The sequence below is a fragment of the Tachysurus fulvidraco genome, chromosome 15 (assembly GCF_022655615.1).
Source record: "Tachysurus fulvidraco isolate hzauxx_2018 chromosome 15, HZAU_PFXX_2.0, whole genome shotgun sequence".
NCBI lineage: Eukaryota > Metazoa > Chordata > Actinopteri > Siluriformes > Bagridae > Tachysurus > Tachysurus fulvidraco.
Window position 1 is genome coordinate 1 of NC_062532.1, and position 72,089 is coordinate 72,089.

A 72,089-nucleotide genomic window follows, 5' to 3' on the forward strand; every position below is an offset into this window, starting at 1 on the left:
CAACCTGCAGGAAAAGGTCTGGAGTGGATTGGAATCATCTGGAATAGTGGGAGTACATACTACAGTGACAAACTGAAAAATAAGTTCAGCATCTCCAGAGACACTTCTACTAACACAATAACAATTGGAGGACAGAACATGCAGACTGAAGACACAGCTGTGTATTACTGCGCTCGTTACACACAGTGAGACAGAATAGTGGATTCCTCTTACAAAAACCTTATGAGACATGTTACAGACATCCTCTCAGTGTAACTAATAAATCATGTGAAAAATGATTGTTGTTGAACTGGTTCACCCTGAAGTCATGCTGGTTTCAGTCCCCTGTAAGATCATTGGAAACTCACCCACTAGACAGTACTAACTGGATATGACAAAAATGACATGAGCTGAAATGGATCAGCTGGTACTGTAGATCCAGTGTTACTGGCAACAAGGATTTACTAAAGAAAGAGATCCGTCCTCAGACACATCCAGCAACACTGTGATTTTACATGGGCAAAACTTTCAGACAGAACATACAGCTGTGTTTTACTGTGCTCTTAAATCACAGTGAGACAGATCAATGAAGACGCTGTACAAAAACATTCAATATAGAAGACTGTTAGAGACAGAAACAGTTAGAGACAGAAACAGTGACTTTCTTCAATGTTTCACCTTCTAAGTTTCTCAGAAAAGAGAGACGACAACACCAGCTAGCAGTCTGTCAGTTGATTAGATGAGATTGTAGTGATGAATTTTAAACTACAATTACATGTTAAATGTGTACTTTTCAAATCTACTTAATAAACCCTGTCATCTCTACATCACATTATAATTGAATTATGATTTATATTGATAATGACCAGATTACTATCCTGCAGTCCAGTGAATCATTGTTCCTTGTCCAGTGGGATTGATTTTTACATAATTGTAGGAAATGATAAATCTGTATATAGTGATTCCTTTCACAATTTCACTCTTTTTACTGGAATTCATAATGTTGAATTCTTTGTATGTCCTCTGTAGTAAGCTCTCAGTATCATCACTATTACTTTACAGGCATAAGAAAAGGGCTGCTATCTGAGAGCTGATCTGATGTACAACGGAAAGTGACGTACTTATTATTTATATTGTAATTGATTATAAGTATAATATTCACAGACTGCAAATTTGTAAGTGTGTTTTTTAGAAAGTGTTCACCTTATGCAGTTGGTAGTGTCAAAAATATATTTGTCTGCAATAAGTAGAGGAGAATGTTCTTCTGGATGTTACAGTGATCCACAGTGATGGACTAAAAAACACCAGATGTAATGAGTAAAGAGCAGTGATGAAGCTGACAGAATTAAACACACATTTAGTCTCACAGGAAGCTAGACATCAGTACAAAAACACAGACTTACCACAGTCACATGACAAACCCACATTTTCACAGTGTGACAGAGTGAAAACTATGGAAACAGTTTAAAATCAGAGGATGAAAGTCATTTACATACTAAATGTAACTTACAGATTCAGTGTTAAATAAATACAAACTAATTTAAACACCAGGGAACATTTTTCACTGTGATTATTGACACCTGTAGAAGACCAACATAACAATATGCAAATGAATATGTAAAATGTTCCCCTTACAGCTACATATAGAGAAATATCAGCCACGGTCACTGTGGGCTCTGGAGAGTTTAGCACTGCTTTTAGTTATACGATGTTCCTTCCAGTTCTGCTGCTGCTGGCAGCTTCATCCTGTGAGTTTCACTTCACTAATGATCTCAGAGCTGCTAGTAAATTCCTGCAGTTATAACCTACTGTACATAGATTTTTGACTGGAATTGTGACATGTCTTTTTTTCAGATGTGGAATGTGCAGTAGAGCTCACTCAGGACACCTCAGTGATGTTAAAGCCTGGAGATTCTTTAATCCTCAGCTGTAAAGTATCCGGTTACTCAGTTACTGATAACAGCTACGCCACAGCTTGGATTCGACAACCTGCAGGGAAAACTCTGGAATGGATAAAGGAAATTTGGAATCATACGTTATAAAGAATCTCTAAAAAGCAAGTTCAGTATTTCTAAAGATGACTCCAGCAGCACGGTGACACTGAGAGGACAGAACATGCAGACTGAAGACACAGCTGTGTATTACTGCGCTCGTCTTTCACACAGTGACACAACAAGCTGCAGTGCTGCACAAAAACCTCATCACAATTCACTTCTTTAATTAAATAACTACATTTTACTGAGTTACTAATCCCTACATTCCAAACACTTCATACATTATTTAAAAACTTCTCAAACTATTAGGAATACATTGAATTACAAATTGTTTGTGAACATTTAATTAGAAGATAAAATATTGTCGGAACTCAGAGCCGGTCTCCAAGCCGACACATCACAGGGTGTCCTCTTCTCTTAGGCCTTTTTGGTTACTCAAAACTGCGTTAGTTAGACTTCACTGTTAACTCTATAATTACTACAAAAAAAAAAACGGAGAAAACTCCTCAGGCCTGGATGAGAATGAGCAAACTTCTTTATTGTGGTCAATCAGCCAACAAATTATAATTCGCCAAATTCAAAGTAACAAATTGCCAAATTCAAAGTAACAAATCGCCAAATTCAAAGTAACAAATTGCTAAATTAAAAGTAAGAAATTGCCAAATTAAAAGTAACAAATTAAAACCCCCAAAAGAGCATGTCATGCCAAATCAATCAAGAAAGAAACAAAAACTCTCGCGACGTCCTTGCGAAAATACATTACTTTTACATTAGGCCACATAAATGCGTCTTGCCGAATCGGATATAAATCTGATCTTTCCTCTCCCGCCCAATATGTAAATATATTTTACCTCATTTCCTGGGTAATTAAAATGGAACACGCTTTGGTGTATGCGGTTGCTACAAAAAACAGCACTTACTGTTGTCACTGTTTTCACTGGTGGCAGCAGTGCATTTTAAGACCCATCGAGACACCTGGGTGAAAGATCAGAGCCAGCACTGGTGGGAAAACATATTCGTTTCTGGCGCGATGCACGACTCCTGCAAGTGAGGTACTTCCATTTGGGAGGAGTATAGCGCTGACGTATTTGGCTTGAACAACCACATTCATTTACACCTGTCCAGTTTCATCTGAAATGTGTCCCAGACCACCTCCTGAAGTAGCGTGAGCGATCGGATTTATATCCATCTCGAAAACGTTTCGGAGGACATTTACAGTACACCTGAACTTTTTACACAGAAAACGCATGAAGTGACCAGGTGTAAAAACCTGCAGAGGTAGATCAGGGTTAATGCTAAAGTCTTCAAGACAGAAAAGTTTGTACTTTTTCCTCAGTTCCAGGACAAGTGTTGAGGGAAGGACTGTTTCTAGCTGTAATAATAAACACGATAACAGGAAATAACTTGTTTTTCTGGCCCTAACACAAGATTAAACATAACTATAAATAAATAAAAAAAGAAAAGAAAGATTATAAATGGTGATGAATAAAAGACTTCATGTTGTGATGATAACAGAAACTCTGCTTTGATTCATTGTTGATTATTTTTCTGTAACAAAACCTCCCCAAGTGTTTTATTCCTTACTTTCTGTCACTGAGCTTTACTCCTTCTCAATACAGGAGCAGGAGAAAGCCGTCTGTGTGAAATAAACCATCACCACGTAAACATTCCTACATTTAGGTTTCCTAATGTGTTCCTTAGATGAGTGAGGTGTCTTCTAAAAATGGTTCGATTTGGTTCCCTTTCTGATAGAGAAACATTCTGTTGTAGAGATTTACATAGTACCTTATCATCCACTCATCTATCCAGTGAGCAGCGTGTGGTTGTGGGTTGAACACCTCCATAGTGGTCATGGACGCTCCCTATTCAAATAGAGTGGTGTATAAACAGCATGTTCTTGGCTGCTCTAGTTTCCAGTGAGCTCTGTGAGAGATAACACTCCCATACACTTTAAATCTGGGTGAAGCAGAACTCAGAGAAGGATGATTTTAGGACAGTGTATTTTATTGCTACTCATTTCATGTAAGTTTATGTCTTTTTATGTGAAGATTATTAGCATTATAATCAGTATAAGAGAACATTACTGAGTTCTATTCTACTTTTCCAGATTCTTATGGACAGTCCCTGACTTCCTCTGAGTCTGTGGTGAAGAGACCTGGAGAGTCGGTCACTCTGTCCTGTACTGTCTCCGGATTCTCAATGGGCAGCTACTACATGCACTGGATCCGTCAGAAACCAGGACAAGGACTGGAGTGGATCGGGCGCATTGACACTGGCACTGGCACAATATTCGCTCAGTCTCTACAGGGCCAGTTCTCCATCAGTAAAGACACCAATAAAAACTTGCTGTACCTAGAAGTGAAGAGTCTGAAAGCTGAAGACACGGCAGTTTATTACTGTGCACGAGAGACACATTGACACAACAGACTCCAGAGCTGTACAAAAACTTACACAAGCACGTCATCGTGAGCTGTAAATATTCCCTCAGCAGAAAGCTGCACCCCAGAGACCTTTATTATAAACAACATCATCTATTCACACTCAGCACTCAGATCTTCCTCTATAACAATCTCTTCTAGCAGTTGTTAATATTAATAATAATAATCCACATTATGTATCATATTAACATTATGATGTCTTTACGTATTTGACTGGAGGTAAATCAGCTCTAGGACAATGATTGTGATGACTAGTTGGGACTATATACTGTACTATTCATGCTTTTATTCCTCCTGATTGTGATGCCAGCTGCAGGAACACTACAGGTCGATGGTTCATTTCCTGAATTTAGAAACACAGAGTCTGTTCAGCAGCACAGAATCTGATGAGAGATCAAACTGAAATGTAGATGTTTACTGCAGTATAACTACTACAAACTCCTGGAATTAAAAATCACCTGTAGGGGGCAGCAGCTGCTTGTTTTCAAGAAGGATTCATGAAACTATGAAATCTAACAGCTGAAGTGTGTTTATGCAAATTCACCCTGTTATAATACAAAAACATCCTCTTGCTCACACGAAGTTCAGATTCAGACATGTTCATATTCCGTTCTTTAAATGACTCTGTAAATAACCTGCAGCTCATTTTCCCCGTCTGCGTCTGCAGGTTTTATGTGTTCAGGAGTCCAGAAGAGAACAAATGTCTGTGCTCTTATTAATAGAGAACAAAACTACTGGAATTAGAGGTGTAAGGATATATATACTGTAACTAATCATATAATCATTCAGTATCACGAGACAATAATCAGGGTAATGTATTCAGTCACTCGGTCATCATTAGGAAGTGTTTTATTGGGTCAGAGTGCAGGCTCCAGAGTCCATCCCAGGAACACTGAGCGTACATTCTGGTCATGTTACACATTCACACACTCATTCACACCGAGGGGCAATTTAGAGAAGACGAGTCACCTGCTTCACTCCTGATTCCATTTCTTGAAGCAGATTATTTTAGACTTTTGATTAAAAAAGCTTCTACTCACTAGAGATTACAAATCTTCTTTAGGATTTAAAAACACCTGATCTATATTCTTCTCAGATCTTTGTCTCTGGATTTGTCAGATAAAGCCTCTAGAGGGTTTCAGCCTATACCAGAATGAATGTCATGTTCGGTTACAGGGTTTGATTATAATGTTCAGTGTAGTTCAGGAAAGTGTTAATTACATCACAACACCTTCATATCATTAATAATAAGAGGTTTTTGTGCAGCACAAAAAAACTCATAATAATAATAATAATAATAATAATAATAATAATAATAATAATAATAATAATAATAATAATAATAATAATAATAATAACAACATCAAACAGCTGAATTATTTTTCCACATTAAATTGATATGGAGATGAAACGGGGTGTGAGTGTGATTAACAGCTGCAGAGCTGCACTCAACACAGCAATGTTTTGTCTGAAACACATGATGTTTTTATATCTCTAGTGGGTGTGTCATGCAAACCAAATCCTGTGTTTGAACCATTTATGCTGAAACATTCAGCCCAACAACATAGCAGCAGTTTGTGTTCATTTACAGCAGCAGGAACCATTTTAATTCTTTGAGATGGGACTAGGCAGAGTTTTGTGTTACTTTACTCTAGTAATCTTCATTCCATGTTAGTATTATTCATCACATAATTTATATATTTGTCTTTCATTAATTTTTAATGTTAATTCCAACTTTTAAATATTTTTCTATTCCAGATTCCTGCAGTCAGACACTGATCGAGTCTGATCCAGTGATCATCAAACCTGATCAGTCTCATAAACTGACCTGCACAGCCTCTGGATTTACCTTTAGTAGCTATTACATGGCTTGGATCAGACAGGCGCCTGGAAAAGGGCTGGAATGGCTTGCAACTATCCACGGCAGTAGCATATATTACTCTAATGCTGTTAAGGGCCGCTTCACCATCTCCAGAGACGACAGTAAGATGCAGGTGTATCTACAGATGAACAGCATGAGGACAGAAGACACGGCAGTTTATTACTGCGCTCGACACACACAGTGATACTTCCCCTTAGACATCAGTACAAAAACACAGACTTATAGTCTGAGCTTACATTACTGAAACAACTGAAGGAGGCAGCAGAGCTCAACAAATAAAGTGAAAAGAAAGTGAATCCACAAACTGCATTCTGTATGAGACTCATTCAGTATCAGTCATTATCAGATAAATATCTACATTTTCTCTTCTTTTTCACTTATTCCATAATGGGTGATTAGTTATTTGGGTTGTTAAACACAGGTTGGACAAATCAAAACACTATAATGTATGTAACTACATCCTCCTGTGGTTCTGAAGTTTGTTACAACCCAGTCTAGTGTTGGGCTGCACAGAGTTATAGCTCGGGATTCAGTGATTTGATAACTTTATAAATTACCAAAAGAAAAATGACACAAAGTAGAATTTCTAGGTAAGTGTATTTGTATATTTACAGAAATAAATAATATTTACAGCCAACAGTACAATGGTGTCTCTTCAGGGTGGGCCCAGGCCAAAATATTAAACAAATAGGTCTAATAGTTACATAACTATCCTTACCTGAAAGCAAAGAAAAGAAAAATAAAGTAGAACTTCCCTAACTCCCTACCACAACACAGAGGGGAAATAGGAACTCACTCCCAAAGAAACGAGGCAGCTACTGTACACCCCTACTGGCAGTGAAACAATATTCAGTGATATATATGTATTTATACAAAGTGTAACCACAGCAACAATACCAAGGGTAAACCAAGCTCAGAGTCAGAAACAGGCAGAAATCAAAACTGGAACAAGAACTATTACAAAACCACAATAATCAAACTATCACAACACTACAATCAACCACCACTACCAACACCCTCCTCCTTCTTCTGCTTCCTCTTTATATAGTATATTAGTGATGAGGTGTTTTCGTATTATAAATTCAGCTTAAAACACCTAACAGATAGTTTAAAGATGTTTTCTCATTTATATTTATGTATATAAGAATCCATCCAATTTTGACCCTAAGATAATAAGTGTCTCTATGCAAATGTCCTTTTCTGTTATCGATTTAATCAGCAAAGACCAAGCACTTTTACTTCTTCTGCTCCAACACACACCATGATCTCTACATCCCTACTACTGCTGCTGCTGGCAGCCGTACACTGTAAGTGTTTTTACATTTGACATGTAATACAGTTTTGGTTCCTTAAAGCTTTTTGCTTTTACATCATTAAAATAACTTTTCTTTAACAGGTGTTCACAGTGTTGAGCTGATCCAGACCGGATCAAGTCAAGTCACCTTTATTGTCACATCACCACGGCACATGTGCCTTGGTGAGTGAAATTCTTGGGAGCGAGCTCCAGACATTGCAGAACCATTTACATACAATGGTAGAAACATAAATAGAACAGTTTACAGACAGGTTAGAAAAAATGTGCAAAATGCTCAGTACCATTGAAATGTGCAAATGTGGAAAGGATGCAATGTGTTCATACATAGTCAGTACACACAGTGTACTACTAGACATATATATGACCATACATATATGTATGTATAAGTATAAATATAAATAATATATATAAAGTATTATATACATGTAATATTATGTAACATGTTAAGGTGCAACGGACTGTACAGATACAGAAATGTCCTGTGGTACCGATAGCTTATTGTCAGATAGATTGTTATTTTAAACTAGATTTGTAAAGTTCGTCGCGACAAACTTTGATGTTGGCTTTGACGGTGCAAGTATTCGCAAAGGCCGGTGCATTTTGGAGGCAAATGGACAGAAAGATTGTGAAAGCTACTGGACCGCTAGAGTGCCAATACTATTGGAGGTGAGCGGACATGAGCATGTGACGTGATCCAAATACCCGTGAGGCAGTTCCCATCATTGTGTTGAGTGTTTTGATATGTCACATGTCCATGTTGTGCAAATTTTAGATTTCGCTTGTTTTAAGGCGGGGCTACACGTGACGTCACGTGACGTGACCAGAATACCCGTGGGGCAGTTCCCCTCAATGTGCTGAGTGTTTTGATATATCACATGTCCATGTTGTGCAAGTTTTTGATTTCGCTTGTTTTGGGGGCGGGGCTACACATGACGTCATGTGGTGTCGTGTGACGTCACCAGAATACCCGGTGGGGTGCCAATACTTTTGGCAAAAAGTGGCTACTGAGGGTTTGGACATTTCATGTCAATACTGCAGTCATTTTGGGATTCTACTTATTATACTGCATAGAACAGTATATGCAATTCTTAATGTTGGATGTATTGTGTGTGTGAGAGCTTAGAGGACTTTTCGGAATTCCCTATTCAAGTCTATGGGATGTTCGATCGTCGACTACGGGAAAACCGAAAATTCCGTCGGAACTCCGAAATAAAAACTTCGTCCGGAGTAAAGTCCTAAAGAACCTGTCCGAGTTCGGTGTAAATCGCTCAAAAACTTGCCGAGTTACAAACCTCAAAAGTTTATAAAGGAAGTCTATGGGAAAAAAGGCCACTTTGAGCTTCCGTACCGGGAATGCCGGAATTCCGATCGCTTAGAAAAATAGAAGCAACAAACTTCAGACCAGGGTCTACGACATATCCGAATTTGGTGCATGAGGCTCGAACGCCCTGGGCCGCATTTTTTTAAATAGATTTTTGTCTAAGAATAATAATAATAACTAGATTTGTAAAGTTCGTCGCGACAAACTTTGATGTTGGCTTTGATGGTGCAAGTATTCGCAAAGGCCGGTGCATTTTGGAGGCAAGTGGACAGAAAGATTGTGAAAGATACTGGACTGCTAGGGTGCCAATACTTTTGGAGGTGATCGGCCATGAGCATGTGACGTGATCCGAATACCCGTGGGGCAGTTCCCCTCATTGTGCTGAGTGTTTTGATATGTCACATGTCCATGTTGTGCAAATTTTTTATTTCGCTTGTTTTTGGGGCGGGGCTACACGTGACGTCACGTGACGTGACCAGAATACCCGTGGGGCAGTTCCCCTCATTGTGCTGAGTGTTTTGATATGTCACATGTCCATGTTGTGCAAATTTTTGATTTCGCTTGTTTTGGGGGCGGGGCTACACGTGACGTCACGTGACGTGACCAGAATACCCGTGGGGCAGTTCCCCTCAATGTGCTGAGTGTTTTGATATGTCACATGTCCATGTTGTGCAAATTTTTGATTTCGCTTGTTTTGTGGGCGGGGCTACACGTGACCTCACGTGACGTCACGTGACGTGACCAGAATACCCGTGGGGCAGTTCCCCTAATTGTGCTGAGTGTTTTGATATGTCACATGTCCATGTTGTGCAAATTTTTAATTTAGCTTGTTTTGGGGGCGGGGCTACACGTGACGTCACGTGACGTGACCAGAATACCCGTGGGGCAGTTCCCCTCGTTGTGCTGAGTGTTTTGATATGTCACATGTCCATGTTGTGCAAATTTTTGATTTCGCTTGTTTTGTGGGCGGGGCTACACGTGACGTCACGTGATGTGACCAGAATACCCGTGGGGCAGAGCTACACGTGGTGCACATATTCTGGTGACGTCACGTGGTGTAGAGTGACGTCACCAGAATATTCGGTGGGGTGCCAATGCCTTGGTCTTGTCAATGTTTAGTGAGAGGTGGTTCTTTCGACACCATTTGGTCAGGGTGCTCACCTCTTCTCTGTAGGCCATCTCATCGTTGTCGGTGATCAGGCCTATCACCGTTGTATCATCAGCAAATTTGACGATGACGTTGGAGCTGTGTGTAGCTGTACAGTCGTGTGTATACAGGGAATACAGGAGTGGGCTGAGGACACAGCCCTGAGGAGCACCGGTGTTGAGGATCAGAGGGGATGAAGTATTGCTGCCCATTCTCACCACCTGACTTCTGCCTGTCAGGAAGTCCAGAATCCAGTTGCACAGAGATCTGTTTAGTCCCAGAGTCTGAAGCTTCGCTACAAGTGTGGCAGGCACTATTGTGTTAAATGCTGAGCTGTAGTCCACAAACAGCATTCTCACATAGGTGTTCTTATTTTACAGGTGGGAGAGAGCAGTGTGTAGAGTGAAAGCAATAGCATCGTCTGTGGAACGGTTGCTGCGGTATGCAAACTGTAGCGGATCAGGTGAGGCAGGCAGCACAGAGCAGATGTAATCTCTGATGAGTCTCTCAGATCATGATGCTCTTGTAGCATTAAAATAAACCGTGTTTAATTTTTAAATTTTTTTTGGTCGCTCAAAATATGCGTCATAACTGCCGGTTTGCGAAATCTGACACACAGAAGCAGACACATTTTTGGTTTGCTGCAGCCGGCAAGTACATTTTTTATGTCATGCAGGGCGTTCAAGTGTCACACATTGAGAGTGACAGTCACGCATGTCGGTCTTTTCTCACGCTCTCCCAACGCACATCGTATTTCTCACGCAGAAAAACTTTTTGACTATCATATATTTAATAAGCCGCAGCGCCCAAAATGTATCAGTCTGCACTGCTGTCTCTTCTGTGGAACCGGGCAGGAATCAAGCATGTTTCAGTTCTTAGTCGAGCCTGACACTTATCAGCCAATCAAAAAAGAGGCTACACAATAGCCAATCAGAAAATAGCACTATCTGGGTAAGATTTAACACAACATCCAATGAAAAAAAAGCGAGGGGTTGGAGATGTCACGCTTGCCTGTCTTCAAAACTTGAGAGCCCTGGTCATGAATACGAAGGACTCAATTACATATTAAACATTTTATTTGAAAGTAACCTTCAACCCAGCGTCTTTTTTCTTAAGGTTAGTTCAAACTGTTCAAAATATTTTTGTTTGCCTGCAGAAATAAAATTGCGTTTACTCGGTAGCAGTTAATTGATTTCATAAATGCAACACACAACAGTTTTTTCTATACTTTCTATAAAGGTAATAAAACGATATATGCAGTGTTATCTTCATTTTAGATGTCAAAAGAATTTTGTGGCTCCCTGTGGTATTTTTTTCTGTGGGAAACGGGTCCAAATGGCTCTTTGAGTGTTTAAGGTTGCCGACCCCTGGCCTAAATGGACAATTAATGTAATGTACTGAGTAATGAATCCCTACATTCCAAACACACTGTTATATACTCACAATACAGTAATTTCTCCAATAATGTTGACTCAATACACAACACAGAGAGAGGTCTTAGAGGAATAAAAGACGTCCACACATGCTACTGCATCCCATCACCCTGCCTAGAACATCATGCCTCTATGACTTTAATTCCTTACTCTATGTTTCACTGAGCTCTTATGCTTCTGTTGGAACTTGTTTTAGATAAAGTTCTAGGTCTTAATTTGTTTTAGCAGAAATTAGAAATTATTGTCAATACAGGACCAAGTTACTGTTGTTTGATGCCTTGTGAGAGCCGTCTGTGTGAACAAGACCATCTTTTACTGCACCTTCAGCTTCAAAAGAAGACATGAGATCTAATGAGTAAAGAGCAGTGATGAAGCTGACAGCAAGAAACACACCCAGAGTTTTACAGGAAGCTTTTTCTCCTCTCGTCTGTTCCTCTGTGGATGTTTTTATATCTCTAGTGGGTGTGTCATGCAAACCAAATCCTGTGTTTGAACCATTTATGCTGAAACATTCAGCCCAACAACATAGCAGCAGTTTGTGTTCATTTACAGCAGCAGGAATCATTTTAATTCTTTGAGATGGGACTAGGCAGAGTTTTGTGTTACTTTACTCTAGTAATCTGCATTCAATGTTAGTATTAATTATTACATCATTAAAAACAATTTTAATTCATTTTTAACTTTAACTCCTACCTTTGACTATTCTTCTGTTTCAGATTCCTGCAGTCAGACACTGATCGAGTCTGATCCAGTGACCATCAAACCTGATCAGTCTCATAAACTGATCTGCACAGCCTCTGGATTAGACATTAGTAGCTACTGGATGGCTTGGATCAGACAGGCGCCTGGAAAAGGACTGGAATTTGTTGCAACTATCGAGTATGACAGTGATAGAAAGTATTACTCCAGCACTGTTCAGGGCCGCTTCACCATCTCCAGAGACAACAGTAAGAAGCAGGTGTATCTGCAGATGAACAGCATGAGGACAGAAGACACTGCAGTTTATTACTGCGCCCGTGATACACAGTGATACTTCCCCTTAGACATCAGTACAAAAACACAGACTTACTTTAGACACATGAAAAGCTCACAATCTATAACAAAAAAATGTTACAAAATTTAAACTTTAATTAAAAAAATTAAATTGTATGTTTCTTTTCTGCTGTAAAGCTGCTTTGAGAAAATATCCATTATGTTAACATTGAGTGTTATATAACATTAAGTGAATTGAATTGACAGATTAAGAACTCTGAAAGTAGATGTTCACAAATCTAATATTAATTTCCTTATTAATTGATTTGGTTAAACCAAATGATTTACTATGTTACTGCTGATACTGTAGCTGAGTGTGTTCTCTCTTTTAAACCATGCTGATAAAAATGCTCCAATTCTGAATCCCTACTTTCCTTATTTTCATAGTTGATCCATGTGAATTTTTTTTTTTACTGGCAGCCAGAACATTATAATATTCTGTATCTGCACCTGTAGGGGGCAGCAGCTGCTTGTTTTTGTGAAAGATTCATGAAACTATGAAATCTAACAGCTGAAGTGTGTTTATGCAAATTCAGCCTGTTATTAAAAAATAAAAGTAAATACACAGGACTTTCGTGGCACATGACTGAATCAAGGATATATAACCCTAAAGTGGGAGTGGCTTAAACTATTCAATAGGAATGAAAATATAAATAAACTATTCTAAGCTCCTAGAAATCCTGGAAAAAGCCCCCAGGTAGAAATAACAGCTCTGTCAGCATACTGTGTTAATGTGGATCTGACTGTTCTCAAATCAGCAAAGTAGACATCCTAGTCCCAATAAACACTGTAATTTACACACCCCAGTCCCAATACACACTGTAATACACACCTCCCAGTCCCAATACACACTGTAATACACACATCCCAGTCCCAATACACACTGTAATACACTCATCCCAGTCCTAATACACACTGTAATACACACATCCCAATTCACACTGTAATAAAGATACCACAACCCCAATAAACACTACAATACACACATCATTCTAGCAATACACACTGTAACACACACCCCAGTCCCAGTTCACACTGTAACACACATCATAGTATAAAACACACTGTAATACACACACCATAGTATAAAACACACTGTCCTAATACACACTGCAACACACACGCAAGTTGTGTCATGTCTGATATCGTCTGTGTCCTTGTTGATGATGTTCTGTCGCTCTTATTCACAGGTGGTGTTGGAGGTGTGGAGCTCACTCAGACAGACTCTGTGCTGGTGAAGCCTGGAGAGTCATTCTCCATCTCTTGTAAGATCTCAGTGTCGAGTTATTGTATACACTGGATACGGCAACCTGCTGGAAAAGCACTGGAATGGCTCGGATATCTGTGTAGCGGTGATAGCACTAATCTCAAAGACACGATGAAGAGCAAATCAGTCTCAGCCAGGACAAATCCATCAGCACAGTTTATTTAAGAGGACAAAACTTTCAGGTCCAAGACACGGCTGTGTATTACTGTGCCAGACACACAACACTACAAACTCAATGAAACCCTGTACAAAAACATCCCTGGTCATTTTCCTCTCTCTGCAGTACACATGTCCCCAGAGGGGTCTGGTATATATATGCTAGCAGAGCTAAGACACTTCTTTAGGTCAAACATATCTACATAAGGTTTCATCTTTGTCTTAATATTAAATTAAATTGTTGTCCTGAACACAAGTGAATACACAGTTACTCCATCATTAGTACAACATCAGTCTATTCCAAAGCGTTTGTGCAGCTTGCTGAAGTGGATGTCGGTGTAACACATTATTTAAGTTTTCATTATAATTATAATTGTCTGTGTGTTTATGTGCCTCTAGATGTCAGTCTTTGTAAAGAAACTCTCTCACTTTAAACATTCTAAGCGTCCTCCAGCTTCATTTAAATCACCGGACAGATATTTGATTATTAGGATTCTGAAAAACTGATTCATAGTTAACTACAATAATCTGTGTATTTTAGAAATCTTAGAAGTTATTGTTTAGATCAATTATAGCATAAATATTGTGAGAATATTAATATTGTAAGATGTTTACAACTTCAAAGTCAACGTTCCAAATATAAAATCTTGTTGAAAGTTGAGTTTATAAACCCACACATCCTCCATCAGATGAATCTCCTCCTCATGATTTAAATACATTTAAATACATAGATTCACCTGAAAACATCTGAAAGTGTATAAATTTACTCAATAACACCTGCCTTAATCTTCTTATTGGTTTAAACATAAGCTCAAGCTGCAGTGATAGATATCTCTAAAAAATACAGACATGTTTAAAAGATGAGGAAGTTTTCTCATTTATATTTATATTTATAAGAATCCATCCCACATTGACCCTAAGATAAGGAGGGTCTCTATGCAAATGTCCTTTTCTGTTATAAATTTAAGCAACAAAGACAGAGAGCTTTTACTTCTTCTGCTCCAACACACACCATGATCTCTACATCCCTACTGCTGCTGCTGCTGCTGGCAGCCGTACACTGTAAGTGTTTTTACATTTGACATGTCATACAGTTTTGGTTCCTTAAAGCTGTTTGCTTTTACATCATTAAAATAACTTTTCTTTAACAGGTGTTCACAGTGTTGAGCTGATCCAGACCGGATCCACAGTATTAACTCCTGGTCAGTCACTGACTCTGACCTGTAAAGTGTCTGGATATTCATTAACTGATAGCAGCTACTGTACACACTGGATACGACAACCTGCAGGAAAAACTCTGGAATGGATTGGACGCATATGTTCTAGTGGGAGCACTGCCTACAGTGAGAAACTGAAAAGCAGGTTTCAGGTTACCAGAGACACGTCCAGCAGCACAGTGACATTAACAGGACAGAACATGCAGACTGAAGACACAGCTGTGTATTACTGCGCTCGTGAACCACAGTGAGACGAATAAACAACATCCCTGTACAATAACTCCTCATTCTGTGTGACACAAGACATAACACTGATCTATCCAAGTCTAAATAAAAAACAATAATCCCGCGAATGATCACAGAAAGTTTCAAGCTAGTTATTTGTTTAAGTTTAAGATTTAAATCCATAATATTATATCCCTAATATTGCTGCACATCATAACGACTATTATAATAATATCACAATCCTGAACTTTATATATTGTTGTTTCTTTGACTAATAATAATCTCATCAACAAATTATAATTTGTGTGAACATGTGTGAGAAAGTGTGGGAGCATTATTCCTTAACCATATACGTGTAATATTTGTTCTATTATCATAATCCCAATCTTCTCATTTAAAGATAATAATACTTAAAGATAAATTTTGTATATAATTCTTGATGGCTGTTTCTACATATGATTCACATTTCCTCCATCAGGTGAATCTCTTCCTCATGATTTAAATACATTTCAGATTCATTCTGGTTTGAATGGTTTGAGTGCCCAGGATTCTGCATTTTATTTATTGTGCTAGACAACATAGTGGTACGAACATGTTAATGTGTCATCCAAAATCTTTCCCCGGATGTGATAAAAGAGAAAAGTGCATTCAATATAGAGGCTATTTTCACAAGATCTGCAGGTGGTGCTAAGGCTTAACAAATATACTGTAACATTTTAGGGTTCCTTAAATTACAACGTATTATCATATTCTCAGTCGGATCTAGATACTCCACAATTTCTGTGTGTTTCTGTGAGACAATGAACACTGATACTGTCTCTTATAATCAAATTCCCACAAAGGAACAAAGAGGGAAATAAATAACATTGACAGAAAAATAGTCAACTTTTATTGAACGTTTATTGAATACATACATTTCACAAAAGTTCTACAACATTAACTGAAAGTATAAATGTAAAAAGAGTTCACCATATTCTTCTTTAATTAATAAATAAATCAGAACCATTCACAGGCTGCTGCTGTCTGAGAGGAAAAGTGATTATATCATGCCGAATATCATCTCTGTCTCTTCGCTCCTCTCTCTTTTTCTCATTAAGTCAGGTGCTAAACTTGCCTGTATGTTTAGAAGAACAGCTGAAATAATTCCCTGAAATCTTACTTCTCAAAATAAAGAGATTGATCACTTTCTGTATTTTAGCATGCTTCACCATATTTACAATTACACACATGTAAGTGGTTGCAGTGAAGTGATAACTTATTACATTTAAAATGAAACTGTGAATTGTCTTATAAGATATAAGTGTAATTAGAACACTTAAATAATCTTTTAGAAAGTTCCTTTTTTTTAAGTTCAAAATAATGTTACAGAAGCGCACTTCACAGAGAGGAAAGAAAAGCTCCATTATAAAGACTCTGTTATAAATGACCACATTTACCATTGTGCAACTAGAGGGCAGTCTGTACAAACTCAACCATCTCTATCTGTTTCCTTCTGCACATTTAGACAATCTCTCTTTTCACATTCTGCTCTGACTGCATCCAGCATCATGGCACTCGGATTAAACTCAGTCACATAAAATGTCTCTGGTGACCTGTTTAGTGTTTATATCAGTAGATAAGGCTCTTTATTATGGAAAACCTGATTTCATGGAAAATTCTTGTGGAGTCAAACAAGCAAAATTGTCTAATTTGTCTAGATTGTCTAATTTTATACAAACGGAAAAAAACTGATTAAACATTTCATTTAAAATTTGAGACATTTTTAGAGACATTTTTATTAAAATGATGTAACATTTTGTGGATAATTATAGGGTTCTCTGCTTCTACTAAATAGTGATATTGAAACAATCAGTTTCATCTAAAGTTATCTATCCAGTGAGCAGCGTGTGGTTGTGGGTTGAACACCTCCATAGTGGTCATGGACGCTCCCTATTCAAATAGAGTGGTGTATAAACAGCATGTTCTTGGCTGCTCTAGTTTCCAGTGAGCTCTGTGAGAGATAACACTCCCATACACTTTAAATCTGGGTGAAGCAGAACTCAGAGAAGGATGATTTTAGGACAGTGTATTTTATTGCTACTCATTTCATGTATGTTTATGTTTTTTATGTGAATATTATTAGCATTATAATCAGTATAAGAGAACATTACTGAGTTCTATTCTTCTCTTCCAGATTCTTATGGACAGTCCCTGACCTCTTCTGATTCTGTGGTGAAGAGACCTGGAGACTCGGTCACTCTGTCCTGTACTGTCTCCGGATTCTCAATGGGCTACAACATGCACTGGATCCGTCAGAAACCAGGACAAGGACTGGAGTGGATCGGGCGCATTGATGGTGGCACTGGCACAATATTCTCTCAGTCTCTACAGGGCCAGTTCTCCATCAGTAAAGACACCAATAAAAACTTGCTGTACCTAGAAGTGAAGAGTCTGAAAGCTGAAGACACGGCAGTTTATTACTGTGCACGAGGGTCACACTGATACAACAGACTACACAGCTGTACAAAAACTTACACAAACATGTCATTATGAGCTGTAAATATTCCCTCAGCAGGAAGCTGCACCCCAGTGCCAATATCTGCTATCAGTTAAGCTGAATAAAGACACTTTACAGCCACTAGTTAAAGCCTGTACAAGTGAGACAGTCACATGAAAAAAAATCAGCCATGCCAAAATCAACTGCAATAAAAACTTTATTTCACTAAAAGTTCTTGACAGTAAATTGTGTATAAATACACCATTCTATCTGTTTTAACATATTCCCTTTTTTTTTTCTAAAACAGCTCTAATCATGACCCGGTTTGGGATGTGGTAGCATAGTGGTTAAGGTGTTTGGCTACCGAATGGAAGGTTGTGAGTTCAATTCCTACATACACCAAGCTGCATCTACTGGGCCACTGAGCAAGGCCCTTAACCCACAATCGCTCAGTTGTATAAAAATGAGATAAAATGTAAGTCGCTCTGGATAAGGGCATCTGCTAAATGCTGTAAATGTATTTAAACACCTGACAGATAATGGCTTTTTGTTGGGATAAAATTTTATAAAATCTACAATTATACTCACTTTTGTATTCATAGAGAATTTAAATTAATAACTGGCATTAAAATGTATAAATGATAAATGTATTTATGTGCAATAAACAGCAGGAGTGTTACGTCATGTTAGCAAATACTACAAAAATAGCAGTTAATGACTTGTCAGCAAGCTTTTTCTCTGCATGGTTATTTCGATGTGAAACTTTTTTATATCTCTAGTGGGTGTGTCATGCAAATAAAATCCTGTGTTTGAACCATTTATTAACACAGCAGCAGTTTGTGTTCATTTACAGCAGCAGGAATCATTTTAATTCTTTGAGATGGGACTAGGCAGAGTTTTGTGTTACTTTACTCTAACAAACTTCATTCAATGTTAATATTATTATTTACTTCATATAGAGAAACATATTAACAATTTATAATTTTTCTTATTTTTTTAATTTAATATTCTTCTATTTCAGATTCCTGCAGTCAGACACTGATCGAGTCTGATCCAGTGACCATCAAACCCGATCAGTCTCATAAACTGACCTGCACAGCCTCTGGATTTAACTTTGGTGGCTCTTGGATGGCTTGCATCAGACAGGCACCTGGAAAAGGGCTAGAATGGGTTGCAAACATAAAATATGATAGTAGTATCATAAATTACCCCAATCCTGTTAAGGGCCGCTTCACCATCTCCAGAGACAACAGTAAGATGCAGGTGTATCTGCAGATGAACAACATGAGGACAGAAGATACTGCAGTTTATTACTGTGCCCGTGAACCACAGTGACACATGAGGCTGCAGATCTGTACATAAATCTCTTCATTATAAGGAGGCATTGCTTTGTTCCATTCTAGTCACCTTAGAACCTATTATTAAGGAATTAAGTATAAGAGAAAGACAGCAATTTTCTTTAAATATGAAATAAAAAGTATTTTATGTCGAAATTAATCAGTGAAGCATTGCTGAGTTTGGTTTTTGGAGGTTATGTTCCTATAACTTAATAGGTCGCGCTACATCGCCGGCGGCCAGCAGAGGGCGACAACGGTGCACATTGAGCGCGGCGCTGCAGGAGTTCAACTGCAGTTAAGGCCAGCGTTTGTCTCAGCTCCTCGTCCCCTCCTTTTGTACAGGGGTGACATGTATCGTATGTGAGACAAATGTGAATAAATAAACAAAATAAATAAAGATGAACTATAAACAAAAGCAGAAAGAAAGTGAAAGAATAAAGGGACAAGAAAGACTTTAGACATGGCTAAGTAAAGAAAAGACAAAAAAAAAACAAACAGAACCAAACCCTTCTCTAAATATTGGTCTAAACTGTACAGTATATAAATCCTGCTTAATTATTCTGAAAAGTACTGTAACTATAACACAACGTCCCCATGTGTTTTATTCATTTATCCTAGCATTTTCTAAATAAAAATATAAAAATATAAATGTGCACGAGAGCCAAACTGACATAACAGATTCAGAAACGTACACCAGCACATCCGCCTGAGCTGTAAATATTCCCTCAGCAGGGACCTCCACCACAATGACATTTATTACACATTTTATTTCATTAACTCTCAATATTTCTCTTTTAAATTTTCAGATTTTCTTTTCTTTTCATTATCTCTGGATGGTAATTAAGGCTGAAGATAAACAAGAAAGCAAAATGAGGTAAAAACAAGGACAAAATGATCATTAAAATAGTTACATTATTTAAAAAAAAATAGTAAAAATGTTTTTGCTATTTAAATCTTTTCTTCACAATTTAATGGAAAATCTTTAAAGAAATGATGTGTTATAGAAATTCTGCCATATTAACTATAGCAAAAAATAATATATAAACCACACTGTATGCAAATTTCACCATTCACAAGCAGATATAAAGACACTGCAAGGACACTGCAGTCTCTGTGTTTGGTTGTGTACAGCAGAGGAATCATGAGCTGGTCTTTTCTTCTTCTGATATCCTTTGTGCCCTGTGAGTAAACACATGTCTCACACCGTACTCAACTTTTAATACTTTTAATACGCTACATATTTCAGTCTGTGTTGAATCCACTCTCCTCTTTGCAGATGTGTGTTGCATCAGTCTGACCTCGTCTCCTGATCAGGTTAAACCTCCTGGAGAAACAGTGAAGTTGTCCTGTCAGATTTCTGGTTATGCCCTGACTGACTATGGTACAGGCTGGATCAGGCAACCTCCAGGAAAAAGCATGGAGTGGATCGGGATCATATGGGGTGGTGGAAGCATAAATAATGGAGCTTCCTTTAAAAGTCGGTTCAGCATCTCCAGAGACACGAGCAGCAATGTGCTATACTTAGATATCAGCAGCCTGAAACCAGAGGACACGGCTGTTTACTACTGTGCAAAGACAGCCACAGCTATACAACTCAGTGGGAGGGGCGTACAAAAACTTAGAAAAAGCATCAACTTTAATACAAAATGCAACGATGATCAAACTGACAAGTACACATTATAATGAGAATAAAGAGAATAATAAACTATCTTTTACCAATTCACAGTCAAACAGATGCAAAGCCAATAGACAGGGTTTTGTTTTGTCTTTTTTTTGTGCTTAAAGTGGTGTCATTTATTTTTCTTTTTTTGTGTCTCTTTAAAATAAGCATCAATTATTACGCAGTGAAGTTTAACTAAACTACACAATGCAAGTCGAACTATTTCAAAGTCAAATGCATGTGCAATTTTTCATCCACGTCATCAAAACCTAATAAGTAAAAATATGCAGAAATATTATATATATATATATATATATATATATATATATATATATATATATATATATATATATATATATATATATATATATATTCGCAAACCACATGACACATTTCCCTAATTACTTACATTGATTAGTACACTCTCATCTTGTGTCTCAGGTTTTATTGCCTCTATAGTGGTCATAGACACGCCCTATTCAAATAGATTAGGGTATAAACAGCATGATCGTGGTTGGACTGGTTATCATTGCGCTCTTTGATAACACTTTAATGTGTTTTAAAATGCTGTGTAGACAAACTGTGAGAATGATTTTAGGATACTGTGTTCTATTTGCTCTAATATCATGTAAGTTTTCAGAGGTGTTCACAAGATATACACTTGGAACAGTAAAGATTTTATCACTACTGTTTCTCTCAGCAGTCTAACTTTAATTTATAATTCCCTTCTTTTCAGATTCTTATGGACAGTCCCTGACCTCGTCTGCTTCTGTGGTGAAGAAACCAGGAGAGTCGGTCACTCTGTCCTGCACTGTGTCTGGGCTCTCGCTTGCCTGGTTGCACTGGATCCGTCAGAAACCAGGACAAGGACTGGAGTGGATCGGGCGCATTGATAGTGGCACTGGCACCGTGTTCGCTCAGTCTCTACAGGGCCAGTTCTCCATCAATAAAGACACCAATAAAAACTTGCTGTACCTAGAAGTGAAGAGTCTGAAAGCTGAAGACACGGCAGTTCCCTTTCGAGGGAACTCGACGCTGCGTCAGTGCTGACGCTATGGGAATGCTTCTTTGAGGAAGTTGTGTCTGAAGCTCTGTGTGCACACACGCCATTTAATGGCTCGGAAAGGACACGTGACGGAGTTAATTACTCGCCAGTAAGTCCATATAAGGGCATCTACGTCACGCTGCTCCAGCTTTCTTTGTCTTCAGGAAGCGCTCTGTGTATGTGTGTCGTTTGTCTGTCCGTCAAGTGCAGGGAAAGAAAAAAAAATAGGGAAAGACTAGGCAAAATGTTGCAGTCTAAGCACTTTAAGAGATGCGTGCATCCTTGCCCCCGCTTTATCACGGCGGACGACGCGCATTCTCTTTGTGTGGTGTGTTTGGGAGAGGAGCATGCCCGGTCGGCTCTCGAGGGAGCCGGCTGCGTGCATTGTGAGGGATTCCCTCTCCGCACGCTCCGATCCCGCCTGGCTGTGTTTTCAGCTTCGGCTGCGCCTCGTGGTTCGGGTCCTGCGTCTGCCGAGGCAGCGCGGCGGCTTCAATCATGGGGTTCCCAGGTTGAGTTAGCGGAGGCGGAGCAAGAGACGGGTGTTCCCCTTTCTCTTGCCCTCTCCCCTGACTCCGATCGCTCGGTTTCGCGTTCGGGAGCTCGCGCTGCGATTTCTCCCAACCCGGAAGAGAGCATGCTGCTTTCCGCATCCGGCTCTGAGGAGCTCGATGTCGAAGGGGAGGGGCTTTCCACCTCAGAACGGCCGACGCAATCAGTCGCGTTCGAGGAGCTCCTCGAGGTAATAACTCGGGCTGTTGAGAAGCTGAATTTAGATTGGCCTGAGGAGGTAGTTGGTGTCGCCCATTCTAAGCTGGACGACCGCTTTCTCACTTCAGGCCGTCAGCCACCTGCACGCAGGCGTCTGCCATTTCTTCCAGACCTCCATACTGAGGTATCGAGGTCTTGGAAAAATCCCTTTTCGGCGCGTGTATTTTCTCCAGCCATGTCAGACTATTCAGCCATTAATGGGCTTGAAGACCATGGGTATAGGACGATGCCGAGGGTTGAAGAGACGCTAGCCAGTTATCTCTCCCCTGCATCGCCCGCATGGAGAAAACCTGCCCTTCCATCCAAGCCATGTAGGACCACTTCGGCCATTGTGGGTAAGGCCTATGAGGCAGCGGGTCAAGCGGGTGCAGCGCTGCACACCATGGCGGTCTTGCAGGCCTACCAGGCTGATCTGCTAGCAGAGCTGGATGGCGGTGAAGGGCTGGGACCTCAGGCGGTGTCCGAGCTCCGCCGCGCCACTGATCTCGCGCTCCGTGCCACGAAGCAGACGGCCCGCTCTATAGGCCGTACTATGGCTGCGCTGGTTGCCGCGGAGAGGCACTTGTGGCTTAATTTGACAGGCATAAGGGAGAAGGATAAGTCCTTTCTCCTGGACGCCCCAGTTTCACCTCAGGGCTTGTTCGGCGACGCAGTTAGTACTGTCGTCGACAGGCATCAGGAGGTGAAACGCCAGTCAGCGGCGTTCAAGGAGTTTCTCCCTCGCCGCGGGGAGCAGCCTGGGCCATCATCTAGCCGCCCCCCCCCCCTTCTAGCTCACTCAGGGCAGTGAGAAGAGCTAGTGTGGCGGCCCGAGCCCCCCCGTCTAAAACTAGGGAGGCCGGTTCACATGCCCGGACCCGGACCCGTCCGGTGAGAGAGGACCTTAGGTCTGTCCTCTCAGCCAAGCGGGCCATGAAGGAGTCCTGATGCCCGAGGGCAGGGGCTCCTGGGAGCACCCTATTCAGAGACGCTCCCCCTATTGCCAGCCCCGCCGCCTTTGTCGTTTCGGGGGGGCGCCCGGGAGGTCTGCACAAGTTTGACGCCACTGTCAGGCAGCCTGGCAGCGTGGAAACTTCTGCCAGGGGTGTCTCAGTGGGTCCTGAATACTGTGGAAAGAGGGTACAGGATCCAGTTTTCCTCACGTCCTCCGTGTTTCCAGGGTGTGTTGCCCACAAATGTGGGCGGGCACCAGGCGGCGTTCCTCCGGGAGGAACTCCTCTCACTTCTGGAGAAAGGGGCCATAGAGCATGTTCCCCTCCCAGAGCGGGACTCCGGCTTTTACAGCCGATATTTTGTTGTTCCCAAGAAGGACGGGGGGCTGCGTCCGATTCTGGACCTGCGGGCTCTGAACTGTACTCTGAAGACTTACAAGTTCAAGATGCTCACGCTCAAGATGATCGTGTCCCAGATCAGATCCGAGGACTGGTTTGTCACGATCGACCTCAAGGATGCTTATTTCCACATAAGCATTCTGCCGGAGCACAGGAAGTTCCTCAGGTTCGCTTTCGGGGGCGAAGCATACCAGTATCGTGTCCTTCCTTTTGGCCTAGCCCTTTCACCACGCACGTTCACGAAGTGCATAGATGCTGCCCTGGCACCATTGCGTCTCCAGGGCATCCGTGTACTGAACTACCTGGACGACTGGCTCATTCTTGCCCAGTCGGAGGCTATGGCAGCCAGGCATCGAGATGCTGTGCTTGCCCACATGAGGTCCTTAGGACTCAGGCTGAACCCAGGAAAGTGTGTGCTTTCTCCTTCTCAGAGAACCACCTTTCTGGGGGTGGTTTGGGACTCCACCACGATGCGGGCACATCTGTCTCCCACCCGGGTGGCCTCCATCTTGTCGGCGGTGAAAGCTATTCGGCTAGGCCGCAGCCTCTCTGTTGCCGAGGCACAGAGGGTGCTCGGACTCATGTCAGCAGCAGCCAACGTTATTCCTTTGGGTCTGCTTCACATGAGGCCATTCCAGCTCTGGCTCAAGGGGGCGGGCTTTCATCCTCGCAGGCATCCCCTCAGGGTTATACGGGTTACGCGCCGTGGGCTTCGTACCCTCCTTATGTGGAAAAGACCCCGGTTCTTGGCCTTGGGTCCCATTCTAGGGGCGTGTCACCGTCGCAGGACTCTTTCGACGGACGCCTCGCTTTCGGGCTGGGGCGCAGCCTTAGATGGCCGCCCGGCCCAGGGTCTATGGGAGAGCCCCTGTCTCTCATGGCACATAAATTGCCTGGAGATGAGGGCTGTGTTCCTAGCGTTGCAACACTTTCTCCCGCACCTGGAGGGCTGTCATGTCCTAGTGCGAACAGACAGCACCGCGGTGGTGTCCTATATCAACCATCAGGGCGGTCTGCGTTCACGCCCCCTGTTCAGGTTGGCGTGGCAGATTCTGCTCTGGGCAGAGACCAGGTTTCTTTCGCTAAGAGCGGTTTTTATCCCAGGGCGTGTAAATCGGGAGGCAGACTTCCTGTCGAGGCAGGTGCTAAGGCCCGGGGAGTGGCGTCTTCACCCTCACGTGGTGAAGCAAATCTGGCAGATTTTCGGCCGGGCGGAAGTGGATTTGTTCGCCTCAGAGGAGTCGACCCACTGTCCGCTGTGGTTCTCCCTCTCTCACCCGGCCCCGTTGGGCCTGGATGCCCTGGTATGGACGTGGCCGAGGCTCCGTCTGTACGCCTTTCCCCCGGTAGCTCTGCTCCCGCAAGTCCTAGCCAGAGTGCGCCACGACCGGGTCAACCTTCTCCTAGTTGCCCCCCGTTGGCCCTCTCGGGTTTGGTTCACGGACCTAGTGTCCCTCCTTTACGGCACTCCATGGGAGGTTCCCGTCAGGAGGGATCTCCTCTCTCAGGCGCAGGGGGCAATTCATCACCCCCGCCCCGAGATGTGGAAGCTTTGGGTCTGGCCCCTGAGGGGGACCAGCTCCTAGACGCAGGCCTCTCAACTGAGGTGACAGAGACTCTGCTGAATGCTAGGGCTCCCTCCACTAGGAAATTGTATGCTCTAAAGTGGAGGCTTTTCCGCCTCTGGTGTGACGAGCACTCTCAGGATCCAGTTCACTGCCCGGTTGGTACAGTGCTGGAGTTCCTGCAGTCTTGCTTTTCTCGGGGCCTGTCCCCTTCTACTCTAAAGGTGTACGTGGCCGCAGTTGCCGCGAACCACGAACCGGTCCTTGGGGCCTCCTTGGGTAGGCACCCTTTGGTCTCTCGCTTTCTGCGTGGTGTCAGGCGGCTGAGGCCTTCCTCTAGGCCACGCCTTCCTTCCTGGGACCTCTCCGTGGTCCTGGAGGGGCTGTTGGAAGCCCCCTTTGAGCCCTTGGAGTCAGCCTCTGAGAAGTTTCTGACCCTGAAGTCTGCCCTGCTTCTTGCCTTGGCCTCTCTCAGGAGAGTCGGGGATTTGCAGGCTTTGTCGATCGCCCCCGCCTGCCTAGAGTTTGCCCCCGGTATGTCCAAGGCTATCCTGCACCCCAGGCCAGGATATGTCCCTAAGGTGCCCAGGATGGCGGGATGTCCAATCATCCTGCAAGCCTACTGTCCCCCGCCCCATGAGTCAGCGGGGCAGGAGAGGCTGCACTTGCTTTGCCCGGTAAGGGCCCTGAGGACTTACGTCCACCGCTCTAGCTCGTGGCGTAACTCCTCTGCCCTTTTTGTCTGTTTTGGGGGCCGGAATAGGGGTAATCCAGTTTCCAAACAGCGCCTGGCGCACTGGGTGGTGGAGGCCATTACTCAGGCCTATGAGGTGCGCGGTCATGCCTCACCTCTTGGCATCAGGGCCCACTCCACTAGGGGTATCGCCTCATCCAGTGCCTTGGCCAGGGGTGTCCCCATTGAAGATATTTGTGCTGCGGCAGGATGGTCCTCTCCGCACACCTTTATCAGATTCTATGACCTGGACTTGGACCCCACTCCAGGGTCCCAGGTACTGCGGGGCCTATGATGTGCTGTTCCCAGTCTGCTCGCGCTCTCTCACGGCCTCTGGCGCAGTCATCGACTGGTGCGTGGCGGCGTGGGTATTGGCATTCCCATAGCGTCAGCACTGACGCAGCGTCGAGTTCCCTTGAAAGGGAACTACACCAGGTTACGTATGTAACCCGGTTCCCTGAGAGGGGAACGAGACGCTGCGTTGCTGGCCACGCCCCAGGCATCCGTTCGCGCTTCCTTCAGACAAAAAGAGCTGGAGCAGCGTGACTTAGATGCCCTTATATGGACTTACTGGCGAGTAATTAACTCCGTCACGTGTCCTTTCCGAGCCATTAAATGGCGTGTGTGCACACAGAGCTTCAGACACAACTTCCTCAAAGAAGCATTCCCATAGCGTCAGCACTGACGCAGCGTCTCGTTCCCCTCTCAGGGAACCGGGTTACATACGTAACCTGGTGTAGTTTATTACTGTGCAAAAGAGACACACTGACACAACAGGCTCCAGAGCTGTACAAAAACTTACAGAAGCACATCCTGGTGAGCTGTAAATATTCCCTCAGCAGGAAGCAGCACCCCAGTGACAATATCTACTATCAGTTAAGCTGAATCCAGACACTTTACAGCCACTAGTTAAAGCCTGTCCAGGCGAGACAGTCACATGAACAACATCAGCCACGCCAAAAACGACTGCAATAAAAACTATATTTCAGTAAAAGTTCTTGACAATAAATTGTCTATAAATACACCATTCTATCTAATGTTTACTTTTTTTTTCTAAAAAAGCTCTAATCATGACCCAGATTCATTTAAACACCTGACAGATAATGTCTTTTTGTTGGGATCAAATTTTATAAATTCTACAATTATACTCACTTTTTGGATTCATAGAGGATTTAAAAAAAATAACGCATTAAAAATGTATAAATGCTAAATGTATTTATTTGCAATTAGCAGAAGGAGTGTAAGGTCATGTTAGCAAATACTACAAAAATAGCAGTTAATGACTTGACAGCAAGCTTTTTCTCTGCATGGTTATTTCGATGTGAAACTTTTTTATATCTCTAGTGGGTGTGTCATGCAAATAAAATCCTGTGTTTGAACCATTTATTAACACAGCAGCAGTTTGTGTTCATTTACAGCAGCAGGAATCATTTTAATTCTTTGAGATGGGACTAGGCAGAGTTTTGTGTTACTTTACTCTAACAAACTTCATTCAATGTTAATATTATTATTTACTTCATATAGAGAAACATATTAACAATTTATAATTTTTCTTATTTTTTTAATTTAATATTCTTCTATTTCAGATTCCTGCAGTCAGACACTGATCGAGTCTGATCCAGTGACCATCAAACCCGATCAGTCTCATAAACTGACCTGCACAGCCTCTGGATTTAACTTTGGTGGCTCTTGGATGGCTTGCATCAGACAGGCACCTGGAAAAGGGCTAGAATGGGTTGCAAACATAAAATATGATAGTAGTATCATAAATTACCCCAATCCTGTTAAGGGCCGCTTCACCATCTCCAGAGACAACAGTAAGAAGCAGGTGTATCTGCAGATGAACAGCATGAGGACAGAAGACACTGCAGTTTATTACTGCGCCCATGAACCACAGTGACACATGAGGCTGCAGATCTGTACATAAATCCCTTCATACTGTATAAGGAGGCATTGATTTTTTTCTATCCTAGTCACTTCAGAGCATATTATTAAGGAATTAAGTATAAGAGAAAGACAGCAATTTTCTTTAAAATATGAAATAAAAAGTATTTTATGTCGAAATTAATCAATGAAGCATTGCTGAGTTTGGTTTTTGGCGGTTATGTTCCTATAACTTAATAGGTCGCGCTACATCGCCGGCGGCCAGCAGAGGGCGACAACGGTGCACATTGAGCGCGGCGCTGCAGGAGTTCAACTGCAGTTAAGGCCAGCGTTTGTCTCAGCTCCTCGTCCCCTCCTTTTGTACAGGGGTGACATGTATCGTATGTGAGACAAATGTGAATAAATAAACAAAATAAATAAAGATGAACTATAAACAAAAGCAGAAAGAAAGTGAAAGAATAAAGGGACAAGAAAGACTTTAGACATGGCTAAGTAAAGAAAAGACAAAAAAAAAACAAACAGAACCAAACCCTTCTCTAAATATTGGTCTAAACTGTACAGTATATAAATCCTGCTTAATTATTCTGAAAAGTACTGTAACTATAACACAACAGTCCCCATGTGTTTTATTCATTTATCCTAGCATTTTCTAAATAAAAATATAAAAATATAAATGTGCACGAGAGCCAAACTGACATAACAGATTCAGAAACGTACACCAGCACATCCGCCTGAGCTGTAAATATTCCCTCAGCAGGGACCTCCACCACAATGACATTTATTACACATTTTATTTCATTAACTCTCAATATTTCTCTTTTAAATTTTCAGATTTTCTTTTCTTTTCATTATCTCTGGATGGTAATTAAGGCTGAAGATAAACAAGAAAGCAAAATGAGGTAAAAACAAGGACAAAATGATCATTAAAATAGTTACATTATTTAAAAAAAAATAGTAAAAATGTTTTTGCTATTTAAATCTTTTCTTCACAATTTAATGGAAAATCTTTAAAGAAATGATGTGTTATAGAAATTCTGCCATATTAACTATAGCAAAAAATATATATATAAACCACACTGTATGCAAATTTCACCATTCACAAGCAGATATAAAGACACTGCAAGGACACTGCAGTCTCTGTGTTTGGTTGTGTACAGCAGAGGAATCATGAGCTGGTCTTTTCTTCTTCTGATATCCTTTGTGCCCTGTGAGTAAACACATGTCTCACACCGTACTCAACTTTTAATACTTTTAATACGCTACATATTTCAGTCTGTGTTGAATCCACTCTCCTCTTTGCAGATGTGTGTTGCATCAGTCTGACCTCGTCTCCTGATCAGGTTAAACCTCCTGGAGAAACAGTGAAGTTGTCCTGTCAGATTTCTGGTTATGCCCTGACTGACTATGGTACAGGCTGGATCAGGCAACCTCCAGGAAAAAGCATGGAGTGGATCGGGATCATATGGGGTGATGGAAGCATAAATAATGGAGCTTCCTTTAAAAGTCGGTTCAGCATCTCCAGAGACACGAGCAGCAATGTGCTATACTTAGATATCAGCAGCCTGAAACCAGAGGACACGGCTGTTTACTACTGTGCAAAGACAGCCACAGCTATACAACTCAGTGGGAGGGGCGTACAAAAACTTAGAAAAAGCATCAACTTTAATACAAAATGCAACGATGATCAAACTGACAAGTACACATTATAATGAGAATAAAGAGAATAATAAACTATCTTTTACCAATTCACAGTCAAACAGATGCAAAGCCAATAGACAGGGTTTTGTCTTGTCTTTTTTTTTGTGCTTAAAGTGGTGTCATTTATTTTTCTTTTTTTGTGTCTCTTTAAAATAAGCATCAATTATTACGCAGTGAAGTTTAACTAAACTACACAATGCAAGTCGAACTATTTCAAAGTCAAATGCATGTGCAATTTTTCATCCACGTCATCAAAACCTAATAAGTAAAAATATGCAGAAATATTATATATATATATATATATTCGCAAACCACATGACACATTTCCCTAATTACTTACATTGATTAGTACACTCTCATCTTGTGTTTCAGGTTTTATTGCCTCTATAGTGGTCATAGACACGCCCTATTCAAATAGATTAGGGTATAAACAGCATGATCGTGGTTGGACTGGTTATCATTGCGCTCTTTGATAACACTTTAATGTGTTTTAAAATGCTGTGTAGACAAACTGTGAGAATGATTTTAGGATACTGTGTTCTATTTGCTCTAATATCATGTAAGTTTTCAGAGGTGTTCACAAGATATACACTTGGAACAGTAAAGATTTTATCACTACTGTTTCTCTCAGCAGTCTAACTTTAATTTATAATTCCCTTCTTTTCAGATTCATATGGACAGTCCCTGACCTCGTCTGCTTCTGTGGTGAAGAAACCAGGAGAGTCGGTCACTCTGTCCTGCACTGTGTCTGGGCTCTCGCTTGCCTGGTTGCACTGGATCCGTCAGAAACCAGGACAAGGACTGGAGTGGATCGGGCGCATTGATAGTGGCACTGGCACAATATTCGCTCAGTCTCTACAGGGCCAGTTCTCCATCAATAAAGACACCAATAAAAACTTGCTGTACCTAGAAGTGAAGAGTCTGAAAGCTGAAGACACGGCAGTTTATTACTGTGCACGAGAGTCACACTGACACAACAGACTACAGAGCTGTACAAAAACGTACACAAACACGTCATTATGAGCTGTAAATATTCCCTCAGCAGGAAGCTGCACCCCAGTGACAATATCTACTATCAGTTAAGCTGAATCCAGACACTTTACAGCCACTAGTTAAAGCCTGTCCAGGCGAGACAGTCACATGAACAACATCAGCCACGCCAAAAACGACTGCAATAAAAACTATATTTCAGTAAAAGTTCTTGACAATAAATTGTCTATAAATACACCATTTTATCTAATGTTTACTTTTTTTTTCTAAAAAAAACTCTAATCATGACCCAGATTCATTTAAACACCTGACAGATAATGGCTTTTTTTTTTTTTTTTTGGATTAAATTTTATAAATTCTACAATTATACTCACTTTTTGGATTCATACAGGATTTGAAAAATAACGCGTTAAAAATGTTTAAATGATAAATGGATTGATGTGCAATAAGCAGCAAGAGTGTTAGGTCATGTTAGAAAATACTACAGAAATAGCAGTTAATGATTTGACAGCAAACTTTTTCTCTGCATGGTTATTTCGATGTGAAACTTTTTTATATCTCTAGTGGGTGTGTCATGCAAATAAAATCCTGTGTTTGAACCATTTATGCTGAAACATTCAGCCCAACGACATAGCAGCAGTTTGTGTTCATTTACAGCAGCAGGAATCATTTTAATTCTTTGAGATGGGACTAGGCAGAGTTTTGTGTTACTTTACTCTAACAATCTTCATTCAATGTTAATATTATTATTTAATTCATATAGAGAAACTATATGTTAAACTATATGTTATTATTTTTTTAATTTAATATTCTTCTATTTCAGATTCCTGCAGTCAGACACTGATCGAGTCTGATCCAGTGACCATCAAACCCGATCAGTCTCATAAACGGACCTGCACAGCCTCTGGATTTAACTTTGGTGGCTCTTGGATGGCTTGGATCAGACAGGCACCTGGAAAAGGGCTAGAATGGGTTGCAAACATAAAATATGATAGTAGTATCATAAATTACCCCAATGCTGTTAAGGGCCGCTTCACCATCTCCAGAGACAACAGTAAGATGCAGGTGTATCTGCAGATGAACAGCATGAGGACAGAAGACACTGCAGTTTATTACTGCACCCGTGAACCACAGTGACACATGAGGCTGCAGATCTGTACATAAATCCCTTCATACTGTATAAGGAGGCATTGATTTTTTATATCCTAGTCACTTCAGAGCATATTATTAAGGAATTAAGTATAAGAGAAAGACAGCAATTTTCTTTAAAATATGAAATAAAAAGTATTTTATGTCGACATTAATCAATGAAGCATTGCTGAGTTTGGTTTTTGGAGGTTATGTACCTTTAACTTAATAGGTCGCGCTACATCGCCGGCGGCCAGCAGAGGGCGACAACGGTGCACATTGAGCGCGGCGCTGCAGGAGTTCAACTGCAGTTAAGGCCAGCGTTTGTCTCAGCTCCTCGTCCCCTCCTTTAGTACAGGGGTGACATGTATCGTATGTGAGACAAATGTGAATTAAACAAAATAAATAAAGATGAACTATAAACAAAAGCAGAAAGAAAGTGAAAGAATAAAGGGACAAGAAAGACTTTAGACATGGCTAAGTAAAGAAAAGACAAAAAAAACAAACAGAACCAAACCCTTCTCTAAATATTGGTCTAAACTGTACAGTATATAAATCCTGCTTAACTATTCTGAAAAGTCCTGTAACTATAACACAACATCCCCATGTGTTTTATTCATTTATCCTAGCATTTTCTAAATAAAAATATAAAAATATAAATGTGCACGAGAGCCAAACTGACATAACAGATTCAGAAACGTACACCAGCACATCCGCCTGAGCTGTAAATATTCCCTCAGCAGGGACCTCCACCACAATGACATTTATTACACATTTTATTTCATTAACTCTCAATATTTCTCTTTTAAATTTTCAGATTTTCTTTTCTTTTCATTATCTCTGGATGGTAATTAAGGCTGAAGATAAACAAGAAAGCAAAATGAGGTAAAAACAAGGACAAAATGATCATTAAAATAGTTACATTATTTAAAAAAAATAGTAAAAATGTTTTTGCTATTTAAATCTTTTCTTCACAATTTAATGGAAAATCTTTAAAGAAATGATGTGTTATAGAAATTCTGCCATATTAACTATAGGAAAAAAATATATAAACCATACTGTATGCAAATTTCACCATTCACAAGCAGATATAAAGACACTGCAAGGACACTGCAGTCTCTGTGTTTGGTTGTGTACAGCAGAGGAATCATGAGCTGGTCTTTTCTTCTTCTGATATCCTTTGTGCCCTGTGAGTAAACACATGTCTCACACCGTACTCAACTTTTAATACTTTTAATACGCTACATATTTCAGTCTGTGTTGAATCCACTCTCCTCTTTGCAGATGTGTGTTGCATCAGTCTGACCTCGTCTCCTGATCAGGTTAAACCTCCTGGAGAAACAGTGAAATTGTCCTGTCAGATTTCTGGTTATGCCCTGACTGACTATGGTACAGGCTGGATCAGGCAACCTCCAGGAAAAAGCATGGAGTGGATCGGGATCATATGGGGTGGTGGAAGCATAAATAATGGAGCTTCCTTTAAAAGTCGGTTCAGCATCTCCAGAGACACGAGCAGCAATGTGCTATACTTAGATATCAGCAGCCTGAAACCAGAGGACACGGCTGTTTACTACTGTGCAAAGACAGCCACAGCTATACAACTCAGTGGGAGGGGCGTACAAAAACTTTAAAAAAAGCATCAACTTCAATACAAAATGCAACGATGATCAAACTGACAAGTACACATTATAATGAGAATAAAGAGAATAATAAACTCTCTTTTACCAATTCACAGTCAAACAGATGCAAAGCCAATAGACAGGGTTTTGTTTTGTCTTTTTTTTTGTGCTTAAAGTGGTGTGTCAATTATTTTTCTTTTTTTGTGTCTCTTTAAAATAAGCATCAATAATTAAACAGTGAAGTTTAACTAACATACACAATGCAAGTCGAACTATTTCAAAGTCAAATGCATGTGCAATTTTTCATTCACGTCATCAAAACCTAATAAGTAAAAATATGCAGAAATATTATATATATATATATATATATATATATATATATATATATATATATATATATATATATATATATATATATATATATATATATATATATATTCGCAAACCACATGACACATTTCCCTAATTACTTACATTGATTAGTACACTCTCATCTTGTGTCTCAGGTTTTATTGCCTCTATAGTGGTCATAGACACGCCCTATTCAAATAGATTAGGGTATAAACAGCATGATCGTGGTTGGACTGGTTATCATTGCGCTCTTTGATAACACTTCAATGTGTTTTAAAATGCTGTGTAGACAAACTGTGAGAATGATTTTAGGATACTGTGTTTTATTTGCTCTAATATCATGTAAGTTTTCAGAGGTGTTCACAAGATATACACTTGGAACAGTAAAGATTTTATCACTACTGTTTCTCTCAGCAGTCTAACTTTAATTTATAATTCCCTTCTTTTCAGATTCTTATGGACAGTCCCTGACCTCGTCTGCTTCTGTGGTGAAGAAACCAGGAGAGTCGGTCACTCTGTCCTGCACTGTGTCTGGGCTCTCGCTTGCCTGGTTGCACTGGATCCGTCAGAAACCAGGACAAGGACTGGAGTGGATCGGGCGCATTGATAGTGGCACTGGCACCGTGTTCGCTCAGTCTCTACAGGGCCAGTTCTCCATCAATAAAGACACCAATAAAAACTTGCTGTACCTAGAAGTGAAGAGTCTGAAAGCTGAAGACACGGCAGTTTATTACTGTGCAAAAGAGACACACTGACACAACAGGCTCCAGAGCTGTACAAAAACTTACAGAAGCACATCCTGGTGAGCTGTAAATATTCCCTCAGCAGGAAGCAGCACCCCAGTGACAATATCTACTATCAGTTAAGCTGAATCCAGACACTTTACAGCCACTAGTTAAAGCCTGTCCAGGCGAGACAGTCACATGAACAACATCAGCCACGCCAAAAACGACTGCAATAAAAACTATATTTCAGTAAAAGTTCTTGACAATAAATTGTCTATAAATACACCATTCTATCTAATGTTTACTTTTTTTTCTAAAAAAGCTCTAATCATGACCCAGATTCATTTAAACACCTGACAGATAATGTCTTTTTGTTGGGATCAAATTTTATAAATTCTACAATTATACTCACTTTTTGGATTCATAGAGGATTTAAAAAAATAACGCATTAAAAATGTATAAATGCTAAATGTATTTATTTGCAATTAGCAGAAGGAGTGTAAGGTCATGTTAGCAAATACTACAAAAATAGCAGTTAATGACTTGACAGCAAGCTTTTTCTCTGCATGGTTATTTCGATGTGAAACTTTTTTATATCTCTAGTGGGTGTGTCATGCAAATAAAATCCTGTGTTTGAACCATTTATTAACACAGCAGCAGTTTGTGTTCATTTACAGCAGCAGGAATCATTTTAATTCTTTGAGATGGGACTAGGCAGAGTTTTGTGTTACTTTACTCTAGCAATTTTCATTCAATGTTAATATTATTTTTTACTTCATATAGAGAAAGAGATTAACAATTTTTAATTTTTCTTATTTTTTAATTTAATATTCTTCTATTTCAGATTCCTGCAGTCAGACACTGATCGAGTCTGATCCAGTGACCATCAAACCCAAACAGTACATAAATCTCTTCATTATAAGGAGGCATTGCTTTGTTCCATTCTAGTCACCTTAGAACCTATTATTAAGGAATTTATTGGATTTATTATAAGCGAAAGACAGCAACTTTCTTTTAAATATGAAATAAAAAGTATTTTATGTCGACATTAATCAGTGAAGCATTGCTGAGTTTGGTTTTTGGAGGTTATGTTCCTATAACTTAATAGGTCGCGCTACATCGCCGGCGGCCAGCAGAGGGCGACAACGGTGCACATTGAGCGCGGCGCTGCAGGAGTTCAACTGCAGTTAAGGCCAGCGTTTGTCTCAGCTCCTCGTCCCCTCCTTTAGTACAGGGGTGACATGTATCGTATGTGAGACAAATGTGAATTAAACAAAATAAATAAAGATGAACTAAAAACAAAAGCAGAAAGAAAGTGAAGGAATAAAGAGACAAGAAAGACTTTAGACATGGCTAAGTAAAGAAAAACCAAAACAAAAAACAAACAGACCCAAACCCTTCTCTAAATATTGGTCTACACTGTATATAAATCCTGCTTATCTATTCTGAACTGTCCTGTAACAATAATAAGACATTGTTATTTTCATTTATATCTTGTGTCCCTTTAAAATAAGCAGTGATTTACAGTGGGACTCCACTTACAGTTGATCACAGACGCAAATTCCCCAAATCCCCGAACTGTGTCTAGGACTCACTACGCATTATGTAAAAAATCAGCCATGCCAAAATCAACTCCCTTAGATGGTAAAGGAAGAAACCTTGAGAGGAACCAGACTCAAAGGGGAACCTCATCCTCATATGGGAGACACTGGAGGGTGTGATCATAAATATACTGTCTGATCAATGTTGTATTGATGAGGAGATTGTTGTCCCCAAAGACAACATGGAGCTGGCATCTCCTCTTAGTATAGCAGAGTCCAACTGGAGCTGGAACATCTCTAGATGCCTCAGGATCCTCACAGAGACAGCCTCGTCTCAGTGGAGGTCCAAAATCTTCATTGTACATTGAGCGGGGTGCTGCAAGAGAACTCGGTTACCCAGAATTCTCCTAGTTCATTCATTTGGATCGCCTGCAGTTAAGGCCAGCGTTTGTCTCAGCTCCTCACCCCGTCCTTTGTACAGGGGTGTACTACTCAACTCAATATCAACTCCTGTATCGTATGTGACACAGATGTATCAACTCCTGTATCGTATGTGACACAGATGTGAATTAAACAAAATAAATGATAAAAAGGAACTAAAGAAAGTGAAGGAATAAAGAGACAAAAAACAAAACAAACAGACCCAAACCCGTCTCTAAAGCTTGATCTAAACTGTATATAAACCCTGCTTATCTATTCTGAACTGTCCTGTAACAATAATAGGACATCGTTATTATCATTTATATCTTCTGTCCTTTTTAAATAAGCATCAATTATTAAACAGTTTAGTTTAACAAAACTACACAACACAAATTTAACCATTTGATTGTCACTCTGACACAACAGACTCCAGAGCTGTGAAAAAACGTACACAAACACGTCCTCGTGAGCTGTAAATATTCCCTCAACAGGACATGAAACCCCACATATGTAAAAAGATGTATCTGTCATGTATTTAGCCATGTTACTGTGTTTATATCTTCGACATGAGAGATAATGAGCAAATGCTTGAAAATTTGAGCTCGTTATATTTCATACTGCACGTAATAACTTAGTCACTAATAAACTTTGGTAATGTAACTAATACTGCATACAAATCTCCACACTGTATAGATGTAAACATCCTGAAAGCACACAGCAAATACAACAAAGCTTCAGTCTAAGTTGAAGTGAAGACTATTTAATGGCATCACCCTGAGGTTGTCTCCTGACAGATTTCTAGATATGCCTTAACTAGCTAAAGCATATAGGATTGATCAGGAAGCCTCCAGGGGAAAAATTTGTAGAACTTCAATAAACAGACATTGTTCATTTTCATGTTCATTTACAAAGTTTAAAACATTTCTTTCAAAATATGTTCAAACAATTTGCTAAATAGAACATTTTAAACACTAAAATCCAAAAGATCCTTGAAAGTAGTAGATATTGCAATAAACTAATATATAACAATTCTTAAAACTATATATATTATTTATATATAAATGTTACTCACCTGAATCCTGTGAATGGCAGAAGTTAAAATTTTAGATTTGGTTTTTGTTGTGTTGTATATCATTGTGATAACTACGGTAGCAGCTACGGCCACGGTGATTTACAGTGGGACAAAAACCTCCACTAACAGTTGATCACAGATGCTAAGTCCCCAAATCCCTTAACTGTGTCTATGACTCACTACGCATTATGTAAAATATCTAATAATGTCAACCACTAACTTTAGGGGCGGATACATCTCATTTCACAACAGCTCATTGCTTTCTCATGTGTAATGTCATGAAAAAAACAAGGTTGTTTCAACAGTACTCAAGTAAACACATGGGAAGTCATGTGAATAAGATAATATAATGACAAAATTACAAATAACATCTGAAATAGGTTCAGCACATGCACAAAAATAACTTCATAAAAACACATAATATTGTTGTTGTTTTAATGTTTTATGTATTTTTAAAATCTCAGAAAATATTTTGAAAGTATTAAAAAGATCACCGATCAAATAAATATCAGTCATTTGGATCGCCTGCAGTTAAGGACAGTGTTTGTCTCAGCTCCTCATCACCTCCTTTTTTACAGGGGTGACCTGTATCGTATGTGACGCAGATGTAAATTAATCAAAATAAATGATAAAAAAGGAACTTAAAACAAAAGCAGAAAGAAAGTGAATGAATAAAGAGACAAAAAAAACTTTAGACATGGCTAAGTAAAGAAAAACAAAAACAAAAAACAAAGAGACCCAAACCCTTCTCTAAAGGTTGATCTAAACTGTATATAAACCCTGCTTATCTATTCTGAACTGTCCTGTAACAATAATAGGACATTGTTATTGTCATTTATATCTTGTGTTCCTTTTTAAATAAGCATTAATTATTAAACAGTAACAAAACTACACAACATGAGTTTAAACATTTTAGTGTCACACTGACACAACAGACTCCAGAGCTGTTAAAAAAAAAATGTACACAAACACGTCCTTCTGAGCTGTAAATATTCCCTCAGCAGGAAATGAAACCCCACATATGTAAAAAGATGTATCTGTCATGTATTTAGCCATGTTACTGTGCTTATATCTTCGACATAAGAGATAATGAGCAAATGCTTGCAAATTTGAGCTCCTTATATTCCATACTGCATGTACTGTAATAACTTACTGTAATGTCACTAATATACTTTGGTAATGTAAGTAACACTGCATACAAATCTCCACATTTAGTATAGATGTAAACATCCTGAAAGCACACAGCAAGTACAACAACGTTTCAGTCTAAGTTGAAGTGAAGACTATTTAATGGCATCACCCTGAGTTTGTCTCCTGACAGGTTTCTAGATATGCCCTCACTAGCTAAAGCATATAGGATTGATCAGAAAGCCAAAATCCAAGAGAGCCTTGAAAGTAGTAGATATTGTAATAAACTAATATATAAAAATTCTTTAAACTATATAATATTTATATATAAACGTTACTCAACTAAATCCCGTGAATGGCAGAAGTTAAAATTATAGATGTGGTTTTTGTTGTGTTGTATATCATGGTGATAACTACTACGGCAGCTACGGCCACGGTGATTTACAGTGGGACAAAAACCTCCACTAACAGTTGATCACAGAGGCTAAGTCCCCAAATCCCCGAACTGTGTCTACGACTCACCATGCATTATATCTAATAATGTCAACCACTAACTTGAGGGGCAGATACGTCTCATTTCACAACAGATCATTGTTTTTTTCACGTGTAATGTCATGAAAAACAAGGTTAATTCAACAGTACTCACATAAACACATATGAATTCATGTGAATAAGATAATATAATGACAAAATTACAAGTCCTCAGCACGTGTAAAAATAACTCCATAAAATCTCAGAAAATATTTTGAAAGGATTAAAAAGATCACCAATCAAATAAATATCAGTCAAAAGGTTTTTACACGTCCCTAGATAAAGAGTGCGACAAAAAATGAAAGTGAAAGTGACATACGGCTAAATACAGTGACCCATACTCAGAATTCGTTCCCTGCATTTGACCCATCCAAAGTACACACACAAAGCAGTGAACACACACACACGGGAAGCAGTTGGGGGTTCTGTGACTTGCTCAAGGGCACCTCAGTCGTGGCCGGCATGAGACTCGAACCCACAACTTTAGGATTACGAGTCAGACTCTCTAACCATTAGGCCACGACTTGCCCAATAAAAATGCGACAAATAAATGCAACGAATTAAATGCCTGAAAAAACAGAAATTATGGGATAAGAATTATTTAATATAGCACAAAGTGTATCCTGTTGAGAGACTTGTGTTGTGTTGAACACTGGGGATATCAGGTATTTGTTATGTTATGAATCACTGTGCTATAGTTACTGCACAACAGTGGTAAATGAAAATGAGGTAAGTTATCAAAAAAAGATATTAAGTCATAGTTATATAGATATATTTAATAATTCAAGAATATATCAAGCCACAGTTTATGCAACTGAAATTAGAACAAGTTAATACTTTAATGTTTTTGTCCTCGTGAGCTGTAAATATTCCCTCAGCAGGAAACTGCATCCCAGTGGCAATAACTGCTATCAGTCAAGCTGAATCCAGACACTTTACAGCCACTAAGCCTATAAGGCGAGACAGTCACATGAACAAAATCAGCCACACCAAAATCAACTCCATTAGATGGTAATGGAAGAAACCGTGAGAGGAACCAGACTCAAAGGGGAACCTCATCCTCATATGGGAGACACTGGAGGGTGTGATTATAAATATACAGCCTGATAAATGTTGTATTAATGAGGAGATTGTTGTCCTCAAAGACAACAAGGAGTTGGCATCTCCTCTTAGTATAGCAGAGTCCAACTGGACCTGGAACATCTCTACATGCCTCAGGATCCTCACAAAGTCAGCCTCGTCTCAGTGGAGGTCCAAAACCTTCATTGTACATTGAGCAGGGTGCTGCAGGAAAGCTCGGTTACCCAGAATTCTCCTGGCTCATTCATTTGGATCACCTGTAGTTACTGTAAGGCCAGCGTTTGTCTCAGCTCCTCGTCTCCTCCTTTTGTACAGGGGTGACCTGTATCGTATGTGACGCAGAAGTGAATTAAACAAAATAAATGATAAAAAGGAAATAAAAAGGCAGAAAGAAAGTGAATGAATAAAGAGACAAAAAACAAACAGACCCAAACCATTCTCTAAAGCTTGATCTAAACTGTATATAAACCCTGCTGTAACTGTCCTGTAACAATAATGGGACATTGTTATTGTCATTTATATCTTGTGTCCCTTTTAAATAAGCATCAATTATTAAACAGTTTAGTTTAAAAAAACTACACAACACGAATTGAACCATTTTAGTGTCACACTGACACAACAGACCCCAGAGCTGTGAAAAAACGTACACAAACACGTCCTTCTGAGCTGTAAATATTCCCTCAGCAGGAAATGGAACCCCACATATGTAAAAAAAAAAAAAAAGTATCTGTTATGTATTTAGCCATGTTAATGTGCTTATATATTCAACATACAGTAAGAGACAATGAGCAAATGCTTGAAAATTTGAGATCCTCATATTTTATACTGCACATAATAACTTAGTCGTTAATAAACTTTTTTAATATAACTAATACTGCATACAAATCTCCACACTTTTTATAGATGTACACATCCTGAAAGCACACAGCAAGTACAACAAAGGTTCAGTCTAAGTTGAAGTGAAGACTTTTTAATGGCATCACCCTGAGTTTGTCTCCTGCCAGATTTCTAGATATGCCCTCACTAGCTAAAGCATATAGGATTGATCAGGAAACCTCCAGGGAAAAAAATTGTATAACTTCAATAAACAGACAATGTTCTCATGTTCTATTATAATATTCGAAACATTTCTTTCGGAAAATGTTTAAACAATTTGCAAAATAAAACATTTTAAACATTAAAATCTGAGAGATCCTTAAAAATAGTAGATATTGTAATAATCTTATTAACAATCCTTAATACTGTACATATTATTTATATATAAAAGTTACTCACCAAAATCCCGTGAATGGCAGAAGTTAAAATTATAGATGTGGTTTTTGTTGTGTTGTATATCATTGTGATAACTACGGCGGCTACGGCCACGGTGATTTACAGTGGGACAAAAACCTCCACTAACAGTTGATCACAGAGGATAAGTCCCCAAATCCCTGAACTGTGTCTACGACTCACCATGCATTATATCTAATAATGTCAACCACTAACTTGAGGGGCAGATACGTCTCATTTCACAACAGATCATTGTTTTTTTCAAGTGTAATGTGATGAAAAACAAGGTTGTTTCAACAGTATTCACATAAACACACATGAATTCATGTGAATAAGATAATATAATGACAAAATTACAATCGTTCAGCACATGTAAACATAACTTCATAAAAACACATAATATTGTTGTTGTTTCAGTGTTTGATGCATTTTTAAAATCTCAGAAAATATTTTGAAAGGATTAAAAAGATCACCAATCAAATAAATATCAGTCAAAAGCCTTTTACACGTCCCTAAATAAAGAGTGCGACAAACAATATGACAAATAAATGCAATCAATTAAAAGTCCGAACAGACAGAAAATGTTGGGATAAGAATTATTTAATATAGCACAAAGTGTATCCTGTTGAGAGACTTGTGTTGTGTTGAACACTGGGGATATCAGGTATTTGTTATGGTATGAATCACTGTGCTATAGTTACTGCACAACAGTGGTAAATGAAAATGAGGTAAGTTGTCAAAAAAAAAGATATTAAGTTATAGTTACATATATAGATATTATATTTAATAATTCAATAATTTATGAAGCCACAGTTTATACAACTGAAATTAGAACAAGTTAATATTTTGATGTTTTTGTCCTCGTGAGCTGTAAATATTCCCTCAGCAGGAAACTGCACCACAGTGACAATAACTGCTATCAGTCAAGCTGAATCCAGACACTTTACAGCCCCTAGTTAAAGCCTGTACAGGCGAGACAGTCACATGAACAAAATCAGCCATGCCAAAATCAACTCCCTTAGATGGTAAAGGAAGAAACCTTGAGAGGAACCAGACTCAAAGGGGAACCTCATCCTCATATGGGAGACACTGGACGGTGTGATTATAAATATATAGTCTGATAAATGTTGTATTGATGAGGGGATTGTTGTCCTCAAAGACAACATGGAGTTGGCATCTCCTCTTAGTATAGCAGAGTCCAACTGGAGCTGGAACATCTCTAGATGCCTCAGGATCCTCACAGAGTCGGCCTCGTCTCAGTGGAGGTCCAAAACCTTCATTGTACATTGAGCGGGGTGCTGCAGGAGAGCTCGGTTACCCAGAATTCTCCTAGTTCATTCATTTGGATCGCCTGCAGTTAAGGCCAACGTTTGTCTCAGCTACTTGTCCCCTTTTTTTGTACAGGAGTGACCTGTATCATATGTGACGCAGATGTGAATTAAAGAAAATAAATGATAAAAAGGAACTAAAAACAAAAGCAGAAAGAAAGAGAAGGAATAAAGAGACAAAAAACAAAAAATAAACAGACCCAAACTCTTCTCGAAAGCTTTATCTATACTGTTTATAAACCCTGCTAATCCATTCTGAACTGTCCTGTAACAATAATAGGACATTGTTATTGTCATTTATATCTTGTGCCCCTTTTAAATAAACATCAATTATTAAACAGTAACAAAACTACACAACACAAATTCAACCATTTTACTGTCACACTGACACAACAGACTCCAGAGCTGTGAAAAAACGTACACAAACATGTCCTCGTGAGCTGTAAATATTCCCTCAGCAGGAAATGAAACCCCACATATGTAAAAAGATGTATCTGCCATGTATTTAGCCATGTTAGTGTGCTTATATCTTTGACATAAGAGATAATGAGCAAATTGTTGAAAATTTGAGCTCCTTATACTAATACTGCATACAAATCTCCACACTTTGTATAGATGTAAACATCCTGAAAGCACACAGGAAGTACAACAAAGCTTCAGTCTAAGTTGAAGTAAAGACTATTTAATGGCATCACCCTGACTTTGTCTCCTGCTAGATTTCTAGATATGCCCTCACTAGCTAAAGCATATAGGATTGATCAGGAAGCCTCCAGGGAAAAAAATTGTATAACTTAAATAAACAGACATTGTTCATTCTCATGTTCATTTACAAAATTTAAAATATTTCTTTTGAAATATGTTCAAACAATTTGCAGAATAAAACATTTTAAACACTAAAATCCCAAAGATCCTTGAAAGTAGTAGATATTGTAATAAACTAATATATAACAATTATTAAAACTATATATTATTTATATATAAAGGTTACTCACCTGAATCCCATGAATGGCAGAAGTTAAAATTATAGATGTGGTTTTTGTTGTGTTGTATATCATGGTGATAACTACGGCAGCTACGACCACAGTGATTTACAGTGGGACAAAAACCTCCACTAACAGTTTATCACAGAGCCTAAGTCCCCAAATCCCCTAACTGTGTGTATGACTCACTACACATTCTGTAAAAAATATCTAATGTCAAATACTAACTTTAGGGGCAGATACAGTACGTCTAATTTCACAACAGATTTGACATGAAAAACAAGGTTGTTTCAACAGTATTCAAGTAAACACACGTGAATTCATGTGAATAAGATGATATAATGACAAAATTACAAGTGCTCAGCACGTGCAAAAAAATAATAATAATGTCATAAAAAACACATAATATTGTTGTTGTTTTAGTGTTTGATGTATTTTTAAAATATCAGAAAATATTCTGAAAGGATTAAAAAGATCACCAATCAAATAAATATCAGTCAAATGGTTTTACACGTCCCTAAATAAAGAGTGTGACAAAAAATGCAACAGATAAATGCAATAAATTAAAAGTCCGAACAGACAGAAAATGTTGGGATAAGAATTATTTAATATAGCACAACGTGTATCCTCATGAGAGACTTGTGTTGTGTTGAACACTGGGGATATCAGGTATTTGTTATGGTATGAATCACTCTGCTATATTTACTGCACAACAGTGGTAGATGAAAATGACGTACTGTAAGTTATCAAAAAAAAGATATTAAGTTATAGTTGTATATACTGTATATAGATATTATATTTAATAGTTCAATAATATATCAAGCCACAGTTTATGCAACTGAAATTAGAACAAGTTAATACTTTGAGGTTTTTGTCCTCGTGGGCTGTAAATATTCCCTCAGCAGGAAACTGCACCCCAGTGGCAATAACTGCTATCAGTCAAGCTGAATCCAGACAATTTACAGCCACTAGTTAAAGCCTGTACAGGCGAGACAGTCACATGAACAAAATCAGCCATGCCAAAATCAACTCCCTTAGATGGTAAAGGAAGAAACCATGAGAGGAACCAGACTCAAAGGGGAACCTCATCCTCATATGGGAGACACTGGAGGGTGTGATTATAAATATACAGCCTGATAAATGTTGTATTGATGAGGAGATTGTTGTCCTCAAAGATAACATGGAGTTGGCATCTCCTCTTAGTATAGCAGAGTCCAACTGGAGCTGGAACATCTCTAGATGCCTCAGGATCCTCACGGAGTCGGCCTCGTCTCAGTGGAGGTCCAAAATCTTCATCGTACATTGAGCGGGGTGCTGCAGGAGAACTCGGTTACCCAGAATTCTCCTGGCTCATTCATTTGGATCGCCTGCAGTTAAGGCCAACGTTTGTCTCAGCTCCTTGTCCCCTCCTTTTGTACAGGGGTGACCTGTATCGTATGTGACGCAGATGTGAATTAATCAAAATAAATGATAAAAAGGAAATAAAAATAAAAGCAGAAAGAAAGTGAAGGAATAAAGAGACAAAAAACAAAAAAGCAAATAGACCCAAACTCTTCTCTAAACCTTGATCTAAACTGTATATAAACCCTGCTATTGAGATTTTCTGAATTGTCATGTAACAATAATAGGACATTGTTATTGTCATTTATATCTTGTGAAATGTATTTTTAAAATCTCAGAAAATATTTTAAAAGGAATAAAAATCACCAATCATAAATATCAGTCAAAAGGTTTTTACATGTACCTAGATAAAGAGTGCGACAAACAATGCAACAAATAAATGCAATAAATTAAAAGTAAGACGTTAGACATGGCTAAGTAAAAAAACAAACAAACAAACAAACAAACAAACAAACAAACCCAAACCCTTCTCTAAACCTTGATCTAAACTATATATAAACCCTGCGTATCTATTCTAAACTGTCCTGTAACAATAATAGAACATTGTTATTGTCATTTATATCTTTTCTCCCTTTAAAATAAGCATCTATTAAAACTGTGAAGTTTAACAAAACTACACAACATAAATTTAACCATTTTAGTGTCACACTGACACAACAGACTCCAGAGCTGTGAAAAAACGTACACAAACACATCCTTGTGAGCTGTAAATATTCCTTTAGCAGGAAATGGAACCACACATATGTAACAACAAATGTATCTGTCATGAATTTAGCCATGTTAGTGTGCTTATATCTTCGACATAAGAGATGCTGAGCAAATACTTGAAAATTTGAACTCCTTATATTTCATACTGCACATAACTTAATGTCACTAATAAACTTTGGTAACCAATACAGAATGCAAATCTGCACACTTTGTATAGATGTAAACATCCTGAAAGCACAGCAAGTACAACAAAGCTTAAGTCTAAGTTGAAGTAAAGACTATTTAATGGCATCACCCTGAGTTTTTCTCCTGCCAGATTTCTAGATATGCCTTCACTAGCTAAAGCATATAGGATTGATCAGGAAGCCTCAAGGGGAAAAAGTTGTATAACTTCAATAAACAGAAAACGTTCTCATGTTCTTTTATAATATTCAAAACATTTCTTTCGGAAAATGTTTAAAAATATGAATGTTTTATTTTGCAAAATAAAACATTTTAAACATTAAAATCTATGAGATCCTTAAAAGTAGTAGATATTGTAGTAATCTAATAACAATCCTTAATACTATAGATATTATTAATATATAAACATGACTCACCAAAATCCCATGAATGGCAGAAGTTAAAATTATAGATGTGGTTTTTGTTGTGTTGTATATCATTGTGATAGCTACTACTACTCCGGCAGCTACTACAGCTACGGCACGGTGATTTACAGTGGGATAAAAACCTCCACTAACAGTTGACCACAGAGGCTAAGTCACAAAATCCCCGAACTGTGTCTATGACTCACTACACATCTAATAATGTCAACCACTAACTTTAGGGGCAGATACGTCTCATTTCACAACAGATCATTGTTTTTTCACAGGTGATGGCGTGAAAAACAAGGTCAATTCAACAGTATTCAAGTAAAAATACGTGAATTCATGTGAATAAGATGATATAATGAAAAAATTACAAGTGCTCAGCAGGGGGGGAAAAATAATTTCATAAAAACACATAATATTGTTGTTGTTTTAGTATTTGATGTATTTTTAAAATCTCATGAAATATTTTGAAGGGATTAAAAAGATCACCAATCAAAAAAATATCAGTCAAAAGGTTTTTACACGTCCATAGATAAAGATTGTGACAAAATATGTGACAGATAAAGGCAATAAATTAAAAGTCTGAACAGACAGAAAATGTTGGGAATAAGACTATTTAATGGCATCACCCTAAGTTTGTCTCCTGCCAGATTTCTAGATATGCCCTCACTTGCTAAAGCATATTCTGTAGGATGGATCATTAAGCCTCCGGGGGGAAAAAATTATAACTTCAATAAACAGACAATGTTCTCATGTTCTTTTATAATATTCTAAACATTTCTTTCGGAAAATGTTTAAACAATTTGCAAAATAAAACATTTTAAACATTAAAATCTAAGAGATCCTTAAAATTAGTAGATATTGTAATAATCTAATAAATAACAATCCTTAATACCATACATAATATTTATATATATAATGGTTACTCACCTGAATCCCGTGAATGGCAGAAGTTAAAATTATAGATGTGGTTTTTGTTGTGTTGTATATCACTGTGATAACTACGGCTACGACCACAGTGATTTACAGTGGGACAAAAACCTCCACTAAAAGTTGATCACAGAGGATAAGTCCCCAAATCCCTGAACTGTGTCTATGACTCACTATGCATTATGTAAAAATATCTAATAATGTCAACCACTAACTTTAGGGGCAGATACGTCTCATTTCACAACAGATCATTGTTTTTTCACGTGTGATGTCATGAAAAACAAGGTCAATTCAACAGTATTCAAGTAAACACACGTGAATTCATGTGAATAAGATGATATAATGACAAATTTACAAGTAACACATAAAATAAATGAATGATGCTCAGCACGTGCACAAAAATAAAAATAACTTAATAAAATCACATAATGTTGTGGTTGTTTTAGTGTTTGAAGTATTTTTAAAATCTCAGAAAATATTTTGAAAGGATTAAAAAGATCAACAATCAAATAAATATCAGTCAAAAGCATTTTACACGTCCCTAAATAAAGAGTGAGACAAAAAATGCAACAGATAAATGCAATAAATGAAAAGTCCGAACAGACAGAAAATGTTGGGATAAGGGTTATTTAATATAGCACAAAGTGTATCCTGTTGATAGACTTGTGTTCTGTTGAACACTGGGGATATCAGGTATTTGTTATGGTATAAATCACTGTGCTATAGTTACTGCACAACAGTGGTAAATTAAAATGAGGTAAGTTATCAAAAAAAGATAAGTTATAATTATATATATTGATATTATATTTAATATTTCAATAATATATCAAGCCAAAGTTTATGCAACTGAAATTAAAACAAGTTAATACTTTGATGTTTTTGTCCTCGTGAACAGTAAAAATTCCCTCAGCAGGAAACTGCACCCCAGTGACAATAACTGCTAACAGTCAAGCTGAATCCAGACAATTTACAGCCACTAGTTAAAGCCTGTACAGGTGAGACAGTCACATGAACAAAATCAGCCACACCAAAATCAACTCCCTTAGATGGTAAAGGAAGAAACCTTAAGAGGAACCAGACTCAAAGGGGAACCTCATCCTCATATGGGAGACACTGGAGGGTGTGATTATAAATATACAGCCTGATAAATGTTGTATTGATGAGGAGATTGTTGCCCTCAAAGACAACATGGAGTTGGCATCTCCTCTTAGTATAGCAGAGTCCAACTGGAGCTGGAACATCTCTAGATGCCTCAGGATCCTCACAGAGTCAGCATCATCTCAGTGGAGGTACAAAGTCTTCATTGTACATTGAGCGGGGTGCTGCAGGAGAACTCGGTTACCCAGAATTCTCCTGGCTCATTCATTTGGATCTCCTGTAGTTAAGGCCAGCGTTTGTCTCAGCTCCTCGTCCCCTCCTTTTTTTACAGGGGTGACCTGTATTGTATGTGACGCAGATGTAAATTAAACAACATAAATGATAAAAAGCAACTAAAAACAAAAGCAGAAATAAAGTGAAGGAATAAAGGGACAAGAAAAACTTTAGACATGGCTAAGTAAAGAAAAACCAGAACAAAAAAAGACAGACCCAAATCCTTTTCTAAAACTTGATCTAAACTGTATATAAACCCTGCTAATCCATTCTGAGCTGTCCTGTAAGAATAATAGGACATTCTTATTGTCATTTATATCTCGTGTCCCTTTAAAATAAACATCAATTATTAAATAGTTTAGTTTAACAAAACTACACAACACAAATTTAACCATTTTAGTGTCACACTGACACAACAGACTCCAGAGCTGTAAAAAAAAAAACGTACACAAACACGTCCTCGTGAGCTGTAAATATTCCCTCACCAGGAAACGGTACCCCACATATGTAAAAAGATGTATCTGTCATTTATTTAGCCATGTTACTGTGCTTATATCTTCGACATAAGAGATAATGAAAAAAAAAAAATTATATAACTTCAATAAACAGACATTATCATGTTCATTTACAAAATTTAAAAGATTTATTTCGAAATATGTTCAAACAATTTGCAGAATAAAACATTTTAAACACTAAAATTCAAAAGATCCTTGAAAGTAGTAGATATTGTAATAAACTAATCTATAACAATTCTTAAAACTATATATATATTATTTATACATATAGGTTACTCACCAGAATCCTGTGAATGGCAGATGTTAAAATTATAGATGTGGTTTTTGTTGTGTTGTATATCATGGTGATAACTACGGTAGCGGCACCCACAGTGATTTACAGTGGGACAAAAACCTCCATTAACAGTTGATCACAGAGGCTAAGTCCCCAAATCCCCTAACTGCGTCTATGACTCACTACGCATTATGTAAAATATCTAATAATGTCAACCACTAACTTGAGGGGCAGATACGTCTCATGTCACAACAGATTTGTCATGAAAAACAAGGTCGTTTCAACAGTACTCAAGTAAATACACGTGAATTCATGTGAATAAGATGATATAATGACAAAATTAGTGCTCAGCACGTGCAAAAAAATTATAAGAATTTCATAAAAACACATAATATTGTTGTTGTTTTAGTGTTTGATGTATTTTTAAAATCTCAGAATATATTTTAAAAGGATTTAAAAGATCACCAATCAAATAAATATCAGTCAAAAGCCTTTTACATGTCCCTAAATAAAGAGTGCAACAAAAAATGTGACAGATAAATGAAATTAATTAAAAGTCCGAACAGACAGAAAATGTTGGGATAAGAATTATTTAATATAGCACAAAGTGTATCCTGTTGAGAGACTTGTGTTGTGTTGAACACTGGGGATATCAGGTATTTGTTATGGTATGAATCACTGTGCTATAGTTACTGCACAACAGTGGTAGATGAAAATGAGGTAAGTTATCAAAAAAAAAAGATATTAAGTTATAGTTGTATATATATATAGATATTACATTTAATAATTCAGTAATATATCATGCCACAGTTTATGCAACTGAAATTAGAACAAGTTAATACTTTGACATTTTTGTCCTCGTGAGCTGTAAATATTCCCTCAGCAGGAAACTGCACCCCAGTGGCAATAACTGCTATCAGTCAAGCTGAATCCAGACACTTTACAGCCACTAGTTAAAGCCTGTACAGGCGAGACAGTCACATGAACAAAATCAGCCATGCCAAAATCAACTCCCTTAGATGGTAAAGGAAGAAACCGTGAGAGGAACCAGACTCAAAGGGGAACCTCATCCTCATATGGGAGACACTGGAGGGTGTGATTATAAATATACAGCCTGATAAATGTTGTATTGATGAGGAGATTGTTGTCCTCAAAGACAACATGGAGTTGGCATCTCCTCTTAGTATAACAGAGTCCAACTGGAGCTGGAACATCTCTAGATGCCTCAGGATCCTCACAGAGTCAGCCTCGTCTCAGTTGAGGTCCAAAACCTTCATTGTACATTGAGCAGGGTGCTGCAGGAGAACTCGGTTACCCAGAATTCTCCTAGTTCATTCATTTGGATCTCCTGCAGTTAAGGCCAACGTTTATCTCAGCTCCTTGTCCCCTCCTTTTGTACAGGGGTGACCTGTATCGTATGTGACGCAGATGTGAATTAAACAAAATAAATGATAAAAAGGAAATAAAAACAAAAGCAGAAAGAAAGAGAAGGAATAAAGAGACAAAAAACAAAAATCAAACAGACCCAAACCCTCTAAACTGTATATAAACCCTGCTTATCTATTCTGAACTGTCCTGCAACAATAATAGGACATTGTTATTGTCATTTATATCTTCTGTCCTTTTTAAATAAGCAACAATTATTAAACAGTAACAAAACTACACAACACGAGTTTAAACATTTTAGTGTCACACTGACACAACAGACTCCAGACCTGTGAAAAAACGTACACGAACACGTCCTTGTGAGCTGTAAATATTCCATCAGCAGGAAATGAAACCCCACATATGTAAAAAAAAAAATATATATATATGTATCTGTCATGTATTTAGCCATTTTACTGTGCTTATATCTTCCACATAAGAGATAATGAGCAAAAGCTTGAAAATTTGAGCTTCTTATATTTCATACTGCACGTAATAACTTACTGTAATGTCACTAATAAACTTTGGTAATGTAAACAATACTGCATGCAAATCTCCACACTTTGTATAGATGTAAACATCCTGAAAGCACACAGAAAGTACAACAAAGCTTCAGTCTAAGTTGAAGTGAAGACTATTTAATGGCATCACCCTGAGGTTGTCTCCTGCCAGATTTCTAGACATGCCTTCACTAGCTAAAGCATATAGGATTGATCAGGAAGCCTCCAGGGAAAAAAGTTGTATAACTTCAATAAAAAGACAATGTTCTCATGTTCTTTTATAATATTCAAAACATTTCTTTTGGAAAATATTTAAACAATTTGCAAAATAAAACATTTTAAACATTAAAATCTAAGAGATCCTTAAAAGTAGTAGATATTGTAATAATCTAATAACAATCCTTAATACTATAGATAGTATTTATATATAAAAGTTACTCACCAAAATCCCATGAATGGCAGAAGTTAAAATTATAGATGTGGTTTTTGTTGTGTTGTATATCATTGTGATAGCTACTACAGCTACGGCAGCTACTACACCTATGGCCACGGTGATTTACAGTGGGACAAAAACCTCCACTAACAGTTGATCACAGAGGCTAAGTCCCCAAATCCCCGAACTGTCTCTATGACTCACCATGCATTATATCTAATAGTCAACCACTAACTTGAGGGGCAGATACGTCTCATTTCACAACAGATCATTGTTTTTTTCAAGTGTAATGTCATGAAAAACAAGGTTGTTTCAACAGTACTCGCATAAACACACATGAATTCATGTGAATAAGATAATATAATGACAAAATTACAAGTCCTCAGCACGTGTAAAAATAACTCCATAAAATCTCAGAAAATATTTTGAAAGAATTAAAAAGATCACCAATCAAATAAATATCAGTCAAAAGGTTTTTACACGTAACTAGATAACAAGTGCGACAAAAAATGAAAGTGAAAGTGGCATACGGCTAAATACAGTGACCCATACTCAGAATTTGTTCTCTGCATTTGACCCATCCAAAGTACACACACAAAGCAGTGAACACACACACACGGGAAGCAGTTGGGGGTTCTGTGACTTGCTCAAGGGCACCTCAGTCGTGGCCGGCCTGAGACTCGAACCCAACTTTAGGATTACGAGTCAGACTCTCTAACCATTATGCCACGACTTGCCCAATAAAACTGCGACAAATAAATGCAATGAATTAAAAGTATGAAAAAAAAGGAAATTATGGGATAAGAATTATTTAATATAGCACAAAGTGTATCCTGTTGAGAGACTTGTGTTGTGTTGAACACTGGGGATATCAGGTATTTGTTATGGTATGAATCACTGTGCTATAGTTACTGCACAACAGTGGTAGATGAAAATGAGGTAAGTTATTAAAAAAAGATATTAAGTCATAGTTATATAGATATATTTAATAATTCGATAATATATCAAGCCACAGTTTATGCATCTGAAATTAGAACAGGTTAATACTTTAATGTTTTTGTCCTCGTGAGCTGTAAATATTCCCTCAGCAGGAAACTGCACCCCAGTGACAATATCTGCTATCAGTCAAGCTGAATTCAGACACTTTACAGCCACTAAGCCTACAAAAGCGAGACAGTCACATGAACAAAATCAGCCATGCCAAAATCAACTCCCTTAGATGGTAAAGGAAGAAACCGTGAGAGGAACCAGACTCAAAGGGGAACCTCATCCTCATATGGGAGACACTGGACGGTGTGATTATAAATATACAGCCTGATAAATGTTGTATTGATGAGGAGATTGTTGTCCTCAAAGACAACATGGAGTTGGCATCTCCTCTTAGTATAGCAGAGTGCAACTGGAGCTGGAACATCTCTAGATGCCTCAGGATCCTCACGGAGTCGGCCTCGTCTCAGTGGAGGTCCAAAATCTTCATCGTACATTGAGCGGGGTGCTGCAGGAGAACTCGGTTACCCAGAATTCTCCTGGCATTCATTTGGATCGCCTGTAGTTACTGTAAGGCCAACGTTTGTCTCAGCTCCTCGTCTCCTCCTTTTGTACAGGGGTGACCTGTATTACATATGATGCAGATGTGAATTAAACAAAATAAATGATGAAAAGGAAATAAAAACAAAAGCAGAAAGAAAGTGAAGGAATAAAGAGACAAGTAAGACGTTAGACATGGCTAAGTAAAAGAAAAACAAAACTAAAAACAAACAGACCCAAACCCTTCTCTAAAGCTTGATCTAAACTGTATATAAACCCTGCTTATCTATTCTGAACTGTCCTGTAACAATAATAGGACATTTTTATTGTCATGTATATCTTGTGTCCCTATTAAATAAACATCAATTATTAAACAGTTTAGTTTTACAAAACCACACAACACAAATTTAACAATTTTACTGTCACACTGACACAACAGACTCCAGAGCTTTGAAAAAAACGTACACAACACGTCCTCGTGAGCTGTAAATATTCCTTCAGCAGGAAACGGTACCCCAAATATGTAAAAAGATTTATCTGCCATGTATTTAGCCATGTTACTGTGCTTACTGTATATCTTCAACATGAGAGATAATGAGCAAATAGTGTAATTGATGAAATTATAGTGTAATAAATGAAATTAATTAAAAGTCCGAACAGACAGAAAATGTTGGGATAAGAAGTATTTCGCATACTGAAGCACAAAGTGTATCCTGTTGAGAGACTTGTGTTGTGTTGAACACTGGGGATATCAGGTATTTGTTATGGTATGAATCACTGTGCTATAGTTACTGCACAACAGTGGTAAATGAAAATGAGGTAAGTTATCAAAAAAAAAAGATATTAAGTTATAGTTGTATATATATAGATATTATATTTAATAATTCAGTAATATATTATGCCACAGTTTATGCAACTGAAATTAGAACAAGTTAATACTTTGACATTTTTGTCCTTGTGAGCTGTAAATATTCCCTCAGCAGGAAACTGCACCCCAGCTACTGCACCCCAGAAACTGCTATCAGTCAAGCTGAATCCAGACACTTTACAGACACTAAAGCCTGTACATGTGAGACAGTCACATGAACAAAATCAGCCATGCCAAAATCAACTCCCTTAGATGGTAAAGGAAGAAACCATGAGAGGAACCAGACTCAAAGGGGACCCTCATCCTCATATGGGACACTGGAGGGTGTGATTATAAATATACAATGTGTAAATATAAATGTTGTATTGATGAGGAGATTGTTATCCTCAAAGACAACATGGAGTTGGCATCTCCTCTTAGTATAGCAGAGTCCAACTGGAGCTGGAACATCTCTAGATGCCTCAGGATCCTCACAGAGACAGCCTCGTCTCAGTGGAGGTCCAAAATCTTCATTGTACATTGAGCAGGGAGCTGCAGGAGAACTCGGTTACCCAGAATTCTCCTGGCTCATTCATTTGGATCGCCTGCAGTCAAGGCCAGCGTTTGTCTCAGCTACTCACCCTGTCCTTTGTACAGGGGTGACCTGTATCGTATGGGACACAGATGTGAATTAAACAAAATAAATGATAAAAAGGAAATAAAAACAAAAGCAGAAAGAAAGTGAAGGAAGAAATAGACAATAAACAAAAGCAAACAGACCCAAACCCATCTCTAAACCTTGATCTAAACTGTATATAAACCCTGCTAATCCATTCTGAACTGTCCTGTAACAATAATAGGACATCGTTATTATCATTTATATCTTGTGTCCCTTTTAAATAAGCATCAATTATTAAACAGTTTAGTTTAACAAAACTACACAACACAAATTTAACCATTTTACTGTCACTCTGACACAACAGACTCCAGAGCTGTGAAAAAACGTACACAAACACGTCCTTCTGAGCTGTAAATATTCCCTCAGCAGGAAATGAAACCCCACATATGTAAAAAAGATGTATCTGCCATGTATTTAGCCATGTTACTGTGCTTATATCTTCGACATAAGAGATAATGAGCAAATGCTTGAAAATTTGAGCTTCTTATATTTCATACTGCACGTAATAACTTACTGTAGTCACTAATAAACTTTGGTAATGTAACTAATACTGCATACAAATCTCCACACTTTGTATAGATGTAAACATCCTGAAAGCACACAGCAAGTACAACAAAGCTTCAGTCTAAGTTGAAGTGAAGACTATTTAATGGCATCACCCTGAGTTTGTCTCCTGCCAGATTTCTAGATATGCCTTCACTAGCTACAGCATATAGGATTGATCAAGAAGCCTCCAGGGGAAAAAGTTGTATAACTTCAATAAACAGACAATGTTCTCATGTTAATTTAAAAAATTTTAAACATTTCTTTCGAAATATGTTCAACCAATTTGCAAAATAAAACATTTTAAACATAAAAAATCAAGAGATCCTTAAAAGTAGTAGATATTGTAATAAACTAATAAATAATAATCCTTAATACATTACATGTTATTTATTTATTAAGGTTACTCACCTGAATCCCATGAATGGCAGAAGTTAAAATTATAGATGTGGTTTTTGTTGTGTTGTATATCATTGTGATACTCCGGCTACGGCCACGGTGATTTACAGTGGGACAAAAACCTCCACTAACAGTTCACATAGGCTAAGTCCCCAAATCCCCTATCTATGACTCACTACGCACTATGTAAAAATATCTAATAATGTCAACCACTAGCTTTAGGGGCAGATACGTCTCATTTTGCAACAGATGATTGTTTTTTTTCATGTGTAAAGTTGTGAAAAACAAAGTAGTTTCAACAGTACTCAAGTAAACACATGTGAATTTATGTGAATAAGATGATATAATGACAAAATTACAAATAACATGAAATAAATGAATGGTGCTCAGCACATGCAAAAAATAAAAATAAATTCATAAAAACACATAATATTGTTGTTGTTTTAGTAGATTTTAAAATCTCAGAAAATATTTTGAAAGGATTAAAAAGATCACTAATCAAATAAATATCAGTCAAAAGCCTTTTACACATCCCTAGATAAAGAGTGTAACAAACAATGCGACAGATAAATGCAATAAATTAAAAGTCCGAACATACAGAAAATGTTGGGATAATAATTATTTACTATAGCACAAAGTGTATCCTGTTGAAAGACTTGTGTTGTGTTGAACACTGGGGATATCAGGTATTTGTTATGGTATGAATCACTGTGCTATACACTGAATGCACAACAGTGGTAGATGACTATGGGGTAAGTTATCAAAAAAAAGGTGGTAAGTTATAATTATATAGATATTATATTTAATAATTCAATAATATATGAAGCCACAGTTTATGCACCTAAAATTAGAAGAAGTTAATACTTTGATGTTTTTGTAGGACGATGAACTAGTGTGTACCGGGGTGGCACAGTGTTTGAAGCCATTACAAAAACCTGCTGCTGAGACTAAACTGTTCAGTCCAGCATAGTTAAGTCAAGAACAGTCCAAAAACAGTTAAGAATTTTTTCTGTTAGCAGAATTTGTCAGGGTTCTTCTTCTCTTGTTATCCTTCTTCTCCATTCATAGACTTTTCAGTGTGAAGCACATGTGTTCAGGTGACTTTGTAGTAGACTGCTATGACTGCTCATCATCCTTTAGATGAAAACTAGCATTTGCTCCAAGATGTCCCCAAAATTTAATACACTTGCAAAACAAGGTTTACTGAATTTCTAGAAGCAAAAACTTTACATCAACACTTCATCAATGTCTCATTTCACTGTGTTATAATTTACAGAATCAGCAGAACCATTTTTATAGAAATCCTAAAGTTTGGTCAATATTTATGTTATAATCTAAAATATAAAATTCCAAAGCTTGCAACATTTTCTGCGCCTAAACTTTGACATTGTTGTAATCAGATCCTTGGAAATCTGTTTACTTCTGCATGCCTAATATAATCTTTAACATCACTAGCTTCATTTTTAGTGGTTTCATGGTGATTTAACAAGAGATTTTTTTATTAAATGTCTTCCCAATAAACAAAAATATTAAAATTAATGGCAAATACATGTTTCTAAAATGGTCAGTCAACATGTGGGAGTTTTTGTAGTGGAGTGTATCACTGTGATAGCGGGTGGGGCACAGTGTTTTATGCCAATACAAAAACCTGCTGCTGAAACTAAAATCATCTAAATATCAAAAATGTTTAAAATTTTATAAGAATCTGTAATATTTTAAAAACAATATATTTAAACCGATATATATAAAAAATAGTGAAATTATATAAACTCTCTTAACTGTGAAAGAATACAGATTATTGCATCCATATACAATAAACCATACCAATACAATAATGTATGTAACTGCAAAAAATACAGTCAGCAACAGAAAGAAGTAAATATCATAGACGACACAATAAACTACACAACAGTCAGCATAATAAATATTAGCAATAGCTTGTTGCTTTCCAGTAATTTTCCTGCATGATTAGCTCAACATTTTATCTACAGATTGCTATAAACCTGTTTTGTGTCTCTGTAACTGGTTAATATTGTTCGTGGTAATTATAACAATAAAGAAAGGCACAAAATGTGCTTGAGTACATAATCATATGCAACTCGGTCTCCTGGCACTATACTATTTGCACAGTCTAATATATAATAATAATAAAAAAAAAAGGTTTGGCTTACTTATGAGATAATATGAGATCCTACTAGATATTTTTAACCAGATTTGCAAAAAACAACAAATATATACAGTACAGACCAAAAGTTTGGACACCTTCTCATTCAAAGAGTTTTCTTTATTTTCATGTTTCTTTATTTAACTGTTTAATGTTAGCAAAATAAATCTTTACCTAATTAGCCTAACTTTGCTCGCCTGAATCCTGTACAAGGCAGAAGCTAAAATCTTAGGTGTGGTTTTTGTTGTGCTGTATATCGTTGTGATAACTACAACCACGGTGATTTTCAGTGGTACAAAAACCTCCAGTCACTAACAGTTTCACCTCGAGTTGATCACAGAGGCTAAGTCCCCAATATAAAAAAATATAGTCCAAACAGACAGAAAATGTTGAGATAAAAATGATTTAATATAGTACAAAGTGTAACCCATTCAGATGCTTTTGTTGTGTTGAGTACTGGGGATATAAGGTATTTGTTATGGTGTAAATCACTGTGCTATACGCAGTGTACAACAGCGGTAAAACAAACAAACAAACAAACAAACAAACAAACAAATAAATAAAAAGCTATTTTAGTAATTCAGTAATATATCAGGCCACAGTTTGTTCAACTGAAATAAGAGAAAGTGATTAAAAGCCAGTGTTAATACTTTTATGTTTTTGTAGTGGGGTGTAACAGTGTGTACCCGGGTGGCACAGTGTTTGAAGCCATTACAAAAACTTGCTGCTGAGACCGAACTGAAAAACAGTTCCAAAAACAGTTAAGATTGTTTATGTTAGCAGAATTTGTCAGGGTTCTTCCTAGAAGCAAAAACTTTACATCAACACCTCATCAATGTCTCATTTCACAGTGTGTTCATTTACTGAATCAGCAGAACCATTTTTAAAATAATCCTAAAGTTTGTTCAATATTTATCTTATAAATCTTATAGTCTAAAATAAAATAAAAAATTCCAAAGCTTGCAACATTTTCTGCTCCTAAACTTTGACATTGTTGTAATCAGGTCCTTGGAAATCTGTAATATAATCTTTAACATCATGCTTCTTTTAACCATAATTCATTAATTAGTTTTAAAATGATGTATACATTAATATACATTGTGGAAATGTTTTTTACTGGTTTCAGGGAGATTTAAAAAGAGTTTTTTCACTAGATGTCTTCCTAATAAAGATAAATATTTAAATTAATGGCAAATACAGTACATGGTCAGTCAACATGTGGGGGTTTTTGTAGTGGAGTGTATCACTGTGATAGCGGGGGTGGCACAGTGTGTTATGCCAATACAAAAACCTGCTGCTGAAACTGAAATCCTATAAATATCAAAAATGTTTGAAATTTTGAGAGAATCTATATATATATATATATATATATATATATATATATATATATATATATAGTGAAATTATATAAACTCTCTGAACTGTGAAAGAATACAGAATATTGAATCAGTTTGAGGAAGCTTAATAATAGTTTAATGCAATAGAAAATTATTTCATGCAGTTTATTGATCATTCTGATACAGAAGCCTTTTGGCATTTTTGCATATTGAAAAATAAAGAGATAACTGGGAATATCCGCCACACTGACACAACAGACTTTAGAAACGTACACCAGCACATCCTCCTATGCTGTAAATATTCCCTCATCAGGGACCTGCACCCCAATGACATTTATTAGACATTATAGTTCTTAGTTTTACTTCTCCTTTTCTCAAACTCTAAATTCAACTCAATATTTCTCTTTTATATTTTCTGATTTTTTCATTTCATTTTATCTGGCTGTTAATTTAGGCTGAAGACAAACAAGAAAACAAAATAAAGTTAAAAAAATAAAATACGAATAAATTTGTATTAAATTAAATGGTGTTACAATTATTCTTTAAAAAAAATGCTATTTCATTCATTTCCTCACCGCCAACATCAAAACATATTCAGTGTAAATTTGTTAACTCACTTATTTAGTCATGTTTCTTTAAGAATCTGTCTACTCAACTTTGTTTGCTAAATACCAAACACATAGTTTTTTCAATGTTAATATGCTGAAATGTTTTATACAGTATAAGAGATGGTAAGCAAATGCTTAAAAAATAAATAAATACATAATTCATAATGCACTACTTGAATATAGTAGTGCATTATAGTCGAGTCAAAGGCAAAGTAAGCTTTATTATCATTCAGCAAAGCAGCAGGGTTTGCCGAGTAGAAGAAATTAGGTTTTCCAAATATACAGCACAATATACTAGACAGTACAGTAATAAACTATACATATAAACCTGTATAAAGTTCACAGTGAAAGTTGGATTGCTGCACATGGTTGTGCAATAATCCTCGTCATTTCACAATGTTGAATTACTGTGTCTCTGTAACTGGTTAATATTGTTCATGTTAATTATAACAATAAGGAAAGACACAAAATGTGCTTGAGGTTTAAAAAAAAAGCTTTGTTTGTTACACAGACATAATCATATGCAACTCGGTCTCCTGGCAATGTACTATTTGCACAGTCTAATATATAATAATAAAAAAAGGTTTGGCTTACTTACCAGATAATATGATATCCTACGAGATATTTTAACCCAATTTGCAAAAAATGACAAATATATAACATACAAGTAACTGTTTAAGTTAAATAAATAAATCTTTACCTAATTAATCTAAACTTTACTCGCCTGAATCCTGTACAAGGCAGAAGCTAAAATCTTAGGTGTGGTTTTTGTTGTGCTGTATATCGTTGTGATAACTACGACCACGGTGATTTACAGTGGTACAAAAACCTCCAGTCACTAACAGTTTCACAACGAGTTGATCACAGAGGCTAAGGCCCCAAATCCCCTAACTGTACCTATGACTCACTATGGCTCAGTATTATTTCATATCCGATCATGTCAAGCACTAATATATAGGGAACAGAAAAATAGCATTTCACAAATGATTATAGATTTTTGTCACATAATATACACTATGCCAAACACTCAGTATTGTGTGTATTTCTGTAGGTGAAAGACAATAGAGTTGATGTTGATGTTTCAATGCTGTAATAAATAAATAAATAAATAAATAAATAAATAAATAAATAAATAAATAAATAAATAAATAAATAAAAAGCTATTTTAGTAATTCAATAATATATCAGGTCACAGTTTGTGCAACTGAAATAAGAGAAAGTGATTAAAAGCCACTGTTAATACTTTTATGTTTTTGTAGTGGGGTGTAACAGTGTGTACTGGGGTGGCACAGTGTTTGAAGCCATTACAAAAACCTGCTGCTGAGAATGAACTGTTCAGTCCAGCAAAGTTAAATCAAGAACAGTCCAAAAACAGTTAAAATTGTTTCTGTTAGCAGAATTTGTCAGGGTTCTTCTTCTCTTGTTATCCTTCTTCTCCATTCATAGATTTTTCAGTGTCAAGCACGTGTTCAGGTGACTGTGTAGTAGACAGCCATGACAGTTTCATCATCCTTTAGATGAAAGCTATAGCATTTGCTCCAAGATGTCCCCAAAACTTATTATACACTTGTAAAACAAGGTTTACTGAATTTGTAGAAGCAAAAACTTTACATCAACACTTTATCAATGTCTCATTTCACAGTGTGTTAATTTATAGAATCAGCAGAACAATTTTTACATAAATGCTAACATTTTGTCAAGATTTATTTTATAGTCTAAAATATAAAATTCCAAAGCTCACAACATTTTCTGCTCCAAAACTTTGACATTGTTGTAATCAGGAAATCTGTTTTACTTCTGCATGCCTAATTTAATCTGTAACGTCACTTACTTCTTTTAACCATAATTCATTCATTAGTTTTAAAATGATTTATACCTTAATAAATATTGTAGAAATACATTTTTACTGGTTTCAGGGAGATTAAAAAGAGTTTTTTCACAAAATGTCTTCCTAATAAAGATAAATATTTAACATAATGGCAAATACACTCACTCTCTACTGCTTTATCCGAACTACCTCGGGTCACGGGGAGCCTCAGGCGTCATCGGGCACTAAGGCAGGATACACCATGGACGGAGTGCCAACCCATCGCAGGGCACACACACACACACTCTCATTCACTCACGCAATCACACACTACGGACAATTTTCCAGAGATGCCAATTAACCTACCATGCATGTCTTTGGACCGGGGGAGGAAACCAGAGTACCCGGAGGAAACCCCCAAGGCACTGGGAGAACATGCAAACTCCACACACACACAAGGCGAAGGCGGGAATCGAACCCCGACCCTGGAGGTGTGAGGCGAACGTGCTACCCACTAAGCCACCATGCCCCCCATGGCAAATACATGTTTCTAAAATTGTCAGTCAACATGTGGGAGTTGTTTTTGTACTGGACTGTATCAGTGTGCTAGCTGGGGGTTGGGGCACAGTGTTTTATGCTAATACAAAAACCTGCTGCTGAAACTGAAATCCTAGAAATATCAAAAATGTTTGAAATTTTAAGAAAATCTGTAATATTTTAAAACCAAGATATTTAAACTGGTTGCTAACTAATATATATATATATATATATATATATATATATATATATATATATATATATATATATATATATATATATATATATATATATATATATATATATATATATAGGGAAATTATATAAACTCTCTGAACTGTGAAAGAATACAGAATATCGAATCAGTTTGAGGAAGCTTAATAATAGTTTAATGCAAGAGAAAATTATTTCATGCAGTTTATTGATCATTCTGATACAGAAGCCTTTTGGCATTTTTGCATATTGAAAAATAAAGATATAACTGGGAACATCCGCCACACTGACACAACAGACTTTAGAAATGTACACCAGCACATCCTCCTATGCTGTAAATATTCCCTCATCAGGGACCTGCACCCCAATGACATTTATTAGACATTATAGTTCTTAGTTTTACTTCTCCTTTTCTCAAACTCTAACTTCAACTCAATATTTCTCTATTATATGTTCAGATTTTTTCATTTCATTTTATCTGGCTGTTAATTTAGGCTAAATACAAACAAGAAAACAAAATAAAGTTACAAAAATGTGCAATAATCCACGTCATTTCACAATTTTGGATTACTGTGTCTCTGTAACTGGTTAATATTGTACATGTTAATTTTAACAATAAGGAAAGGCACAAAATGTGCTTGAGGTTTAAAAAAAAAAAATTAGTTTGTTACACAGACATAATCATATGTCTCCTGGCAATGTACTATTTTTTGCACAGTCTAATATATAATAATAATAAAAAAAGGTTTGGCTTACTTACCAGATAATATGAGATCCTACGAGATATTTTTAACCCAATTTGCAAAGAAATGACAAACATATATATATATATATATATATATATATATATATATATATATATATATATATATATATATATATATATATATATATATATAACATTTATAGTTTTATTTATATATATATAAATAAAACATACAAATAACTGTTTAAGGTAAATAAATAAATCTTTACCTAATTACTCTAAACTTTACTCGCCTGAATCCTGTACATAGCAGAAACTAAAATCTTAGGTGTGGTTTTTGTTGTGCTGTATATCGTTGTGATAACTACGGCCACGGTGATTTGCAGTGGTACAAAAACCTCCAGTCACTAACAGTTACACAACGAGTTGATCACAAAGGCTAAGTCCCCAAATCCCCTAACTGTACCTATGACTCACTACAGTATGGCTCAGTATTATTTCATATCCGATCATGTCAAGCACTAATATATAGGGAACAGAAAAATAGCATTTCACAAAAGATCATAGATTTTTATCACATAATAATACACAAGACACTAGGTCTACAATCCTATACTACAATCTCACTACTGTCAGATGCCAAACACTCATTGTTGTGTGTTTTTCTGTAGGTGAAATGCAATTGATTTGATGATGATATTTCAATGCTGCATTTTTAAAATCTAAAAAAAAATGGTCAATCAACATCTGGGAGTTGTTTTTGTACTGGACTGTATCAGTGTGTGTATAGCTCTGGGTGGAGCACAGTGTTTTATGCCAATACAAAAACCTGCTGCTGAAACTGAAATCCTAGAAATATCAAAAATGTTTGAAATTTTAAGAAAATCTGTAATATTTTAAAACCAAGATATTTAAACTGGTTGCATACTAATAATATATATAAAAATAGTGAAATTATATAAACTCTCTGAACTGTGAAAGAATACAGAATATCGAATCAGTTTGAGGAGGCTTAATAATAGTTTAATGCAAGAGAAAATTATTTCATGCAGTTTATTGAAGCCTTTTGGCATTTTTGCATTTTAAAAAAAATAAAGATATAAATGTGCACGAGAGCCACACTGACACAACAGACTTTAGAAACGTACAACAGCACATCCTCCTACAGTATGCTGTAAATATTCCCTCATCAGGGACCTGCACCCCAATGACATTTATTAGACATTATAGTTCTCAGTTTTACTTCTCCTTCTCTCAAACTCCAAATTCACCTCGATATTTCTCTGTTATATGTTCAGATTTTTTCTTTTCATTATATCTGGCTATTAATTTAGGCTGAAGACAAACAAGAAAATAAAATGAAGTAAAAAAAATGAATACATTTGTATTAAATTAAATGGTGTAACAATTATTCTTTTAAAAATCTATTTCATTTGTTTCCTCACCAGCACCATCAAAATATATTCAGGGTAAATTTGTTAACTCACTTATTTATTCATGTTGTTTCTTTAAGTATCTGTCTACACAACTTTGTTTGAAAAAAATATGTTTGGAATTTAGCAATGTTAATATGCTTAAATGTTCTATATAAGAGATGGTACGCAAACGCTTAAAAATAAATATATATATATATATATATATATATATATATATATATATATATATATATATATATATATATATATATATATATATATATATATATTTTATAATGCACTACTTGAATGACAGAGTAAAGCAACTACAACAATTTCTTCTCTCTTAAATAAATCAGCAGCTAGGCTCTTATTTATTTGAATAACCCTCACTATATATATATATATATATATATATATATATATATATATGTGTGTGTGTGTGTGTGTGTGTGTGTGTGTGTGTGTGTGTGTGTGTGTGTGTGTGTGTGTGTGTAGAAATAACCATTTAAGGTTAATAAATGAATCTTTAGCTAATTAATCTGAACTTTACTCGACTGAATCCTGTACAAGGCAGAAACTAAAATCTTAGGTGTGGTTTTTGTTGTGCTGTATATCGTTGTGGTAACAACAACCACGGTGTTTTGCAGTGGTACAAAAACCTCCAGTCACTAACAGTTTCACCTCGAGTTGATCACAGAGGCTAAGTCCCCAATTCCCCTAACTGTACCTATGACTCACTATGGCTCACTATTATTTCATATTGCGATCATGTCAAGCACTAATACATAGGGAACAGAAAAATAGCATTTCACAAAAGAGCATTAGATTTTTGTCACTACACTAGACACTAGGTGTGAGATGCCAAACATTCAGTGTTGTGTGTATTTCTGTAGGTGAAACGCAATAGAGTTGATGTTGATGTTTCAATGCTGTATTTTTAAAATCTAAGAAAATATTTCCAAACGATTTAAAAGATCACAAATTGATTAAATATCAGTCAAAAAGTTTTTACATGTCCCAGTAGAGAGGAAGGTTTGAAGAATGCAACAGATAAATAAAATATAGTCATACAAAAAAAATTCAATTCAATTCAAGTTTTTCAATTCAATTCAAGTTTATTTGTATAGCGCTTTTTACAATAGACATTGTCTCAAAGCAGCTTTACAGAACATAAACATAGAGCAGAAGGTAAACATAATTAATGATAAAGGAATTAACGAATAATAAAAGAAATAAGAATTAACAGAATAAAAATTCTAGATTATTATTAGATGTATAGATGTATATAGTTCACAAAAAAAAAAAATTGGATTATTTTCACTTCAGTCCAGAAATTTTAGTCCATCTCTTCTGTCTTATTGCACATAAACTGCTTATGCCATGAGTACAGCATGAGGTGTAACAATTCCACAGAAAACCCTTTATTGATATTGATTATTCATTTGTAGCTTAAAAATGTACAAATACGCTGTAAATTAATGCTTTTAACAATGATTATTATTATTAGTGAAGTCAAAGTGAGCTTTATTGTCATTCAGCAAGGCAGCAGGGTTTGCAAAGCAGAAAGAAATTAGGTTTCTCCAAATAGACAGCACAATAGACAGCATACTACACACTACAGTAATAAACTATACAGTATATACCTGTATAGAGTTCACAGTGAAAGTCGATTAACTGCACATGGTTGTGCAATAAGCCACGTCATTTCACAACGTTGGATAACTGCACAATAATGTATGTAAGTGCAAAAATTACAGTGAGGAACAGAAATAAGTAAATATCATAGACGACACAATAGACTACACAACAATCAGCATAATAAACAGTAGTAGCTTGAGGTAAAAAAAAAGTGCTTTGTTTGTTACACAGACATAATCATATGCAACTCCTGGCAATATACTATTTATAATAATAATAATAATAATAATAATAATAATAATAATAATAATAATAATAATAATAATAATAATAATAATAATAATAATAATAAAGGTTTGGCTTACTTACAGTACAAGATACTATGAGATCCTACAAGATATTTTTACCCAATTTGAAAGAACTGACAATTATATAAATATCTTTAAGATAAATCTTTAAGGTTAATAAATAAATCTTTACCTAATTAGTCTAAAATTTACTCGCCTGAATCCTGTACAAGGCAGAAGCTGAAATCTTAGGTGTGGTTTTTGTTGTGCTGTATATCGTTGTGATACAACGGCCACGGTGATTTGCAGTGGTACAAAAACCTCCAGTCACTAACAGTTTCACCTCGAGTTGATCACAGAGGCCCCAAATCCCCTAACTGTGACCATGACTCACTATGGCTCAGTATTATTTCGTATCCAATCATGTCAAGCACTAATATATAGGGAAGAGAAAATTAGCGTTTCACAAAAGATCAAATATTTTTGTTACATAATAATACACTAGACACTAAGTGTGAGATGCCAAACACTCAGTGTTGTGTCTTTTTCTGTAGGTGAAATGCAATAGAGTTGATGTTGATGTTTCAATGCTGTATTTTTAAAATCTAAGAAAACAGTTCCAAACGATTTAAAAGATCACAAATCAAATAAACATCAGTCAAAATGTTTTTACACATCCATGTAGAGAGGAAGGTTTGAAGAATACAACAGATAAATAAAATATCGTCCAAACAGACAGAAAATGTTGGGGATATCAGGTATTTGTTATGATGTAATCTCTGTGCTATGAGACAATGTACAACAACGGTAAAAAAAAAAAAAAAATACATAAATAAACAGGAAAAAAATAAAAAGCTATTTTAACAATTCAGTAATATATCAGTGCACAGTTTGTGCAAGTGAAATAAGAGAAAGTGATTAAAAGCCACTGTTAATACTTTTATGTTTTAGTATGGACCTAGCATAGTGTGTACACTGGCACAGTGTTTTAATTCATTACAAAAACCTGCTGCTGAGAATGAAGTCCTGTGGAGTAATAAAATAATTCAAATAACTGCTAGAAAGAAAGATGTCTCAAAAAAATTTTCGAGCCCCCCAAGAATTCTCTGAAATAGATTATGTTTTAGAAATATTAAAAATGTCACGATCAAAATTAGACGTATTTGGAAATTTTAAGATGATTCTGTTTGTCACAGTTAATGTGGTGATTACAGAATGTGGTAACTTTACTAGGAGCAAAAGCATTTAAATGACTGTAACTGACTCAGTACATACACTATAAATTACCATAGCTGTGGAAACCATCTGACTACCTTGCCTTAATGTATTAATTATGGGAAACATATTAACTAATACATTACATAAATAATATACAAAATAAATGTATATTTTAAAAAAAACTTTAAAAAATGCTCTTTTTTTATTATATGAAGGAAACTTCTGGGTTTGATATAGTTTGTTCAGTTAATATCTGGAAGCTGTTTTTGTAATGGAGTACAACACTGTGGTGGCTGGGGCACAGTGTTTTATGCCATTACAAAAACATATAGATCTGTGAAAAACAAATTTTCATGATTAGTATTTAAATTATTGGTAATATTTTTGAAGGAAAGGTACATTAGAAGAGTCGCAAAGAAGACTGGCAACATTTACTATAGGAGACGTTCACAATGTTTACAAACATTAAACGGCACTAACAATAGTTTTGTTTTAGTATTCCATTGCTTTTTAAATAAATAATACTGAATAGTATTATAAACTATTTGTACATATTGCAATACAAACTATGCAGAAGTTTGCAATACAAAAGCCGATCAATTTAAGATGAGATTTGTTTAATGTCACATAAATATCTGTCTTTTCTGAAGATTTAATTTTAGACACAGGGTAATGTTGTTTATGGTACTGTATGAATCACTGTGCAATGTAGCAGTGGACAGTGATAACCATGACAAAACCATGAAATGTCCCATCATGACACTACAAATTGGTACAGTAGATAACAATAAGAATCATAAGCAGGTGCTCACCAAAAGTCATATTTTAGATTAAAATGGTAAACATTTCACCTGATAAAGTATACAAACCTTTTTTTTCCTGATTTATCATTTTAAAAAATTTAAAAAAGAAAAATTCAGATGTTTTAAAACAATGCAATATTTTTTGTGAACAGACATAGAACTTTCTCCAAAATGTTTAAAGAAATGAAGTGCTTTCAAAACTGAACACACACACACACACACACACACACACACACACACATATATATATATATATATGGCACGTTTTTTGTAAGGGGGTTTATCACTGTGTATGGGGGCAGCACAGTGTTTTATGCCATGACAAAAACCTGATGCAGAGACTAAACGTCTCTGAATAAATGTTTGTTTTGAGAAGTCCATTTAGTTTTTGTTTTAGAAGCATCATTTAAGGAAGATGACTGATCTCATATATCTTCCTATAGTCAAGGAAATTGTCCTGAAATTTTAATAGCTATACTGGAACACTAGTACACGATGTCCAACACATTATGTTGTAAGTATTATGTTAATATTAGAAATACTTCACATATAAGAAAAAGAACGAGAAAGAAAACATAAGTAAAAGTAAAGAAAGCACTCCTTGTTGTGATACTCTTGTGTCTTATCTATAGTCGATCATTTAATTGTGTACACCTGAAATGAAAATTGTTGAATGTTATTATGAACTGTAGAATTTATTTATCCTTTAATTTTCTTTTAGCAACGAATCATAACTTTATATATTTTTGACAGATTCCTTTAAATCTTTTTTTGTCAGATACATAATACAGTTCTTCTTTTCCAAGTAATTTACCTCCAATTATTCAAAAACATCTTTTCTCTTATGAGAATTTGTCCAGGTTCTACTCTTTGTTACCCTTGCTTTCCATTCGCATATTCTTCAGTTTAAAGCACATATCTTTAGGTGACTGTGATGGACTGCATTTATTGTAAAAAAGGTTCACTGGATTTTTTTTTGAAACAAAACCTTTACATCAACATCTCATCAATGTCTCATTTCACTGTCTGGTAAGTGAATGAATCAGTAGACCGATTTTTACATTAATGCTGAAATTTCGTCAATATTTACCTTGTAGTCATTATATTTATCTTGTAGTCTAGCTTTTTTTTTCTGTTGCTCATCTTAAATTTGCTGTATTTTACTGTACAGATTTCACACCTTCACTCCTCACTTTAAGTATATTTTTAAATATACAATTGATATTAAAAGTACATTAGATTTATCGATTTAAAGGATTTTTACTGGTTTCAGGGGGATAAAAAAAGTTTTTTAATCATTCATTCAATGCCTTCCTATTGAACAGTAATGGAAAATACCTGAAAAAAATGGTCAGTTTATATACAGGAGTTGTTTTTGTAATAGAGTGCATCACTGTGGTATATGGGGTGGGTCACAGTGTTTTATGCCAATGCAAAAACCTACTGCTGAAAATAAAGCCCTGTGAATAACAAAAATAAATATATTTTTTTTATTTTGTTTGAATCGGTAGCATTTAAAACACAAGATATTCACACTGGATGCATACCAATAATGTATAAAAACTTATAGAAATTATAGAATTTCTGCAAATGTTGAATGGCTACAGAGTATTGCAGCAGGTTTCAGGAAGCTTACAAATAATTTAAAGAAAGAGACAATTATTTCATGCACTTTACTGATCATTCAGACACAGAAACCTTAATTTAGGTCATTTTAAAGTTTGTAATTTAAAGATATAACTGTGCATGACAACCACACTGACACAACAGACTTTAGAAACGTATGTAAGGCACATCCTCCTGAGCTGTAAATATTCCCTCAGCAGGGGCCTGCACCCCAGTGACATTTATTAGAAATTATAGTTCTCAGTTTTACTTCTCCTTTTCTCAAACTTTCAATTCAACTCTTAGTATTTCTCTTTTATATGTTGAGCTTTTTTCCTTTTCGTTATCTCTGGCTGGTAAATACGGCTGAAGACAAACAAGAATGCAAGATGATAGATAGATAGATAGATAGATAGATAGATAGATAGATAGATAGATAGATAGATAGATAGATAGATAGATAGATAGATAGATAGATAGATAGATAGATAGATAGAGATTGATTGATTGATTGATTGATTGATTGATTGATTGATTGATTGATTGATTGATTGATTGACCAAAACACATTTAAACAGGTGCAAAGCCTTTAGTGTTTTTCAAATAAGCATAAATTATTAAATTGAAAAGTTTACTAAAATTTACTTTCAAAACAATTAAGTAACCAAAGAATTGTGCACATTGTTTGAAGTTCTGTGCATAAGTTTAAGTAGTTCAACTAGTTCAAGTCAAATGCATGTGTCACTTTCCATCCACTCCAAAACCTAATGTCACAGTGGCAGAGTTTGACCCAAATGCAATACACAAACAGAAACCTTGATTTAAAAGTATTTAATGAGCACTCTGGAACACAGTGTATCAGTAGAGGCAGTACAATGGCATGTAGAAATGTAGCAATGAGCGGCAGTACAAACAAGTGAGAGGGCATTTGGCTTGCTTTTCATGGAGCCAGGTATGACAGAATAAAATTGGCTGATAGATACTTAGATACTCTAGGACAGGGGTCGGCAACTCACGGCTCCGGAGCCGCAAGTGGCTCTTTCATCCCTCTGTTGCGGCTCCCTGTAGATTTGGAAAATAAATATTTAATTTAACCTTATTATATTTTAGTTAGTTTTTTTTTATGTAATTCTAAGATTATGATGCTCTTGTAACATTGAAATAAACCGTGTTTAATTTTTTTGTCGCTCAAAATATGCGTCCTAACTTCTGACTTGCGAAATCTGACACACAGAAACAGACGCGTTTTTGGTTTGCTGCAGCCGGCAAGTTAAAATTTTGATGTCATACAGGGCTGTCAAGTATCACGCATTGAGAGGGGGCAGTCGTGGCCTAATGGTTAGAGAGTCTGATTCGTAACCCGAAGGTTGTGGGTTCGGGTCTCGAGCCGGCCATGACTGAGGTACCCTTGAGCAAGGCACCAAACCCCCAAACTGCTCCCCGGGCGCCGCTGTATAAATGGCTGCCCACTGCTTCGGGTGTGTGTTCACAGTGTGTGTGTGCACTTTGGATGGGATAAATGCAGAGAACAAATTCTG

The 72,089-nt window shown here is 37.0% G+C and overlaps 4 long non-coding RNA genes, 1 pseudogene and 10 gene segments (V, D, J or C); 11 read left to right on the top strand and 4 right to left on the bottom strand.

The window, feature by feature from the left end:
- The first annotated feature begins 1,648 nt into the window (after window positions 1-1,648).
- On the top strand, window positions 1,649-3,678 carry LOC125138653 (annotated as a pseudogene).
- Window positions 3,310-4,391, top strand: LOC125138345. The segment is given in 2 exon segments: window positions 3,310-3,995; window positions 4,081-4,391. Coding segments are annotated over 2 exon segments (351 nt in total).
- A 1,644-nt stretch (window positions 4,392-6,035) lies between these two features.
- LOC113637475 lies at window positions 6,036-11,868 on the top strand (the record flags this gene model as incomplete). The annotated part of the segment is given in 4 exon segments: window positions 6,036-6,081; window positions 6,170-6,467; window positions 10,457-10,539; window positions 11,837-11,868. Coding segments are annotated over 4 exon segments (459 nt in total), but the record flags the coding sequence as incomplete, so codon positions are not given.
- A 218-nt stretch (window positions 11,869-12,086) lies between these two features.
- Window positions 12,087-13,973, top strand: LOC113637522. The segment is given in 3 exon segments: window positions 12,087-12,140; window positions 12,226-12,528; window positions 13,732-13,973. Coding segments are annotated over 3 exon segments (597 nt in total).
- A 3,243-nt stretch (window positions 13,974-17,216) lies between these two features.
- Window positions 17,217-17,887, top strand: LOC113637526. The segment is given in 2 exon segments: window positions 17,217-17,495; window positions 17,580-17,887. Coding segments are annotated over 2 exon segments (348 nt in total).
- Window positions 17,888-19,380: 1,493 nt separating this feature from the next.
- LOC125138661 lies at window positions 19,381-27,780 on the bottom strand. The gene is made up of 4 exons (XR_007137906.1): window positions 27,127-27,780; window positions 21,638-21,854; window positions 20,287-20,755; window positions 19,381-19,550 (listed from the first exon to the last, which is right to left on the bottom strand). It is a non-coding gene; the product is annotated as an uncharacterized LOC125138661 (long non-coding RNA).
- Window positions 20,302-21,162, top strand: LOC125138656. The segment is given in 2 exon segments: window positions 20,302-20,400; window positions 20,496-21,162. Coding segments are annotated over 2 exon segments (447 nt in total).
- LOC125138658 lies at window positions 21,427-27,195 on the top strand. The segment is given in 3 exon segments: window positions 21,427-21,507; window positions 21,616-21,891; window positions 27,065-27,195. Coding segments are annotated over 3 exon segments (381 nt in total).
- An 807-nt stretch (window positions 27,781-28,587) lies between the features above and the next one.
- LOC113637474 lies at window positions 28,588-29,917 on the top strand. The segment is given in 2 exon segments: window positions 28,588-29,415; window positions 29,511-29,917. Coding segments are annotated over 2 exon segments (534 nt in total).
- Window positions 29,918-30,237: 320 nt separating this feature from the next.
- On the top strand, window positions 30,238-30,878 carry LOC125138657. The segment is given in 2 exon segments: window positions 30,238-30,465; window positions 30,574-30,878. Coding segments are annotated over 2 exon segments (429 nt in total).
- Window positions 30,879-32,782: 1,904 nt separating this feature from the next.
- LOC125138659 lies at window positions 32,783-34,605 on the bottom strand. Its single transcript, XR_007137904.1, has 2 exons — window positions 34,467-34,605; window positions 32,783-33,568 (listed from the first exon to the last, which is right to left on the bottom strand). It is a non-coding gene; the product is annotated as an uncharacterized LOC125138659 (long non-coding RNA).
- Window positions 33,087-33,990, top strand: LOC125138655. The segment is given in 2 exon segments: window positions 33,087-33,213; window positions 33,309-33,990. Coding segments are annotated over 2 exon segments (474 nt in total).
- Window positions 34,088-34,764, top strand: LOC113637513. The segment is given in 2 exon segments: window positions 34,088-34,336; window positions 34,445-34,764. Coding segments are annotated over 2 exon segments (429 nt in total).
- Window positions 34,765-35,178: 414 nt separating this feature from the next.
- Window positions 35,179-37,971, bottom strand: LOC125138660. Its single transcript, XR_007137905.1, has 2 exons — window positions 37,753-37,971; window positions 35,179-36,748 (listed from the first exon to the last, which is right to left on the bottom strand). It is a non-coding gene; the product is annotated as an uncharacterized LOC125138660 (long non-coding RNA).
- A 2,026-nt stretch (window positions 37,972-39,997) lies between these two features.
- On the bottom strand, window positions 39,998-42,896 carry LOC125138662. The gene is made up of 2 exons (XR_007137907.1): window positions 41,767-42,896; window positions 39,998-40,813 (listed from the first exon to the last, which is right to left on the bottom strand). It is a non-coding gene; the product is annotated as an uncharacterized LOC125138662 (long non-coding RNA).
- Window positions 42,897-72,089: the final 29,193 nt, after the last annotated feature.